Source organism: Globicephala melas, chromosome 17 (assembly GCF_963455315.2).
Source record: "Globicephala melas chromosome 17, mGloMel1.2, whole genome shotgun sequence".
Classification (NCBI taxonomy): Eukaryota; Metazoa; Chordata; class Mammalia; order Artiodactyla; family Delphinidae; genus Globicephala; species Globicephala melas.
Genome location: NC_083330.1, coordinates 54,313,393 through 54,385,481, shown reverse-complemented (window position 1 = coordinate 54,385,481; position 72,089 = coordinate 54,313,393).

Sequence of the window (72,089 nt, the reverse complement as noted above, 5' to 3'; positions counted from 1 at the left end):
TTGCATGCTCTGGAAACATAGAAAGCTTGGAGAATTATTTTTTCAGGATTCATTGGCAGAGAATATGCTTGAAGTGAATTCAAAAATATAAATGTAATAAATCTATAAAGACTACCTTTTGATTTGAGAAGGGGAAGAGGTCAGTGTGAAACTATCTTTGTGAAGCTGAACTTTATCAGCAATGCCACAATCCCTGTTAACTCCTGACATATTCTCCTTGTTGTCATATCAATTACTGTATTAGTTTCTAATCGCTGCTGTAACAAATTACCAAAAAATTAGTGGCTTAAACAACACAAATTTATTGTCTTACAGTTCCGCAGATCAAAAGCCCAACATGGCTCTCACCAGGCTAAAATTAAGGTGTTGGCAGGGCAGAATTTCTATCTGGAGTCTTTAAGGGAGGATCGGTGTCCTTGCTAACTCAGGTTGTGACAAAATTCAGTTATTTCCAGTTGTAAGAATGAAACAAAGGAAACCATAAACATAACGAAAAGACAACCCACAGAACAGGGAAAATATTTGCAAATGAAGAAACTGACAAGGGATTAATCTCCAAAATATACAAACAGCTCATGCAGCTCAATATTGAAAAAACAAACAACCCAACCAAAAAATGGGCAGAAGATCTAAACAGACATTTCTCCAAAGAAGATATACAGATGTCCAGAAGCACATGAAAAGATGCTCAATATCACTAATTATTAGAGAAATGCAAATCAAAATGACAATGAGATATCACCTCACACTGATCAAAATGGCCATCACCAAAAAATCTACAAACAATAAATGCTGGAGAGGGTGTGGAGAAAAAGAAAACCTCCTACACTGTTGGTAAGAATGTAAATTGTTACAGCCACCATGAAGAACAGTATGGAGGTTCCTTAAAAAACTAAAAGTAGAGCTACCATATGATCCAGCAATCCCACTCTTGGGCATATACCCGGAGAAAACCATACTTCAAAAAGATATACATGCACCCCAATGTTCATCGCAGCACTATTTACAATAGCCAGGCCATGAAAGCAACCTAAATACCCATTAACAGAGGAATGTATTATACAACGGAATATTACTCAGCCATAAAAACGAATGAAATAATGCCATTTGCTGTGACATGGATGGACCTAGAGATTGTCATACTGAGTGAAGTAAGTCAGACAGAGAAAGACAAATATCATATGATATCACTTATATGAGGAATCTAAAGAAAGGGTACAAATGAACTTATTTACAAAACAGAAATAGAGTCACAGATGTAGAAAACAAACTTATGGTTACTGGGGGGGAAAATGTGGGGGGGGAGGGATAAATTGGAAACTGGATTGACATATACACGTTACTGTATATAAAATAGATAACTAATAAGAACCTACTGTATAGCACAGGGAACTCTACTCAATACTCTGTAATGACCTATATGGGAAAAGAATCTAAAAAAGAGTGGATATATGTATATGTATAACTGATTCACTTTGCTGTACAGCAGAAACTAATACAACGTTGTAAATCAAACATACTCCAATAAAAATTAATTTAAAAAAATTGAATGAAGTCTCTGTTTTCTTGCCAGCTGTCTTCTGAGGGCCTTTTCCATTTTGTAGAGGTGACCCTTGTTCCTTTCTCCATCCTCAAAGCCAACAAGGGTGGGTCAAGTCCCTTGCACACCTCATATATTTCTTCTGTATTATTTTTCAGATTCATTGTTTTGCCTTCCTTGCCCAATTTTTAGTATCCCCATGATTAGGTTGGGCTCATTGTGATTATCCAGGATAATCACCCCATCTCCATGTCTTTAATCTTAATCAATTCTACAAAATTCCTTTTGCCATGAAATGTAACATGTTTACAGGCTACAAGGATTAAGCTGTGGGATCTTTGGGGGGCCATTATTTTACCTGTCACAACTATCTTCTATTGATATCAAACCTTTGACAGGTAAACTCCACAGATAACAACAGTAATTTAAAAATAGCCTGTAATGCCTGTTATGTTTTATGAATTTTGACAGACAGTGTTATAAGGCATCCTCTTTGGAGGTGGTAGTGTTGACGCAGAATTTTAAAAATCAAGTGTCACTGCACATAGTTACTTTTATATGAACAGTTTTAATTATCATATACTGTATTTTTGTCACTTCTTAGCAAAATCTCCATAAAAATATCTAATGGAATAGTTACTTTTTATAATTTTCTTGCAATATAAAATAACCTCAAAATATTTTCTTATCTGAGCCTCACCGTAACCAGTAGTATGTCTACCATAGATAGTATTCCTTTGACTGTATAGATTAAATAGTAGGTACAGAGAAAGTGCTGGTTTGCTCAAAGTTGGTGGGACAGCAAAAGTAAAAATCTATTAGCACTGTATTCTTTCCATACAAATGTGTGGAAATAAATACTATTTTATGTTTCTATAGTTTACAGATAAACTCTACGACTTTTTGTTGTTGTGGTGGTTTGGGGGAAGGAGAAGGTGACAGTAGTTGGGGATGGAGTCATTTTTTACGTATTACATGGACAAAATAATAGCATTTAACTATTTAATAATAAATTAGCCTAATGAGAACCTAATACCTAAATATATAGTAATGTGTAAAATAAATAATATTACTATATTACTATTGTATTTGAGAGAAATGCCCATGATGAAAATGAAATGTTTTATACATAATGTTTAAGTTCAGAGCTAGTGAGTTAAAAATAAAAATTCAGTAAAGCCTTGAATTGTTTTCCTTCATTATCAAATTGATACATAGTGCATGAAGTAGTGAAGCAAAGAACATCTATTTGATGGATAGACAAAAAAATTTAATTAAGGAAGCATGAAGCATGATAACAGGGAGAAATTTAGATTAAGAATTATAACAAGACTAAAAATAGGGGTTATTTTAAATAATGCTGGAAGCTTGATTAATGTTAAAATATATCAAAAAGCCTATATCATAATAAACAGAATTTGGCTGTGTCTCTTATCCCCTCTGATAACTAGAAAATTATACATGTTATGTATAATTGCTTTGTTGTTTGCAGCTGCTGTTGAGAACACACTTGACTTTTTCCTTTTCACAAATTTATTTTATAAATAATTTAAATGTGATGATTTTTTAAAAGCTTGGAGTGAAGCTGTCACCATTTTTCTATCTTCATCAAAAGAAATCAGAATTTCTAAGGAGTCACAGACCTTTCTTTAAGGGTCGTCACCACAGGGAGCCACTGGTACAGGTGAAAGAAGAGCATACTCTTTCAAGTAGTGGAGTGGGAAAATAATTTTACAAGTATTATCTCAAATTGACATATATCTTTCCTCATTATTCAAAGATTCCATATTTGCTAATTTGCCTATCCACTAAAATTAAAATGTATTTTTAACCACCAAATCAACACTTGCAATGCTTTTGCAGTCATCCTGGACATGCAGGAGTGGCAAAGAATTTGAGTTGCCAGTTGTGCATGTTCCCATCTGAGGTCTAACAAGAGGAAGCTCTGCTTGCTTGTTTCAATTCCCATAAAAGATGACCAGCAGATGGAGTTGTAGGGACAGTGCAGTGAATTTGAAGAAGTTCTGGCTCTGGGCCAGTTGGATGGGGTTTGACTCTCAACAGTAGGTTATTTTATTCATCATAATGCTATAACAAGTAATTCTTGACATTGTCTTTTTTCACTACTTAACTTGTTCTAGAGTGTGTGTGTACGTGTGTGTATGTGTGTGTGTGTTTATCCTCTTGGTTGGAAATAAAAACAATAGAAATTAATTCAGAGAGCAAGAAATTTACTTTTTGGTATTAACGTGTAAACTATTACTTAAATATGCTAGAGAACCTAAAAAAACATTTATGTCTGGTATTTTAGGGGATTGAATTTATTTTTTCCATTTATTCAAACTAATCTATTTTCATTAATAATATCAAAAGCAATGGACGTTCAGCAAAAACCTCTAGGTCTTTCTTATTTCATATGAGCCGTATAATGATAGGTCGTTCTTATATATTTTTCTTCTTATAGAGAACTGTTCAGAAAACTCCATCATATATAAACTACAATTTAAATTTTATCAATAAGTACAAAGTACTCGTAGCTTAGCCCACTGAGGGCTACTTTCCTGTGATACCAACATAGGAGTCATCACTGATGAAATCAAGTGGATATTTTGAAAATTTTCCATGACATGCTGATGTTTTTTCTTTGCTGTTGTAATAATTTGGTCTGAGTTGAAAATGTTTTTAAATAGATGACTAATGCAAATTGTTAAATCATAAAGAAGAAAACTAATAATGTTAAAACTGTAAGCTCCACATTTATACTCACTGTGTTCAAACTGTGGCATCAGAACTTATTGTGTGCATTTGGACAAAATATTTCACTTTTTTTTCTCACTTGCCGTTTCTGTAATATTAGGATAATTAGACTCCCTCCCTTTCAGAAGTGTGATAATTAAATGTGTTAATACATGTAAAGTGCTTAGACAGGGTTGCTATGCAATCAAAGACAATTCACTAACTCATTCAAATTCCAAAATGTGGGAAGAAAAGTTGTACATATAACTTGCTCCTATTCCATTGGCCACCTATGATTAGCTGTAAGGGAGGAAAACCTGTAGCATTTTTTTCCTGCAAGTTATAACCCTAGACAAGATTTACCATTTACCACTTTTAGTACTACAGAGGGAATGAAGAATTGGGGACAATGAGAAGTTTCTAGAACCTTACATTTTCAATACATATTAGCTAATGTATGTAATAGACTAAGATCGCATTACCACCTTATTCTCCTGGTATTAATGTCCTTCTTGAATATGAGCAGAACCTGTGACTTGCTTTGGACTAATAGAATACAGCACAGATGGAATGCCACTTCCATAATTATATAATATTGTAACTTCTGTCTTTTCTAGCAGACTCTCCTCTTGGCTGGCTTTGATGAAGCAAGTTGCTATGTTGTGACCTAGCCCTGTGAAGGCCCATATGGTGAGGAACTAAGATTAGCCTCTGGACAAAAGCCCAGAGGGAGCTGAGGCTCTTGGTCCAGCAGAAGAAGAATCCTTTTAATAACCATATGAGTGAACTTGGAATCGGATCCTCCCCCAGCTGAGCCTTCAAGTGATAACACAGCTCCAGTTGACACCTTTACTACGGCCTTCTGAGATGCCTTAAGTAGAGAACCCAGTTAGTCATGTCAAGACTTCTGCCCCATAGAAATCCTGAGATAATAAATATGTGTAGTTTTAAGGTTGTAGTAATTTGTAGTCCAGTAATAGAAAATGTATATATATGTATTATAATATATTTATATGTATTATATATGCCATTAAGCAAAAACAATTTATATATAAGTCCTTTCATTTAGTGAAAGAAATAAGGCACTGAAGGAAGCCAGAAAAAGGAGGGAAAGAATGTATTATTTTTAATGATATTTACAATTATTTCCAAATTGCCTTACTCTAATTCAAAGTCAGCTCTTATTTTAACAAAACTACAAATATTTAGTTTTTGGTTTTGTGCTTATGTTTTATAGAAAGACATGGAAGAGTTAGCTTACATTTCCTAAAATACATCTTTTAGCTGTGAGATACAAAAATAAAAAAATATTTTTCCCGAACCTATTGCCAGGGAAGCCCTTAGACATTTTCCTTTTCTTCTTTTTTTAAATTAATTTTCCCTTTTTTTGTTTCAGATTTTTTACTCTGAATATAGTAGGCACAAAAACTTGAACTGTATCTCAAAGGATTTTTATTTTTGTTTCACCGTTATGAATTGGAAGTCTCCCTTAAATGAGAATTTGTGTTTATTCAGAATGGGACTTTAAGTGGTTTGCAAATAACAGTGAATGGCACAAAGGAAGACTCATCTGAAAGTAGACTTTTTAGACTTTGTTCAAGTATAATCAAAGTGAAGATGCATCTCTTATCTGGTGCCAAGAAAGTTTAAAAAAAAAAAGTCCATTATTTGGTGAATAAAAGATACAGCTTTTGATACAATACAATCATAGTAAAATTGTTTCAGAGATGGTGTTGGAGAACTAATGGATTTTGAAACAATGTAATTACAGCAAAGGGAATTTCAGGTCCTTGGGCATGAAGTAATTTTATGAATAGCCTTACCTACTTTGATAAAATTATGTTTTAAGCAGAAGTGAAGAATGTTATATAAGTAGGTGAGGATTTTAAATATCCTCCTTAGATGACTATAAAATTATTATTACCACCAGATTTCTGTACCTTTACCACTCAAACCATGGAAATATAGCTTTTGTTTTAATTGTTTAATAACAGAATATATGAATCCCATTCTGTTGCTGGTAATAAACTTTATATTTTTGACCTAAATTTGGGGCAATAGAACTAATACCTAATTGACCTTTAAAGGCAGTTGTCTCTCCCATATTAAGAAGTAGAGTTTGATAAATATATGTGTTGATAAGAAATGTCTGTTCTCATATAACATAAACCTTCACTGTATAAAATACAACTTAACTCTCTCCCAGATATTTTTCAGATGGTAATGGCTCTAAAGAAGGTTTCATGTTCAAGGCTTTTAAACAGTATTTTTAAAAGAATTCTACATCCTTAAAGTATTTAATATTCTGTAGCCAAAGATTTGCCATTTTCTATTATTTCCAACTGTTATAGGAGATATTAATGTGATTTAATTTGTGCATATTTTTTGGTTAGAAATGTGAAGTACTGTGCATGTCAGATTTAGTCTGCTAAACTGGAGATAACCCCTATATTTTATTGATGTGTTTTACTTTTTTGATACTAAATCATTTCACAATAAATTGTCAAGATAGAAGACTTTATGGATAGCTTTTACCTCTGTATTACATATGTTGCTTTATCATCTTGTCAGCTTCAGGTATTCTATGCCAGGTTATTCAATAATGTAAGAAAATTGTTAAGCTTTTTACAGGTTAGAATAATGATCTATTCATATTTATAATTTCTTTGTTTCAGTGCAAATCAATATCAACTTTAGTTTCAACTTAGAATCTGTAGATCAATACCATGTTAGACATCTCAGTGTGAAGGAAAAGTTGAATTATGCTAATTACTGTCACAAAATTAACTATAATATATCAGATTTTCTTAACCTCAGCACTATTGACATTGGAACTGGATAATTCTCTTTGGGGTGGTGGGGGCATGCTATCCTGTGCATTGTAGGATGTTGGGCAGCATCCCTGGCATCTACCCACTAGATGCCATTGGCACCCCCTCCTCCAGGTAATGACAGCCAAAAATGCACCAGGCATTGCCAAATGTCCTCCTGGGGAGGAAAAGAGGAGGACTGTCCCAAGTTAAGAACCACTGCTATACAGAAAATTATTCTTATGCAGTTATTTCAGAAAATTTAACTTGCAATGGTTTAGGAATTTCATTAGAATTTTATACTTAAATTTACACAGAGATTCTAATAAGTTTGGAATTATAATGCTACTTATTTTTTCTGTTAGGTTTTAGAAAACTCTTTTAGTATAGTCTTTGCTTCTATTTGGGTTGGATTAGGGATGAATTCTGTTGGTCAAGCAAAATGAAAATGGTTTACATTGATATTTGATTAGTCAGTATCATAGAGTTCAATATTTAAAAGAAGCTAAAACTTTATTTGCTTCTGGGATTTCCTTCTATCTCTATAAAACACTTGACTTTAAGACACTAAAACTTTGTTTTACCTGAAACCCTGGACCATCTATGATATACAGCTGTGAAAAATAAGTTCATGCTTAATTTCACTTAATTGCTTTAGATCACTTTGGCCTGAGATATTGGTCCTCTGCTATGTTTTTTTTTAATTTTTTGTGATATTTCTTAAAATAAGTTGTAATAGTGAAACTGATGAGAATTTTAAGTAATAATATATTAGTGCACTAATTACATATTAGTGTACATTTGAATACATAATGCATTAAAAAATAACTGAAATGTGGAAACAGAAATTAAAATGAAAAATATGATGCTAATTTTCCTTGTTGAAAATAAAGTAAGAGAACTCTCCCTCTTTTTTTAGAGCATTTACTTTAGAAAATTTATAATTGTTAAGTACTTTCTCCTTTTGAAATTTATATAAATCCTTTTGAAAACTAGATAGGTCTTTTGTTACCTCTAAGACCGAGGAATGTCTTTCTCAGGGACCTGGGAGCCATCTCTTTGAAATGTAAACATCAAAGGAGAAAGCTCCCCGGTCTTTCAGTTTCTGTGGGAGGGTAGGAGCCTAACTTGCTGCAAGCTGCAAAACTACTTCCTGTCATAAAAGGTATGAGAGGTTAGTTTCTCCTCTGGGTTAAGACAATTAGCCAACATAGATGGTCACTACAATTACTAGGATGAACTATGTGTGACCAATAGTACTCTCAAGTCTTCTTATTTGAGGATTAGTTATTGTTCATCTTGAGAACATGTATGTAACAGGTTGTATCTGCTTGGCTCTGTAAAAGGGTGGGATTTCTTTCTTTCCCATTTCTTAGTGGATTGCCTGTTTTGTATATCACAGTCTGATTTAATGTTTATTCAGTAATAAAAATGTTTTCTTTCATTACTACATTTGTGGAAACAATCTGGGTTGGGAAAAGATTTTGTTTTTAATTATATTTCTCCAACAAAGGGGACTAAAAATACAAGTTGAAAGATATGTGTGGGAGTGTGTGTGTGTGTGTATTTTTCTTCTCTCCCTTTTTTTATTGATCTCTAGCTATAACAGAGTTCCGGGACACCAGAATTGACATTATGTTAACGATCTTTTAGTTATAGTTTCACCCATGCTTTCATTCCTTTTACCTGAAAACCAGGAAGGAAGAAGTTAGGCTTCTTGCATTACCACTGTATGGTTACTGAGGCCCAAGTGATTATATTCTGGTGTTGGAATGAACACTGTGGCAGAGAAACATATTGAAGGAATCTTCATTTTGCTAAATAGGGCTTCGATTCTTACTGCTGCTATAGCTTAAAATAAGATGTATTGGGAAAAGAAAATACTGGCAGATATGCCCTGGAGAGTAACTGCTAACTGAATCCTCTGCTAACTCAGTCCAGAAATAAAGCTATAAAAATAGTGCAGTTGGGTCTGGAAGCAGTAAGTTAAAAAGTGGAGCTTTGCTGATGTCAAGGGCCTTTAGGCAAAATACCTTAAGAGGTTTTCTTTCTCTCCCTTCTTTCCACACTCTTCCTCCTTTCTCTTCTTTTCCTCTTTCCTTTTCTCCCTCTTTCCCTCATGTGTCTTTATCTTTGTCTTTATTAAAAATCCAACCATAATTTAAAGGTTTATTAACTTGAAGCATGTGACAATTTAATATCTAGGTAGTTTTCTTGAGACTATTCCTTGTGGGTAGGTAACAAAGAATTACTAACCTGATTTCAGTCAAGGCAGAGAACCCTAACTCATGCAATTCTGATAAAAGCCTATCTAACACATCAGCTGGCTGAGTTTTTAGTATATTTTTTTCACTATTTCTCTCTGTCTTCAGTATCTGCTGACACACTGGTTTAATGCTTTTTCTAACCATTTTTCAAAAAAATATTTTTAAAACCTTTAGGCTATTTATAAAACCCTTATACCATCTTAAAAAAAAAACCCACCATAATTACAACACAAAGATCTATTCCTGTATTTCTCAGCAATACTGTACTCTGTTTCTGTTCATCCATGGTAGTCTTTAACCCTTTTTCTCATCTACCATGATACAAGCAATAATTGTATGTATTGGTTGCTGTTAAAATAAATAGACATTAATAGTGTGTCTGATCATTACTTGTCACTAGTTGTCAAGAGTACGGTATTTCAGACACTCATGTATCCTACAAAGACTAAAAAATAATGTATGCAAGGTTTGCAGAGGACGTATGCTACTTTCCTAGATTTCAATTTATGGCAAATTGATTTCCAGTAAGTTCTCTAAACTTTTGACACAAAGGCAGAGAAAAAATTCCATATTACATGTAGCAATTTAAAGTAATTTTGAAAACATTTTTATTATAATGGGCCCTCTATCATACCTTAACTGTTCATATTGGTTTCTTAAACACAATCTAAATGTTTTATGTACGGACACCATAAAACAACAAACACAGAAAATTATTCTCCATCAATTTGGGCTTTCTGTGCTGATTCTGATACTATTACCCTTTTGGCAGTCCAACCTATTTTTTATTGCTATTGTTTTCAAACTCTTCATTCCTGTATCTTTTCAAATAAAGGTTTGGCTCCAAATAAGTGTTGATACCTCCTAATCCCAAATATTATAATTGATTTCAGTGTCATTATTTTTCCTTTTATTTCTTCACTGTCCAACATTGTTTTAGCACTCCCATATTAGAGATTAGAAAATATAATAAAAAATCCAAGCAATTTGCATAATTTTGTATTTTTTGTTTGAATATTTTTGTAATAAAATTTGAATTTAGCAAAATTACTAGTTGATATGATAGAAAAAATGCTTGTTCTTTGTTTACAGTTTATAAAATCTCTAGTATATCAGTTTACTTGAATTACTTTGGTATCATCTTGGACTTTTATTTCACTGAGTTTGAAAAAAGTTATCTTGATTATGTATATGGTTACAGAACTATACATATTTTCCCAAATTCATTTAATAGTACACTTAAAATTTTTAAATTTTGTGATATATAAATTTACCTCAATAAAGTTCATTTAAAATAGAAAAAGCATAAACTGCCTATGACATAACAATATGGATGAATCTTAAAACTGTATATATTTAGCAAAAAAAAAAGCCAGATACAAAAGCAAATTGAAGAATAAATTTAAAAATTGAGGAATAGGCGAGAGTAATTTCAAGCTATAGCAATCAGAATAGTAGTTTCTGAAGAGGGGTAGGAATTGACTGAAATGGGATGTGAGTAAACTATCTGGGATAGGGGAAATATCTCTATCTTGATTGCTATGTTTATTACACTGGTACCCATTTGTCAAAACTCAATTACACATCTAATATCTGTATTTTACTTTAATAAGCAATTTAAGGAATAGCAATAATTTTAACTTTGCTTTATTCTATTACACCTAGGTACTAGTGGAACATTCCAATTCCTTAAAAGTCCCTCTGGTGCCTCTGTGTAACATATTTCCATTATCGTTCTTATATATTCCCTAGATTTTGATGCCATACAAAGTATTATTGAAGAGTTATTCTTCTCCAGCCTCAGCTGCACAGAGCCTGCACTTCCTCGACTAGATCTTCCCTCCAACTACCCCATTAGTGTGGGAATAGCAGCCTGGCTCCCGTGACATTCTAAACAACACATCCTTGGTATTGCACTGGCATCATCCTATGAGTTTTACAAAGGCAATATAAAATTATGGCCTCAAAATACAGATTTGCAAATCTAGTTTGTTATAGTTAATGCCATACTCTCCAAGGCAAAAGGAGAACTACAGAATATACACTTCACCTGCAACATATTTCCTCCTAAGACACTCATATAATTTCAGTGAAACTCCCAGATTCATAATGGAAGTACACTTAAACCCAGAGCCAGGGGTTCCATTTCTAAATATTGCTTAAACAGTGTCATTACACTTGTGTGATTTGTGGTGATGTTATGATAATCAGTTTCCTGATTATAACTTTAGAGACATCAATATCAGAGTTATGCCAGGTTTTTGAGGTTAAGATAAGGAATAAGTCATACAGTCTTAGTCAACATTTAAGCAATGTACTGTGCTTCATTGGGACCATTAGGAGAGGTCCCTGTTTGTACTCTATCAGATTCTCCATGACTCTGGATTCCTGCACTTGAAATAAATATTATACTATTTGAGCCTCTGAGAGTCTTCAATAAATATCACCCCACCAATTTATCAACTGAATTCTGAAAACATTGTGAAATGAAACAAAAAAGAAAGCACAGGGAATGAGCTATCACCTATAGTTCTCATGAAGCAAAGCTGGAAAACTCAGCTTAGTGTGAGAGTCAGGCCACGCACTTGATGCCCAGAATGAGACAGGCTTAACCATCAGGCACCAACAACACTGAACCAAACAAAGTCACTGTCTATAAGAAAAAGCCTGGAAGGAAAAGAAGACCATGTGCTTTTTGCAAGCAGTTTGCTCCTGTGAGAAACTAGGAAAGAGCTGAGGTTTGTATTCCTACCCAGATATGATTCCCAAATTTATCAATTCTACTTTCCCAGCACAGAAAGAAACCTGAGTATGCCAAATGGAGTTATATTTCCTCCATTGGTAGGAAACACAAAGAGAGGCGATAAGCATTCTGCAGTAACAACTACAAGTTATAATTTCATAATTGAAATGTAGTAGCTCCCCATATGTTATGAACATCACAACCTAAGTTTGGTATGTTGGGCTTGGTTTCATCCCAATAGATATGATTGCTTCCGAAGTTGAAAGTTCTAAAGTATCTAACTTTCTCATTTCTTTAATTTGGAGAAAATATTATAAGTACCATCACTTTCATGATTACTGAAGTCTCTTTAGAATTACCCTTATTATTAATTTCACTACACAGACCAACTCTTCAGAGTCAGGGAGAAAAGAATGGATCTAATCAGGAAAGTAACAAGTGCATTTCTGGTGTCCTTAAGCAATGTCAATTTCACTACAATTCCATCTGTTCCACTTGTCCATATGAAAAACGTGAGGTCTTTAAACACTATAATAATACCGAGACCATATTTCTCCAAATATAACCCTACATGTGTATTTGTTCCATATTTATTCATTTACTCTCACTGCAGGTCTATACATTCAATCTATACTTTAGGTGTTGTCAGATACAGAGAAACTAAATATGCCATCATAGTTCTGAATGTTTCTAGACACTGTGACCATCTCCTAATTCAGGGGAAATTGGTTGGACTTACAGACCATTTATGGGAGTCTTTGCCCAACTTCAAAATTTGCCTGGAATATTTCTTCTACTGAACGAAGCTGAAAATATCTCATTTGTGCCTAGCATAATCTTGCTAAGAACTATAGAATTTCTTAGTTTTTCGAACCACTTGCACAAGGTGATAGAGAATATTCATCAAATTTTGAGTAGTTATATATCTTATGGTGGTGCACTGCACATCAGCATAGTGGGGTATGGAGTATCCACAGGGATTGACTGCTGCACTACTTTCATATAGATGAAGAGTGATTTTCTGTAGTGTGGTACAGTGGAATGATTATGTTTTGGGGTCAGTCTTGAATTTAAACCCTAAATTTACAACTCACTAGGGACAACTAGACAAGTTACTTAGTTTTTCTGAACTTTAATTTTCTCACTGGAAAATAAGGATAATAACAACCCCTGTAGTATTGTACATATTTAACAGCAATGCATATATATAGAAGATAACATGGTGTCTAGTAAACAGCAGATATCCAGTAATATTTGTTCTATTTACTCATAGCATTTATATCTTGTATAAAATCCTATAGGAAAGCTTTTGTTAGACTAAGTATTATTATTTTATTTCTTATACTTTCACTTTTTTATTTCAAAAAGTAATAACATTTGATCACCACACAGTGATAATACTTTATCACTATGTGATAAAAGTGGTGACGCATATTAATGCAGCAAAGTTTAAGCAAATATCTGAAATACATTTTAACATATCAACAATAGTAGACATATTTTCATGCTTTGTTATAAGTTTGAAAGTCATTTCCTATAAATTTAGGATATGTGCATATTTTACTGCTAATCATGATTAAGCTTTATTCTTTCTGTGTTTTACAGTTATTTTGGCAATACAGGTATTTTCTCAACTTCATTCTAATCTATGATACAACAAGTAATTCCTACATATCTTTCTCAGAAAAAAAAAGTACTATATCTCTGGTAGAAGAGCACCTCTGACATTCCCTATCCTATTTGAACTCTCTAGGGCACAGGTAATATATGATGTTATGATCAAAAAGTAAGACTAAAAGGCTCATAACACAGGCCTTCTTTCAGAAAACACTATGATTTACAATAATTATAAAAGATCACTGCAATATTTACTTTTCATTACCTACTCTGTGTTATATTTTCTTATTAGTCCTCACAATATCTTTTTTGTGACCTTTGGCCTTTAAAATAACCTCTGAAAATAATGCCATTTTATCCATTTTAGGTTATAACATACAAACATATAACATAGAAACAGCAAGGGGGGTGTAGGTAAAGTATTTTGTAATAGGTAGAATGTTCATTTAAAATGCCTTCAGGATTTGCTTTGTGAATACATACTCTTATTAATTCCAAGTATTTTTATTACAATGACTGAATTTTGAAGTCCAATGGACTCTTTTGATAGAATTTTTTGAGTGCAAAACATTATTACCAAACACAGAAATGAGTAATAAATCTGAAATTGACAATTCTTCTTGTCTGAAGATAGTTATTGGTTTTGCAACAAATTTCAACTCTCCATTTGCTACATTTTGTCAGCCTGATTATTTTTGGTTACCTGCCGGTGAAATTTTCTGTAACAGAGGCTTTGAAGTAGCTTGTTTTGCTTTTAGCTTCTTACAATAATAGAAGAGTCTGCTTTCAGATGGCTTAACTCATACTTTTTTTTTTTTTTTTGGCCTTCACGAGCAAATGTGTGAATGCAGGAGAGATTGTGGGGTTTCACTTTCCATCCATAATGGAAATAACAAGTTTAAAAGACAAGCTAGGATGCATACGATGCCCAAATACTCTCAAAGTCTAGTCCAATGCTCTGCATTTCTATAGCAGTAATTTCTAAGGTTACATTATTTTTTTCCTGTTCAATCTTAGTTCCTCTCAGAACCTATCATGAATTGAGAGTCCTGAGATGAAAGTAAAAATAGCAATGTTATATTCCAAATGCAACTATAAGCCTTCTTTCTCTTTCTGACTCAAAACTTAAGGTACAGACATGACAGCATGAGTATGAAGAGTCTGAAAGGATCTTGAACTTGCTTTAGAATTTAACTGAATGAAAACAGAAGAGTAATTTCTGTATCCACTGGGAAGAAGAAGAGTAAAGAAAAAGGAATACCTAAGTGCTATGCTACATTTTCCTTTTTGGTGTAAATCAGTTATTTTTTCCTAAGATGATCACAAACATTTTTTATTAATTTAATAAATTTACATTTATTAATTTAATAAATGTAAATCTTCCTCCACATGTGTCTATATCCATATTCATAGTAAAACAAAAAGAATGGTACCTTTTATTAGTTTTCTCTTAACTAATTTTATGGGCCTCATAATTACTAAAATATGATAGCACACAAAATTAAGTGTATAATGACCATATGATATCAATTAGGATATTTCTGTGTTTAAAATACACTGAAGCCCATATTATTAAAGTGCTAAAATTTTCATATTGCAAATAAATATTAATGTGGTAAGTCAAGTAATTTTATTTCAGTTGCTAGTAGGACTATGACATTATGTTTTATTAAAATACAAATATTTTATTACCTTTAATTTTGTTGGCTATAGCATTACAATATTGATAGCTGGTTTGCTGAGTAGGACTACAGTGGTATTTATTAGGAAACAATAAAAAAGAAAAAAGGTCTCTGCCCTACTTTTTGACATCATGTAACTGCTTAACTTTCAAGATCTCTGGGGTACAAAAGAAGTATTACGGGCTTCCCTGGTGGCGCAGTGGTTGAGAGTCCGCCTGCCGATGCAGGGGACGCGGGTTCGTGCCCCGGTCCGGGAGGATCCCACATGCCGCGGAGCAGCTGGGCCGTGAGCCATGGCCGCTGGGCCTGCGCGTCCGCAGCCTGTGCTCCGCAGCGGGAGAGGCCACAACAGTGAGAGGCCCGCGTACCGCAAAAAAAAAAAAAAAAAAAGAAGGATTACAACGTTAAAGAACCATATAGCTGAAAAGTTTAAGCTTTAGCATTTCTTGCTTCTACTCTGCTGATGTGATTCTTCCAAATTTAACTATATGTGAATCCTCTCTCTGAATTTCTCAACTAATAGGAAATACAGTGTTTCAGATGTTATGGTTTTAAGCCAGTAAGATTTGCAACAACTGACTTATTTCTCATCATAATTCTGTGGGTCGGGTGGGTGATGCCTCGAATGTTGCTGTCTGGGCTCATTCATAAGGGTGCATTCAACTTAAAGATCATCTGGGCAGGCAGATCTAAATGTCTTCACTATACTGTTCAGCAATTCATGTTACTGTCAGCTGGGGCTCCTTGGTTCTGCTCTATGTGGCAGAATTCCAATAGATTAGAACAAGTTTCTTTACAGGACAGTCTTAGGGTAGAATTCCAATGGAGCAAGGACAGTAACTTCAAGATTTTTTCAGGACCCATACTTCAGAAACCTTAAAACCTTTCTTCCCCAACATTCTGTTGGTCAACACAGGTCACAAGGCCACATAGGTTCATGGTGTAGAGTAAGACTTCACTTCTTGATGAGGGCTGTGAAATATTATCGTCCAGTTTTCAATCTACCATTCCATACACAACTTCTCTACATGGACTGCTTTCCTGTTTCCTTTTTGGTTCTCTAGCTTTATTGAGATATAACTGATATATAACATTGTGTAAGTTTAAGGTGTACAATGTGTTAAGTGATTACCACCATAGCTTCTGCTAACACCTTCATCAGGTCACACAATTATATTGTGTGTTTGTGGCAAGAAAGTTTAAGATCTACTCTCTTAGCAACTTTCAAGTATATAATACAGAATTATTAACTATAACCTCTGTGCTGTATGTTATATCCCCAGCCATATTCAGGTATATATCCAAAGGAAATGAAAACAGGGTCTTGAAGAGATAGCTTCATGTCCCTGTTCATTGCAGTGTTATTCACAACAGCTAAGGTAGGAAACAATGTAAGTGTCCATCAATGGATGAATGCATAAAGAAGAAGACATAGTATATATATACAATGGACTATTATTCGGCCACGAGAAAGAAGAAGATATCTCCTGTTTCCTATAAGCAAATATTTGAGTCATTTTGAGTTTGTCACTTGTAAGGGGAAACTTTGGAAAAACAGTAAGATTTGTTTCTTCATGTTTTTGGAAGTAAGAGCAGTCTACCAGCCTTTTCCCCACTCTCATATCATTGAAAGTATTTAGGCTCCTTTAGCATAGACAGACTTAGTCACTACAAATTTCTGAGCCAATTCTAATCAACATGAGCAGAGTATTAATAGCCTCAAACCCAACTGCATATGAGATCTCCAAGTATTGTATATTGCTCTGAGCACCTGTATTCCATCTGTTCTATCTTAGTTCTTAGTTGTACTTAGTGTAACAGTTCTTTGCTGGAATAAGAATTTTATCATAAACCTAATCCTTTGACTTTGGTACTGAGGAACTGCCTAGCTAAGTTCATTTACTGCCCTTAAGGGCTATTTGTCTCCACTAAATAGCACAATATTTTCACCATTTACTTTGTGTCAATTCCACTGCCTAGAGCAAAGTTTGCAAACTTGTAGATTTCGGGAGAAATTTGATCTGTGACTGTGTTTTTTTAACCAAAACAGTGTTTAAAAATAACTGCATACCTGACTTCCCTCCTGGCGCAGTGGTTGAGAGTCCCCCTGCCAATGCAGGGGACACGGGTTCGTTCTCCGGTCCTGCAAAAATCCCACATGGTGCAGAGTTCTAGGCGCACGAGTCATGGCTGCTGAGCTTGTGTGTCCAGAGCCTGTGCTCCACAACGTGAGAGGCCACAACAGTGAGAGGCCTACGTAAAACTGCAAAAAAATAGCAGAAAATCTTGTACTTTTGTGTATTTGAAATAGCTCATGTTTAAAACAACAATTTTGATGTAAGCTCAATACCACCTTTAAACACATATGAGAAAAAAATAGTGAAAAAATATTTTGTTATACATCTGTAAGTTGAGTTACTCATATTAAATAACTAACCAAAGATGCATTTATAAATGTCTTGTTTCTGCTACTGAAGAAAAGTGGTGCAATTTACATAATGTGAGCTATGAAGAAAGCCTGGAAAAATCCTCAGCAGGTAAGGTGAACATGGATGGGTATCTAATGTAAGAACTAACTAAGAAGCCACTGGGAGATGCTTTGTGAAGCCATCAGGAAAGAAGATTAAGACCTGTGCATGTAATAAGCTGCCAGTGGGCTTCTACTGATGTTGTTCCTACACAATTTGGAACTTATGTTGTCTTTTGCACTAGGTAGAGGTTAGTCTTCACTTAGCAAGTACCAGAAGCTTCTAGAGGAAAAAAAATCCTTTTTTACGTGAATAGTTTAAAAATTATATGCTCCAGAAGCTATTGGTGCATTCTGAAAGTGCCTGCCAAATAATATTTTCTTAGCTTTCTGATGACTTCTTAGATTCTGTGAATTTATTATTTACCTTTAAATTTAAAACTTGCTTTCATTATTGACTTCTAGGCAATGCAAAAGTGATCGATATTAACCTTCAGAAACCTCAAGAATTAAATTTCTAGAATGTTAGTTTCGCACAATTTTATATACCACATTATATTTGCCTGACACCATGCCTGATACAAATGTTTTTATATAATATTTAATTTTCTTGCCCAAATGACTTCTATGGAGGCAGAGACCAAAGTTTTGAGGGTTTAAATGACAGCCCAAGATTACAAGACTAAAAATTCCTACTTAATGTAAGAATTATGTTTAAAATTTTTCTGTGAGAGACTTTTTGATCATAGATAGGGTAACCGTATAATATATTGTCTAAACTAAGACACTTCATTTCAGAGACAAATTCTGAACCAGATGCAAATTACAACCATTTTGTGCAAACTGAAATGTATATTTACTTTATTGGAGATACTGGAAACCATTAAAACCTAGACAAATAAGTAAGATTTTAAAAATTAAAAATTCTTTAGCAAAACTGCTAAATTTTTGATTTAGTATCTACATATGTTGCTGTTTAAAACAAGGAAGATATGTAAATTGCATAGTTGTCTATCATGTAAAATGCGTTAAGTATGTATCAACTCAAATAAAAAGATCTTCTGTGCGAATACTGTCAGGAAAATGATCCCTCTGATATTCCCCTCTTTAATTATGATACTACTCTTTTATCCATACACAAGGTTATAACTCTCATTATACAACATGCTGGTAATAAAGTGGGATGAGGAAATTATATATGGAATAAGTAGCAATAGATTTTATTCTGAGACATAAAGATCCCTCTTGTGGACAAAAATTTTGAGTTACACATTGGGAAGTTTTAGTTTTTATGCAAAGGGTCCAAAGAATACTACAAGCACCATAAATACCTGGAGTTTTTTTTTTTTCTTCTTCTTTCTAAGCAGAGAACCACAGAGTCGGAGCACAGGCAAATCTCACCTACTAACACCTTAGATAAAAACCCACCAGAAAACATGAATTGGGTACAGCCAGTCACAATCTCTAGCTTTAAGTCTGAAATAAGGCCATGGAAGAACCCTAACAGTACATCAGCTTTCTTGACAAACCTAATTCCTAGATTGACTACACAATGCTTGATGTTGGGAGATCAATCAGCTAACCAAACAAAAATAATAAAAAAGACATAGTGATGATGATGAAACTGTTCCAAGGAATATAATGCCCTGAAGAATCAGAGGAAAAGAATATTTTGGGGAGTATTTACTTCAGATATCAAAAGAATGTATGTTAAATCTTTATTTTCTTTTCTCCAGAAGGCTGAAAATAGACTTTGTTGAGACAGAATATATTGATTATATTTTCTCAAGTTCTGTATTCTTGATGCTCTAGCATTTGAAGCCATGATCCTGGAAAGATGGCCCTTGCTGGAGCTAGCAGGTGATTCCTAGAGGTAGTAAAGGATTCTCCTTAGAGCATGCCTTTGACATAGAAACCAAACAATCCAGAGCCCACACCCACAACCGCCTCCTTTATCAAATTCTCATATACCAAGCCAATACTCCCCCTGCCCTAAATCAGTCCAGGGCCAGGTACTGGACAATGATGGACCATCAACATTACCCAGAACCCTCTGAAGTTATTCAAACTATCCAGTCTTAAACTTACTCAATGTCTTTACCCTGCCTCATTTTTGTTTTCCCTTGGAAACTCCAATAAAGTCTCTGGGCCAGGCTCTTGCCTGTGCCCCTCTGCCTCCTGACCAACCAGATTGACTCTTAGTACTTGTATCAACTTCCCATGGTTTCACCTCTCTAGACTCTTCTATAAAATACTGACCTCATAAGCTTTGATGAACGTAAACTTGGGTATGTGAATAACTTAGCTGAATGCTTGGCATTTAGCACTTGCTCAATAAATTGTAGCTCTATTAATACATAAAGTGATCAAAAAAATGTGTGAAAGAGTAGAAAGTCCACCTGTGAATAGTAATGGGATTCCTATAGAAGAATTTAGAATTAACACTCAAAGATATGACAGAATAGTGTTCTAAGATTAAAAGTACATGAACCTGAGAATTTAAAAGACCTTATTGTATTTCAGGAATATTTATGGGGAAGAGACCACTCATGCTTAGTTTTGTAAATTTACTTTTTATATCAAGATACCAAAAGTTTTCTAATATTCCAAAAGAATGAAATTATGTAGTTCTAATTTAGATTAAATTGTAATTAGATTAATTAAAACTTCTTCCTAACACCAAATGCCAGAAGACAATGAAACCCTGCTAATAATAGGAACGTATTTCTCTGAGTTATGGGGGATGATGCCTAGCATGTTCTGGCATAGAATCTGTTGAAACTTTCACACGTCGTGAACTGGTGTGATAAACCAAAGAAGTACATGCACTAGTAGGAGTTAGACAACTGTAGCCTACTTACTACCTGTTGTGAAGAAAAAAACAAAAACAAAAAAAACAACTTCTATTGAAACTTACCCATGTTTTGTCTATGACTGCTTTTTCCCCTACAACAGCAGGTTGCAGTAGGTGCTACAGAAACTGTATTGGACCCAAAACTAAACTATTTACTATCTGGCCCTTTACAGGAAAACTTCGCTGAGTCCTGTACTAATGAGCAATATATCAGGCATTTGAAAAATATGGGAGAAATAATTAACAGGATATTAAAATTTGATAGCTGTTATTGGGGTTAATCGATGCTTAAGAGAGAGACAATGTAAAGCTAATCAGTTAAAAGCTATGTGTGAAAGTCAAAGGGACTTTTTGGTAGTATATAAAGAGATACCAATCCCCTGTTGACGGAGTGCTGAGAAAGCTCAGGAGGACCAAAACAATAAAAAGACTAACAGAGTGCCAGAGAGCACTAAATTCTTACTCTAAGCAGGTCTGCTAAATCAAGATCAAGGCACTGATTGGGAAATAGTGGGACCTTCAGAATGTAATGAAGATGTCTGAGTTGTTTAAAAATCTTGAGTTCCCATATGCCTTCAAACACTTGAAGCCTGCAGAAACCTGCAGAATGGTTTACTCCTTCCTCTAAAGGATTTTAAGATGATGGAATCACCTTCATTGTTCAAGACAGCACACCCCCATACCTCCAAAATCAGTTCTCACCTTTACTTCTGATTACTATCTTATTAATAGAATTAAACTGCAACATTACCAGTGGAGAAAGTGCTCAGCCTACCAAGGAAGGTAGGGGTAATTATTATCCCAAAGAAACTGGCCCCTGATCAACATACACCACAGGAAGCCAGGATGGTACATCTAGAAATGTATTCTGAGTGTATCAAGGTATATGGAACATAAAGCTGTGTGAGGAGGACAGTTTATTGATATGCAGCATTTTCTCAGGATACAGGATCAAAGACCCTGTGAGATAGTGCAAAGGCATCACAAGGATGTCTCCTAGAAACTTGAAGAAAGCAATGCTCTGTTAAATGAAATAGAAGTTCAGAGAATTGAACATGTTAGAGTGAATAAATTGTGTATATCCAGAAAACCACCGGATAACTGTTTCTATGGAAATGCTGTATCTGCCCCCTTCTCTTCCTCCAAAAAAAAAAAAAAAAAGGAATCGAAAGTAAAGAAAAAATGAAAGAAATTTGCTGGTGAGAAGGGTAGCAGATTACTTAAAATCTTGATGGTGTGTCTCTTTTGTTGCCCATGGCCAACAATAAGAGGTTCCTTTAATGAACTTATGATAGGATTCCAAAATAATGGAGACCAAGTGAAACAGCTCTTACATAATTTAGCACTAATTATTCAGGTCCCTCTTCTGGTAACAATTCAGACCCCAGGAAGCAGACTCTAGGATGGAGGTTAGCATGCAGGGAAAGAGGCAAGATTACGCAAAGAGAGAAGATGGGCTGTGATTTATTCGCCAAATGCTCAGTCAACACTTTGGGGATTGTTTGAAGCTCAGCTTTTCGGAATGGATTGGAGTTGGAGTGAAGGGGCCAGGGTTTTATATCTTTATACAGACAGGTCATTAAATGAAGCTTGTCCCTGGAATCACAGCATGAATTTTGGCAAGGTGGCACTTTTCAGCTTAGGGAAATTTTCAGAGAAGGCTGAAAGATGAGGGCTGTCAGTCAACAGTAGTTCCTACAATTGGAGAGCTATGCCCTGAAGGGGGATCTTGGTATGCCAGGTGACTGGTCACAGACATATGCAGATACTGAGTTACAGCTTTTCCTCACTCTCTTTGATTTCATTCCCACCTCTTGCTTTCTGCAGATCTACACAGAGGCAACAGTTTCCCATAGGCCACTCTATGTGGCCCTACTCCTTGTTCTCCCTTTGGTAACTGGGAAGTTTGGCTTCTCAGGATGAGATTGGATTTATCTTTTTTGATCCCCAATTTCCCATTTCTAGACCTTCACCAGCTATACCAACAACTGTGAAAGGTATCATTTCTATGATATATTGCTATCCCATATTCCTCTGACTGAACCTAACATGATTGTAGCAATTATGAGTATTTTTCAGCTTGTTCATATAAATATATACTGACACTTTTTCCTTTTTTAGTTTGTTTACTCTTACATAGATGTTCTAATTGTGGTTAATCTTACATGTCTATACTTAAGTTACATATTTCAAAGTGTAGAGTGAAACTCTACATCATTTCCAGATGGATTAAGGACCACTTGGGACTTTGTATCACCACTTATGGGGAGAGGGTTAATATATTTTCAGTAGTACAAGTTGTATTGTTAGGTGGGAACATACTTTTATTTTACATTGAAGTTAAATATGGTTAAAAAAGGTGTATATAGATACCATGTAGAGGTGGACTCTGGTGTACAATGTGTTGGCTAACTTGGTTAAACTGGGAAATGTGTTTCCTAGTATCATTTCACCTTCATACCTCTGTGTAAGAGGGGAAATATACACAAGATGCAGAATGTGGAATTGAAGGAACTCTCTGGTCTTTTCACATTCAGATGAAGTGGCAATAGACAGACTCAGAGGTGCCTGTGGATTCCATCACTCTCCACTGTTCTACATCTACTTTGTCATGACTGCTAGCCCTACTGACCTGCAATGTCCTCAAGCCAACCACCAGATGTTTGGCTGTGATTAAACAAAGACAGCCATAGCACAAAAACAGTTTCCCAGCGACCTCTCACTCTATTCATTCAGAAGGGTGCTAGACCAGGTTTTACCACATGGTGGCAGCAGAGTTCTAACAGGGCAAGCCCCCGTGTAGAAGGACTTAACTAAGTCTCTGCTTGCACCACTTCGCTGATGTTCCATTGGCCAAAGCAACCACCAAACTTAGAGTCAATGTAGGAAAGGGATACAAAAAGGCATGGATGTGGAGGGACATGATTAAAATCTCAGATGAATTTTACATTTGTTGTAATTACAAGTATACTTAGTTTCAGTGTATAGTACTCTCATATATTGACTATAGGTATTTATTTCCAAGCTAATTTTAGAATATATTAATTGCAATTTCCCTACCTTCTTTTTTTTTTCTACCTTCTTGATAGTGAAGTCTTATTGTCTTTTTAAGTTTGCTAGCCATTAGCACAGTATATTGGACTCCGTGATTTTTTAGATAATATTAAAAAATAAATATGCCATAGAACTTGTAATAAACGCTACATAAAGATTTTTCTATCGTCCTGTGAAACTGATAAAGCTCTAAGCTATCAGTACTTTGCTTTTTAGGGTAATGAAGTTAATGTTACGTCAGATACACAAATAGAAATGCCTTTATTATTTTTTTTAATCAGCACTAGAGAAACTCTCTTAGACCTAGACTGATTCTTACATTTTAACACAGGGTTTTGAGATCATTTCTAGAATAGAATAAATGCAATCTGTAGCTGAAAAATTCAGGTTAGATAACATAAACAAATTTTTTTTAAATGTATCCTTAAATGTCCTAAATTGAACAACTAAAACTAAGTTAAATTGAAGGGGGATAAATTTGGGGGTATTTTGCCATTGCTATCTGCAATGCTCATCATGAGGTTTTTTAGACTCTACTAAATATTCAAACTCAAAAGATAGACAAAGACCACACTGAACCTCAATCTAATGAGAAGAATTTAGGACAGGAACACCCCTTGCCAGAAGAATGCCAGACATTCTTCTTTTGCCAGAGTTCTGTGGTAGACCAACACAGCATCCCATATGTGTCAAAATCTTTGTAACATCTTTACAGACTTCACTTTCAGGATCCTCATAAGAGGCATAGCCAGTTACAAGAGCCATTGCAGTCAGGGATGAATAGAATAGTTTGTACCTATCACATTTTTATAATTTTTCCAGGCCAGATGCAGTACACAAATGAGCAGTCATTTTTTAATAATAAATGATGTTGCCTAGCAATTTAGTTTTCATTTTCACCTATATTCGGTTTCCAGGGAAACAGGAACAAAGATGTTTGCCTCATGCAGCATGGGAAAGGTTTTTGTTAACTCTTTGCCCACACTGTCAAATATTTCAACCATATTTTTTGAATAAAATTTATAATAAATCAGTGGGCTTTCATTCCACATAGATTTTCTTAAATGCCACTTATTTTCCTGAACTGAACGGGTGGTCCATGTAGTTGAAGAGAAAGTAGATAGTAGCTATTGCTTTTTATTCTGTAGTGGTGAAAGTGATAGTGAAAAGAAGTGCCTTTAGAAAAAAATGTCACATGCTCATTGCCAACTGTGACAGGCCTGTGCTCACTGTGTAATGAAGTGCATACTTCACTATCTATAGATCATGCTCCCACTGCAGGAGAGGAATCATGAGCACTGCTTACAGATGAGGAAACCAAGACTAAACACTGTCCAGCTGATCTCTAGATTCTCGTTACTGAACACAGTTTAGAAACATACATGAAATCATTTTTCACTGATTCTGAACTATCATTGAAAAATCAGAATTTTTAAATAAAACAGTAAAGCAAACAGCATTGCATTGTTTAGGTTTCTCTTGGCTCTCATTAAGACATAATTGTTGCTGGCTAATTATTATTTGAATATTGTTTATGACAAGAGGAAACAGGGATTTCTCAAACAGGAAAACAATTCAAATTGAAATCATTTCACTGAAAGTGTAACTCTTTAGCATAATTCTTTGAACTTTTTGGTTGGGGATCTATCAGAGACTATGATGATTCAATCAGAAGCACTAATGGAGGTGACATTAACACAACCATTGGAAACCAGACAGGAGAGCAGAAAGTTAGGTGTAGTGAGCGATCCTAATTTTACAGAGTGCCTTAATGGACTCATGTTTTTTAACCCTTTATAATATCCTATAATTAAATCTAACACCTTAAAAGTTAAAAACCAGAGCTCTTATTTTTTTTTTTAACCAATGAATCTATTCTCTCTCATTTGTGTTTGTGTTGATTTTTTTGTTTTTACAATCAAATTTAGTGATAAAATAATATGGATTTGATTATATACTCATATTAAACCCTTCACATATAATCATACAGTTGTTGGTGAGCCACCTTTGAATTATAAGTATACTTATTTATTTATATTTATTTATATTATAAACAGACATCATTATTTCTATACTACTGTCTTACATTTTTCGTACCTTGTGAGTTTCTGGGTAGTTTCTTTTGTCAAAAATGTTAAAAAAATAAACTTTTACAAGTAACACCTCATTTTAATTGTAATTCATTTTCCTTACCTTAAACTTTTATTAGCATATTATACAGTATATACTCAAGTTTAAATATTATAATAGAATTTTTATCAAAGCCTCAACTCAATTTATGGAATCTTATTTTTAATATAATTTCTAATAAATCAAATTGTGTTAATATATTTTTTCAATTATCTTAGTATTTATTGCATGGAAAAATTTATTCCTAGTAAATAAGTATCTAGTCAATATTTCTGCCTCCCATTCAACACTTTATCTTTTTTTAAAAGGGATTATTAGATTTATAATGATATCATGTAGTTTTTTTAAAAATATATCTATATTGGAGTATAACTGCTTCACAATACTGCACTAGCCTCTGTCGCACAACAAAGTGAATCAGCCATATGCACACATACATCCCTATATCCCCTCCCTCTTGAGCCTCCCTCCTACCCTCCCTATCCCACCCCTCTAGGTGGTCACAAAGCATGGAACTGATCTCCCTGTGCTATGCAGCTGCTTCCCAATAGCTATCTATTTTACATTCAGTAGTGTATATATGTGGATTCTACTCTCACTTCACCCCAGCTTCACCCTCCCCCGCCCATGTCCTCAAGTCCATTCTCTATGTCTTTATTCCTGCCCTGCCACTAGGTTCATCAATACCATTTTTTTCTTTTTTTAGGTTCCACATGTAGTTTTAATCCTCCCTTTCTTGATCAAGCTATTGTTTTATAATTTCACTGATAGACTATAGTCAAAATATTTTTGTGGTGTACATGACAAACATTTTAAATTAATTTACGTAGTCTCAGTATGAATACTGGTTCTGCCTTATAAAGTTTTTATCAATACTTTTATTTCAAATAGTAAGGAGATTTCAAATATTAAAGGGGTATTGTGATTCAAGATTCAAGAGTACATGATACTAGGAGAAGTTTTTTAGGTCCTCTGATATTTTCCATATTTCTAAAGATTCAGAAAAACAATGTAGTGTTAATAATAATGTCAATACACTAAGATATTTGGAAATTTTTATGTCTTATTTTTGACCAGAGGTATAGTTAAGCTACTGATTGTACGATTAGGAATTACTATTAAACTGAAAATGAAACTGAGTTTTCTTCCCCACTGCTTTGTTCACTATCCAGGAAGTAAACAAAACAAAACAAAACAACAACAACAAAAAAAAAAACAACTCGACATCAAAGGAAATATACAGTTTATCTTAAAAGTTTTTACTTCCACTTCTTACTTTTTATTTTTGGTTTATAATCTCATGATTTAGGGAGAAAAATAATGACCTAGAGGCAAGAATTCTTAGCAGCTAATGTTCAGATGAATAAAATGCCATGGGCCAACTAAATTGTCATAAATAAAGCAAAGCTAGAAAATGAAATGTACTGCTTTTCCCCAGAGATTGGACAGTTATTGATTCACAGTTGTATAACAGGTAAAGCAAAAATGAACCAACACACTTCAAGGTCAAGGAACACTTAAATTACTGCCTTTAGTTCTAAAGAATATGTCTATTCATTAATTCATGTATGTACATTTATATAAATGTTCAGTTGTCACAGAGATAGAAAATCAAAATCAAAGCAGGTAAGAGAATTGCACAATAAAGAAATAGGTTATTTTTGTTTCAAATGTTTAGGAATAGTATAAATTTGAAAGAAATTTCTACTTTTAATAAAGATCATTTATTTCATTGGTGCTGATCATTCCACTACCTTTTAAGTTGCTTCTGAATTAATGATTATAAATAATTTTTAAATTAATAGTTATACGTGTATATAATTTCTGATAGTTTTATACACAACAGAGTGTTTGCTGTACATATTTATGAATTCTATTTAAGCATATCTAGGTTGCTTTTATACTCCTACCATTAATGCACATTCATTTTTTTCCTGCATCCTCAATACTCCTTGACATTATCTCACTTTGTGTGAATAGCACCCGTAGTTGCTTTTTTTCCCCTACCATATCCATGCTTTTGTTTTCCTCAAGTACCAATATCTTTGCAAAAGAACAGAAGGTGACAGTGTTTGGACTTACACTATCATATTTTCCTTCTCTCTGGGATCTTGACTCAAGTCCAGGCAACCTATTCTTCTGTCTGGTGCTATCAAAGAGATATTTTTTATATCCAGCCATTATGATTCTTCAAGGGGGAGATTCTTTATAATATAGGCAATTTCACTGTAGCTGGTAGCAGAAGTCAATATCTATGCATACATTTTCCTTCACATACCAAAAATTGATTTGACTCTCTTAAAGAGGAAAACTGATGCATGGAAAAGAATGAACAAGACAGGAAAGGAAAAAGAATCAAGGATAAGGAACAAAAGTAACTCAATATTTCTGAAGATTTCACCAGAGAGGGTACAGGGTTGGAATATTTTGATTCTTGGAAACCAAAACCTAATTCAGGCTAATTTAAGTGAAGAATAGTCTTTGCAAGAGGACTGGAGAGATCACAGAATATGTAGAAAACTCAAGGGGCAGCAGAAATCAAGGATACTGACATGGAGAAAGCCCAGATGGAATCTAAAATTTCATTTTTCTATAGATCATTGCACTGATTCATATAGAGTTTTCAAAGGCTCAAAAAAGAATGTTATATGGGCTGAGTTTAATCCACAAGTTGACTGAGATGACAGACAACAAGAAGATGACCTTCTGAAAATGCACACATATGTCCTTCACAATTTTAGATGTGCAAGTAATATAATTAAAAAAATTTTTTTTGTAACTCGTTATTCTGCATTTGAATTTCCATTCAAAATAACAAAAATAATCTTAGTCATGTTGAGTTTTCTACCGTTCTTTTTCCTCCAGTGTAATGTTTATGTTTCCAGTATAATTTAGTAGTGACAAGTTATAAAGGAATTTTAATCTTATTCTCAGTCTTGTCTAGTCTACATTCATAGCCAATGAGTGTGTCTTTCATTTCATTTTACCTCTGGTCTTGATCTAACAAAGTAATTGCATAATTGGGCTTTCTTTCTTCATTGGCACACATCCTCCAGTGCTGTCAGTGGCTTTGTCTGTTCCTTATTTATCCTTGGGTAATTTTGTCTAGTCTCAGAAGTGCAGTGGTATTAAGGTGTCCCCATTGTGAGCAAGTTGGGAGTATCACTGTGAATCTTTCTATTACTTATGTTGCCTTAGCAAACAGTATCAGTCTTTCTCTCCAGTCTTTCTGTGGTCTGCGCACAGTGTAAGTAAAAAAGTTACTTCTGATCCTACGTCTATTCTAAAAGTTTTGTCAAGATAGGACCCACTATATTAAATTAATGGTAGTTACTGTAATTAACCTACCTAATGAACATAATGGATCAAACATGATAAAAACTAATCTTTAATGATTGTATTAAAGATTTATTTAAATCTTCTTCGATGAATTGTACTTGACAGAAACTAGTAAGCAAATGTAAATATAGGTTTCTTAGCATTTGTCAGTAAGATAAAGATTTTAAATCCAAGAAGTATACCTAAAAAGACAGGTTCATAGTATATGATTATTAGATATAATTAGATATTATCTTAAAGTTATGGTTTATCTAAAAATTAACACTTATTGGAGAAAGAAATGAATATTCAGTAACAATATTTCCTACAGACATATTAGTAGGGATCTGCCTTTTAACTGAACTGGTAAGTCTCTTAATCATGCTTATAACCTCAAGCATATGTGAAGACACTATGACCATGGGGAAGAAATTGTCCAACACATAACTAGCAAAACCTGCAACACTGCAGGGACGAGTAGTTTTAAATGGCATCTGCATGAGAGAGAAATTTTCTTTGCCAACGTGTAAGAGTGGGCATGTGGGCAAAGAAGCAAAAAGATATAGTTAATTTTTAAACATTAATCAATACGTATCGCTTTTCTCTTCCCCATTCCAATTCTACCCTCAGCCAATTTCATGCTTCTTGTTCTGTCTTCATATTTTCACTCTTTTATTAATCTAGAATTGTCTCTGATCCTTGCCTTAAGAAAGCTGATTTCAGAAGAAAACTGACAAATTAAGTACTCTTTTTCTGTCTTGTCTTTTTTAAGTATTTAGGTCCTAGAGAAGACAGGAAGCAATTTTTCCCAAACATGTGAGAACATATATAATAATTATCTGCCTCACCACCCCCAGAATAGATAAGGCCTCCTCAGTGGAGTAATGAGAGCTGGATGAGAGAAATACACAAGTGACAAGTAGATTCCTTGTATACTTGTCCTGATCCTGTAGCCTTTCCCATATTTGAGAAACCAGTCACAAAAACGAGCATGACCACAGAGATTTCAAAAAATGTTGGCACAATGTGTTCAAAGTGGGTCATAGGTGGCCTCACAGTGTTACTACCTACTCAAAGTAATGTAGAGAGTAATACCTAAGTTTAACAAAAGACGTACTAGGAAAATTACCAAGATGCTCAATATTTTTTTAACTTTTAATATCTTTAAAAGACATCATTTAATATCTTTAACATTTAATATATTTAATAAATGTGGCAGAGAATGCCTAGTTATTCAGAAAAACACATTTATTTGTCCTGTGAATATGAATAGATTAACTTTTACAGCTTTTCTTATAACTATGTATTGGTGGGTATTTAGTTCTAGCTTGTGGAATATGTATACAAGTGATAAATAATGCTCTTGGGCCTGACCAGTACAAAACCTCTGATATGCTATTCTCCATTTACTCTTCCATTTTACATGATAATGAACAAGATATTTCCTAATAAAATTATAGTGCACTTTGGACAACACCTGTTGTTGTAAGATGGAAATGTTGTTATAAGATGGAAAAGTCATTGTAAGATGGAAAAGTCATTGTAAGATGGAAAAGTTGTTGTAAGATGGAAAAGTCATTTTAAGATGGAAGGAACCCAGATACTGAATAATTGCTTAGAAGAGAGCTATCTGTTAATTAACAATTCCCTTTGAATAAGGATGGAAGTAAATATGTATCACTTCAATGCTCAGCACATAATATTCTCTATACTAGAATCTGTGCAGTATGTCCCCCTCTGCCAGTGTGTTAGAGACAGCATGATGGAATTGAAGCTATACTGTGAAGATTGTGAAGACAAGAAATTTTAACAACCATGTCTTTGAATCTTTGGAGAGATCACGACACAAATCAATTATACAAATTTCAAGTCAATGTAAGGGAAAATAAATTTCAAAAAATTTTAGCCATTATACAATTTGGGGTATGTTTGTTAGAGAAAACAGTAGTACCTTAACTAATATAAATGCCCTTGTCTTTAAGGGAATTCATTTGAGATTCCGAAATTTTAATTTTACCAGCAAACTGGTACACGATCATACATTTTATTCTCCCTGCCTTCTGCCAAATATCCTGTAGCTATCCAGGAAACGTAAGCCATTTTGTAGTTAAGTCCAAAACACAGAAAATTTACTCTGAACTGGAAAGGATCCCTGACATACAGAGTACCGTTTGATACCTTCTCCATACAAAATTTCTGCAACAAGAACACAATCTCAAAAATAACTGATAATCCAAAAAGGATACAAATAGGAGCTATACAAGATTATTATGACCCAAATGGAATAAAGTAAAGGAAACAAACGTTACATTTGTTACATGAGAATATCCATCAGAAATCAATGCTGTAATAAGCTAAATTTTGATTAAAACAAAAAAAATCTGACCCTATAGCCATAAGTGCACGTAAATTAAAGAACTAAAAGCAGATATACAGTGTCTCAGGTAGATGTATGAAATAACATAAAGTTGAAATATGCATGGACAGGGATGAAATGATAAATAAAGGAAATCCTTCAGAGAAATGAAAAACAGAGAGAAAAATAACACAAAAGTACACAGATAGTGTTTAAAGAGGGGGAAAAAGTGACATGAGAGATAGAGTGAGAAAAGTCAATTGAGAGACAGAGAATGAAAGAGAATAGCTATGGAAGAACAACAAAGGAAGAGATGTAAACACACTGAAGTGAAACAACATTCAAAGAGGATTTAAGAAAAAAAAAAACAAACTTGTTCAGCTTAAAAGACCATGCTGTGAAGATTGAAATGATAACTTGTGTTCAAGGGGAATTAAAAAAATGGTAAACCACAAGATCTGGCCTCATAAAATACAGGAATCCAAAAATGAGAAAGAAGGTTTTGGGCACTATGGAAAGAGAATAGGATAGTTTGAATGGTAAAGTAATATTAGTAGTAGTAATAGTATCATTATTACTATTATTAAAAAGTGCTAATCATAAACTCTGCAACATGTTTTCTACATCAGTTCCAAAAAAAAAAAATTAAGAAAAAATAACTGTGGCTAAAGAATTGACTACCCAGGCAAATTGTCCTTCAAGCATGAGGATAAGTACACTTTAACCATAAAATAATTCCGCAATTGTAGTTTTCATAAACCCTTCTTAAAGAAACTGTGAGGCTGAATTCTATGTAATTGATAAGTGAATAGAGAAAATATTTAAATCTATAGTTTAGACTAAAATGATATTGGCAATTATTGTTATAAAATAAAATGGTAATACTGTAAAGCTGTCAATATGAAAATTATATTTCATAACCAAAGCTGTCAGGAAAAATGAAATAGAATAAGAAATTCACATAAGTATTCCAATTTCATCATTCTTTAAAGATGAAAAAAGTCACATTAATTTAATAATACAAGTAATAGATATATAAAGAATTATCAAGGTATAGAAGTAAACTTTAAGCCAGTATTAAACTTATGCCTGTTATCTGCTATAATTAGTATTCATTTTTTCCTTGTTTCAAAACTTTCTTTAATTTTTTAATTCTTTCCCCCCCTAAAGAATTTCAGGTTCAAATTTTTCTTTCTTTCAAAACTTTCTTGCATTTTGTAGTTCTTTTCCCCACCTAAAGAGTTTTAGGTTCAATATTTCAACTTAGGTAATATACTTCGGGGATTTTTTGTTCCAACTGTATTTAATGTATCAATGAAATTCTGAAGAGTCATATTCCTATGATATCAAAAGAATCTATCCATGATTATTTCAGTGGCTCATTTATTGTGACCAGTAAAGCACAGGATATGTGTGAATATAGGCACAGACACCATGGACAGCAACTTGGAAATATCTATTATATTTGAATATGTCATGCCCCATAAAGCATGAAAAAGCACATTAGATGCAGCAGAGTTTGTAACAGAGAAGTACGGAAGTAAGTTGTTTCTCACTGACAGCGTAAATATATTTAATTTATTAATGCATAAAACTAAAATGTAGCCATCAAAACGATAAACATAAATAAATTTATCCAACGATAATAAATATTAAAAATTAATATTGAGTGAAAAAAGTAAACTGATAATTAATGGAGATGAAAACCATTTAAAATAAGAAAACACAGAAAATTCAATAAATCAGGAAAAATACATGAATAAAATGACGAAGTTAACAAAGAGAAAAATCATAAATAAAGAACCAAACAAATTCTAGCACTGAGGAATTCAATAAAAGAAATAAAAAATGCAACAGAGATCATCATCAGCAGTAAAGCAGAAAAGTGGAAGACAGAATAAATAATCTAGAGAAGAGGAACTTTGAGATAACTCAATCAGGGAAGAACAAAGGAAAAAGAATGAAAAGGAGAAAAGAAAGCCTACATGATCTGTGGGATTTAATCAAATGTAAAAATATTAAAATAATCAGGGTTCCAGAAAGAGAAGAGTGTAGGAAGTGGATAGAATAGTCTACATTCAAAATTCTCATCTCATTCTATCCTTTTGTGGGGGTGGGAATAAGATACTAACTAAGTCTGACTTTTGTGGTGGGATGCAGAATTAGTCTTTTTATGAAGGCTTATATGGTAGAGAATTTTATTCCATTTTCCTCTTGGTTTTAATTTTCATTTCCATAAGTTTTCCTTGACATCTCTCCTTACATCGCTATGGTTTTGGATATGTTTATCCAGACATTAAATTTCAAATTGAACAAAATTAAAATAAGGAAATAGTTATTCCTAAAAAATAGAACCAATAAAATTTTTGTGCAAAAAAGATTGGGGTTCTAAAGTGTGACTGATACTGGAAATTCCACAATAAATATACTGAACTCACGTTTGAGATATTTTCAATATCTCCTCACTTAATCAGCCTTATTTCTGCAAATAGTATCTTTATTTTTCTAGACCTTTTGGCTTGAACAAGAAAAACCACTGGCTTACCTGTCCTTTTTTTTTTTTTTTTTTTTTTTGCGGTATGCGGACCTCTAACTGTTGTGGCCTCTCCTGTTGCGGAGCACAGGCTCCAGACGTGCAGGCTCAGCGGCCATGGCTCACGGGCCCATCCGCTCCGCGGCATGTGGGATCCTCCTGGACCGGAGCACGAACCCGTGTCCCCTGCATCGGCAGGTGGACTCTCAACCACTGCGCCACCTGGGAAGCCCCTACCTCTCCTTTCTTGTTCTCCATATTTAATTTCACTAAGTCTGGACTCATCTTTTATTCCTTCTAATATCATTCACATTTATTCCTTTTACCTATTCTTATGATCATGCCCTAGGGCAGAGTTATGTTTTTATGCTTGAACTATCACTTGTAGAATTATGTCCTTGCTTTCAAGCATTTGCTTTTTATACTCTATTCCCCATAGCATAACCATATTAATTTTTGGAAACATGTCTGTTGATATATCACTATCATGGTATAAAAATACATCTCCTCAGCAATTTCAATTTAAGGTTTGCTGTTATATTACAGTATAAATTACTCTATGAGGGCAACAATTAATTTTAGGACTCATATAACATGGGATATTAATCTTGAGGGTGCTGTATTTATTAAAATTTTCCCTTCATAGAGTCTATATACTTCCTTCAATAGACTGATTATAAAATAGTGTTCAAAATCAAATGGTTTTAAAAACATTTCAGTGAAATCACTATGTTTAAAGCATCTACATGAAGATCTATATCATGTATTTTTATAGTCTTTAGATTTTCTCTTGTGTGAACTTCATTTTTCCTCATTATAAATCACAACAACTATGAAACAATATAAATTGCCTCCTTTAATAGGCAAAAAAAAAAGCCCCCAAAATTGGAATGGTTGTGCTATAGATTTTTATCATACAAACACACCACAACATGAACATATTTAAACAAAGCCTAAGATTAAGTGTATAAAATCATGGAAAATTTTTTTCATTGAGTTATCTTTACACAAAAAGAGTACCTCTTTGTATTTCCTAAGATGGTAAAGCAGGAAGACCCCGAGCTCACCTTTACTCAAGGGCACACCAAAATTACAAATATTTACAGAGAACCTATTGACGAGAAAAACTGGAACCTACAAGAAAAGACCTTCTACAACTAAAAATATAAAAAAGGAACCACAATGAGATGGGTTGTGGTTCAACATAATAAAGGCCCTATAAAATCCCACAGATAACTTCACACTCAGTGATGAAAATGATACTACTCATAGAAAATCCTAAAGATGCCACCAAAAAACTGCTAGAGCTCATCAATGAATCTGGTAAAGTTGCAGGATACAAAATTAATATACAGAAATCTTTTGTAGGTCTATACACTAACAAACTATCAGAAAGAGAAATTAAAGAAACAATCCCATTTACCATCACACCAAAAAGAATACCTAGGAATAAATCTAACTAAGGAAGTAAAAGACCCATACTTGGGAAACAATAAGACAGTGATGAAAAAATTGAAGACAACATAAACACATAGAAGGATATCCTCTGACCTAGAAGAGTTCATGGTCCATGGTGGGCACACAGAAAAACACAGAATAAATGCCTAAATCTATTAAAATAAGAAGTTACTGGAAAAAGGGCTAATTCCTTATAACAGTTTGCTTCTACTTTCAAAAAAGTTTTCAATAGTTCTAGTTTAATAATATGCATGATGCAGGTATTTGGTGAAGGGGGCATGTACTAATGTCTAACTTATTCTGAAATGAATAAGAACTAAGATGAATTGATGGATGGATAGAGGGAAAAATAGGTGGATAGTTATGGATAAAGCAAGCATAGCAAAATGTTAATTATAAAATCTGGGTGCTGTTACATGGGTTTAAATTTTTTCACTCTGCAATAGGTCTGAAAATGTTAATATGGTATTGAAAAAATGTGTTGAGTGCTATTTCAAAAGAAATCTACTTATACCTTCAATTTTTCTCTTTTGAAATCACCAGTGACACCTTTAATATGTTTATTAAGAATAAAAAAAATTAAAGAATCTCTAAACTTTGAGATTTCTCTGTAGAATGAATTTGAGTATCATGTTTTCAAAGAAAACTATTTCCATGTGTTTCAACATTGAGATATAATATTAATGAGACAGGAATACAATCCTATATATAAAATGATTTCTCCAATGGCATTTACATATTTTTAGTCTCAGTCTTTCCATTGTTTCCCTAAGTGCTTAAAGAATGTCATAAATAATGCAGTTTTATTTAGCAGTGTTGTGCCTTATTCTAATCCAGTTTTAGTCATACTCCACCACTTTTTCTTGGATCTACTACCAGTATAGAATTATATTATCAAGAGTACCAAAATTATTTATTAAATAAATGAATGAATGTGTGACATCTCTTGTACCCTTTGTTTTTCCTGTACAGCCACAAAACCATTTCTTCTTTTTCCTGGTTTTCTTCTTCTACTCTTTTTTTTTTTTTGCAGTACACAGGCCTCTCACTGTTGTGGCCTCTCCCATTGCAGAGCACAGGCTCCGGACGCACAGGCTCAGCAACCATGGCTCACAGGCCCAGCCGCTCTACGGCACGTGGGATCTTCCCGGACCGGGGCTCGAACCCGTGTCCCCTGCATCGGCAGGAGGACTCAACCACTGCGCCACCAGGGAAGCCCTCTTCTTCTACTCTTTATGCCAGACTTCTGAGGATCTCTTTAGTAAATCTTCAAACATAGACATTACTCATCACTCCCAATGCCCTTTCCCAGGGTGGTATTTTGCTATATTAGAGACATATTACACACTTTCTATTACATACTTCCCTCTACTACATTTTTTTCTTGAATTTATGGCTAATGGTTTGGCTAAATTTTTTTCATAATTTATAATTATTTCCTTTCATTTGTTATGACTCATACCTCTTACCTGTCCAGCTCCATGGTTTAACTCCTTTACACTGCTCTTCCTTTGCTATTCTGCTATGGTCCACAGAGTAGCTGAAGGACCACTTCAGTACACAACACTTTGAAATCTGGAGTTCTTTTTAAAAAATCCATTCTGAATTTCTGATTTAAACTAATACTAATATTTTTTGCTCCACTACTGAAGTACACCACTTAGCCCTTATTTCAAAATTGTATTTCTTTCAACACAAACACAGCAAACAACTCTGGTTCTTTTTCAATACTTTGTTTTCTGCCACATTAAGTAAATACAGTGTTCATACTGTCACAATATTCTCACATCAGCCTTGCCATCTGAAACCAAGTATTACATTGTCATCACCTTCTCTCCCAGCTATCATTTTTGTTGCAATAAACTGGAGTTGGGGATTGAGAGGTTAGTGTTTATTTAATGATCTATATCAGTTAAGGGGCCTGGTATCAGGGCTGAAATTAAACTGATTTCTTGGGGTCAGATGAATACAGAGAGTCAGAGGGCACATACATAGAGAGTTTGTTTCCATACACAAAGTTGGTGATTCCCCCACTTTCCAATTTCAAGAAGTTGTCTGAGACAACTCCATGTATGTAGACAGATAAAATAGTCTAGTGGACAATAATCATATTTCTGTAGTTTTGCCCTCCAAATAAACAAACATGATTCTGAAATAGAATATGATTCCTTACTTATCCCTCTTCTTTTGTTCCTATAATGTGGTCAGTCAGCACACAAGAAAATGGGGGGATGACGGGGGTAGTTAATTAAATTTGCAGCTAGAGCTCAGGCTGGCTGTCATTAGGTGTACAATTAGGGAAGTACTTCTGCAGCATCATTTACAGTTCCCATTGAATTAATTTCTTACTTTTCTTTCTTCATGCTGACAACTTTTTACTTATGTCCTCAGACCTTCTTATTGGGCTTCTTATTCATCTTCTAAGACTCAAAGATGTTACCTCTATCTAAAAGCTTCTTTTGACTCTTCTAATTTGGTAGGAGACTTTCTCTATATCTTCAGTTACTAATCTGTATATTTTACTTAATAAGGTATGTTGTAATTGTCTCTTCATGCATCTACATATGCAGCATATCATACTCTGAGGTTATATTTAGGCCATGGTTATTTAATTTAGATTCCCCACTACTTGCATCTGTAACTACCAAACCACTTGACATTTCAATGTTTACATGTCCAGATATTAGCCACAAGCCTTATTATCTCATTTAATGTTTTAAATGAAATTATGAGGTATATAGTCTTATTATTTCATTTCACAAGTTAAGGAAGCTGAGTCATACAAATATAACATTCTACCCACGAATATACAAAAAAGAAGTGTCCACCGATTTTTTTAGTTCTGCAATATCTGTAACTACAATGTATAGTCAAGTTTTTCTTTTTCAGTGTTAGTGAATGATAATTAGAGTTAGTGTATGAGAATCAAATACTAATCTAGAAACATGGCAGAATGTCTACATCTCCCCATCTTCAGAAAAGTAGTATATTTGGAAAAATGTAAGCTTTGTATCATAAAAAAATCAAACTGTAAAGCATTCAAATTATGAGTTCAAGATCAAGAACTATTTTCCAAAAATCAATGCAATTTAGCATTTTGGGAAAATAATATAAAATCTAAAAGTTATCACAGGCTGTTTGAAACTATTTTCAAAAATTTATATTTCTATGGGTTTTGATTCTTTGAAGTTCTGATACTTCAAAACATGAAATAAGTAGCTGCATATGTCTTGACATCTTAAAATTAATAGTAACATTGTTTTTAAAAATGTTATCTTATTTCATTGGCTGACTTAAGGGCTCTCTGCTAGTTATACTCCAATTTCTTTTTGATTTCAAATGCTAAAAATAATGTATAGTTTTATTTGTTGGGAAATACAATATAATTAAAAATAAAATATCATCTCATCTCAGAAAACCTCTCCTACAAACATAAAAGAGAGTGAAACAGTTTTATTATTGAATAAGCATTGAAGCAGACTGTGATGTGCATCACAGATAATCTGCTAAGGGATTTCTGAAGAAAGAAATTTCACCCTTTTATTTAGCCAAGAAGTTACAACCCATTACATACACATTCTCAAGCTAAACAATAACTAGTCCTCAAGCAAGAGAACTTGACAGCACCATTTGTCACAACAACTTACTCTAAATTTACTTGGCAATTGGGGTGGCTATTTGTGTCAATTATTTGGTTTTACACTAAGGAAAAAATAAACTTTTCATATATTTATGACAAGAGGTAGTTCTACAACTTGACATCCACTTGTTAGGCTCCTCTCCTACCAGAGAAACTTGGAAATAGGGGTGCTCTCTATCTCAGAGAGATGATTTACACGTCCTTGAGAAAGGCATTTCTGGGTCTTAAAGTTGGCAAAAGGCAAAATTAGCTTTTAAAGGGCTTCATACATTTCAAGGAGATGAGAAAATTAACAATTACAAGTCTCCTAATGTAAAGGCTCTAGGAGAATTAGGATGTCTCCCTTATTTTCAACAAGGAGAATTAAGCTTATTATTTTCCGTCTGTATTTGTCCTTACATTTTTTTTTTTTTACATACATACAAACATGGTAAAGTTAGCAACAGTAAGGCAGTAAGTCAGGTGAAGGCAAATTACATCATTAACACCAAAGAAAAATTAGTTTGACCTCAATTCACCTGATTGCTGTCATCACTTAATGAGTATACTAGAAAAACACTTGACTCTTCAATTAAGTTGAAGAGTCTCTGCTGCTTGAATTAAATGCCTGATTGCCTAGCTTACCTATCACATGCTTGCTATCCCTCCATCTTCTGCTTGTACAAGTGAAAAAATTTTCACATGATTTTTGATGAGTATTTGGTGAATTTTCTTCAAGAATAATAAAATTTGTTTTGAAATTTTGCTTGTAAAAATGCTCTGTCACTACCATTTTAGTATTGATTGTACTATAATTACCTAATTAAAACTAGGTAAGTAAATTGACCATACCAAATGCCTAGGACATTGTAAATCTGAGTAGACTAGAAACATGTTGTTGATATGGCCAATAAAATTAATCTTCACAGAGAAGAAAACAATATTCAATGAGCCTTAAATTAAGTAATCAGTTGAAAGGGTTTTTAATTTCTGTATGGTTTATATTTCATGGTTAATTTAGCTTAATTTGTTATTTTAAACCAGGTTTATTTTCATACTCATGTGTTCCTGCTTGATAAAATGCTGTAGTATGACCATGGCAATAAAAATAAAGCCCATGATTTCCTTTTATAATCCTCAAATTAGCAAAAATGCTCATAAACCTGCTGTACAGTATGCACTATTTCAGCTAGCAATAGAGTTTTCCGGTCAGCTGGTACTCAATCAATAATGAAAAAGACTGCCTGGGTAATGGTGTTATTAGATTTGAAAAATCCCAAACACTGGACCTAATATTGCATTGATGGAGGGATAGCAAGCATGTGATAGGTAAGCTAAGCAATCAGGCATTTAATTCAAGGAAGGTTTAACAGTACACAATACACATAATTTACAAAAGTGAATAAAGCGTATCAAAGGACTTCCAGGTTCCAATCCACATGTAAGGAACTTGGAATTCACTGTTCCCTCCAAACGGGTGAAAAGCAGATCAGACTGAAAAGTAAACAACCATTCTGTCATCCATAAGAGAGGTAAAAACACAGAGCAAATGCTGCCCCCAAGGCCAGAAAGGCAGGCGAATACAGGGAGTCATGGCTTACCTTACTGGAGCAAAGATTCATGAGGAGAAACTTCCAAGGAACCAGTACCAAGACAGGAAAAGCTGAACTGTAATCGAAGAATTGCTGCATGCCCAGTGTGAACAATTCTGAGACAGAAAAACTTCAAGAGGGCTCCGTCAGAGAAGAGCTCCACATTTCTGTGAGATTTACCTCCAGGAGCTGAACCAGGTTCCCACAATAAATACTGGAGAAAAATCCCTTCCTGCTTCCGGCAAGAGAAGGGGAAAAGAAACTTTCGAAATACAACAGAGCACTCTGCTCTTCTTAAAAAGGTCTGTGCTCAGGAGAAACTGATTAACCACAGCCTAACCTGTTACAGTATTATCAGAGCCTAACTGACTTGGGGGGAGGAGTAATGCCCAATTCCAGCCCACTCTAGCTGTCTTCTCCCACCTGACAGGAAAGACAAAAAAAAAAAAAACCTGAGAAACACTTGTAAATTTCACAGAGTGGCAAGGGCTCAGTAAAAGACTGTGACCTAATCATTAGACTGTAGAATGCTTCTCCTCCCTCACACATCACCACATTATTATAGGCTGATTTATAGCAGTTCTTTTCACCGTTTATACCTATCAAGAAAAAATGGCAAGGCATATCAAAAAGCAAAAAACACAGTCTGAAGAGACAGAGCAAGCATCAGAGCAGAAATGGCAGGGATGTTGGAATTATTGGACTGAGGGATTTAAAATAACTCAGGTAAATATGCTAAGGTCTCTAATGGGTAAAGTAAACAGCATGCAAGAACAAATGAGCAATAAATCAGAGAGACAGAATAACTAAGAAAGAACCAAAAAGATATACTTAGGATGAAAATTATTGCAACAGAAATATGATTGACTTTGATGGGCTTATTAGTAAACTGAGAACACCTGAGGAAAGAATACTGCACTTGGGAGTATCTTCTTGGAAACTTTTAAAGCTAAAAAGCAGAAAGAACAAAGACTTAAAATAAAAAAGAAAAAAAAAGAACAGCATATCCCAGGCCTGTGGGACAAACAACAAAAGAAGAAACATGTGTCTAATGGGAATACCAAAAGGAGAAGAAAGAGAAAAAAGAAGAAATATTTGAAATAATAATAAATGAGAATTTTCCAAATTAATGTCAGACACCAAGCCACAGATCAAGGAATCACAGAGAACACCAAACAGGAAAATTGGAACAAAAAACAGGTATAGTTTTTTGACTATACCTAGGCATATCATTTTCAAACTACAGAAAATAAGGAAAAAAAAAAACTTTGTAGAGGAATAAAGATTTGAATTCTATCCAACATATCCTCAGAAAGCATGCAAGCAAGAAGAGAGTGAAGTGTTTAGTGTTGAGAGAAAAAAAAAAAAACACAAAGCTACCAACATAGAATTTTGTACCCTGCAAAATTATCCTTCAAATGTGAAGGAGAAATAAAGACGTTCTCAGACAAACAAAAATTGAGGGGATTTGTTGCCAGTATACCTGTCTTGCAAGAAATATTAAAAGTTCTTCAGAAAAAAAAAAGTCTTAAAGTTCTTTAGAGAGAAGGAAAATGAAATATGTCAGAAACTCTACATTAAAAAAGGAAGAGAACTAAAAAAGGAATATTTGAGGTAAAATTAAAAACATATATATTTTTCTTACTCTTAATTGATCTAAAAAATAATAGTTCACTCAAAATAATAATACCAACAATGTATTTTATATGTGTGTGTGAGTAAGCTTATGTATGCTTGTATATAAATGAAATGAATGATAGCAATGACACAAGAGACAGGAGAGAGGAACTAGTATTATTTTGTTATTTTAAGGCACTCACATTACCTGTGAAGTGGTTTAATATTATTTCAAAGTGGACTTGGATTAGTGGTGAGTATATATTGCAAATTCTAGGGCAACCACTAAGGAAAAGTGAAAAAAAAAAAAAAGAAAGAAAAAGTATAGCTGATATACTAAGAAAGAAGAGAAAATGGAATCATATAAAAGGTTCACTTAAAAACCACAAAAATGCAGAAAAAGTGGAAGATAAAAATAGGAACAAGGACAACAAATAGAAAAGAGTAAAAAATATGATATTAATCCAAAAATTTAATAATCCCTTTGCATGTCAGTAGCCTACATGCACTAATTAAAAGACACTGCCAGAGTGGATCAAAAAACACTACCAAACTACATGTTGTCTACAAGAAATCCACTTGAAATATAAAGACACATATAGGTTAAAAGTAAATGATGGAGATAAACATACCATGCTTACACTAATTAAAAGAAAGCAGGAGCAGCTATCAATATATTAATTTCAGACAGAGTGGACTTTAAGGAAAACTATCAGGGATAAATAGGGGCATTACATAATGATAAAGGCGTTAATTCTCCAACAAGATATAACAGTCCTTAATTTATATGCACTCAAAAACAGAACATGAAACTACATGAGGCAAAAACTGATAGAAATGGAAGGAGAAAGACATGAATCCACTGTCATAGTTGGAGAGCTCTAACAGAAATGGACAGATCCAGCCAGGCAGGAATTCAATTAGGGCATAGCTGAAGTCAACAATATCATCAATCAACTAGATATAACTAATATCTATAGACAGCTTCATCCAACAAGAGCAAAATCCATATTCTTCTCAAGCATACAGGGAACATTCACCAATATAGAACACATTCTGAATCATAAAACATTCTTTAACACATTTAAAGAATAGAAATCATACATGTGTGCTTTCAGGCCATAGTGAAATTTAACTAGAAATCAATAACAGAAAGATAACTGGAAAATCCCAAAATACACAGAGATTAAACAACACACTTATAAATAACACATGGGTGAAAAGAAAACTCAGGAGAAATTTTAAAATATTTTGAACTAAATAAATTGAAAACACAACTTAACAAAATTTGTGGGGTTTAACAAAAGTGATGTTTAGAGGGAAATTTACAACACTGAATTCACATATTAGAAAAGGACAAATATCTAAAATCAGAAATCTAACTTTATACCTTAGGAAATTAGAAAAAAAGAGAAAATTAAAACAAAATAAGTAGAAGAAAAGAAAGAATAAGAATTAGAGCAGAAATCAATAAAGGTGAAAATAGTAAATCAATAGGGAAAATCAAAACCTGGTTCTTTGAAAAGATCAATAAAATTGATAAAATTCTAGCCAGGCTAACCAAAGAAAAAAAGAAAGGACACAAATTACTAATATCAGAAATGAAAGAAAGGACATCACTACAGATCCTATGGACATTAAAAGGATAATAAAGAATATTATGAACAACTCTATGCCCACAAATTAGAAAACCTAGGTGAAATGGAGAAATTCTTTGAAAGACACAATTTATCAAAACTCTTATTATGATAAGAAATAGTCAGTCTGAATCTATAGAGCTACAATAATCAAGACAGTGTGGAATTCATAAAAGAATAGACTAATAGATCAATGGACCAGAACAAAGAGCCCAGAAATAAACCACATAATAGAGTCAACTTATCTTTGACAAGGAAGGAAAGACAATGCCATGAAGTAAAGATAGTCTTTCCAACAAATGGTGCTGGAACAACTGGACTTCCATATCAGGAAGAAAAAAAAAGGAAAGAAAGAAAGAAAAAAAAAGAAGGAAGGAAAGAAGAAAGGAAAGAAAGAAAGAAGAGAAAAAAGAAATTTAGACACAGACCTTACACCCTTCACAAAAATTAACTCAAAATGGATCTTAGACCTAAATGGAAAATTCAAAACTATAAAACTCCTAGAAGATAACACAGGAGAAAATGTAGATGACCTTGGGTATGGCAATGACTTTTTAGATACAACACAAAAAGCATGATTCATGACAGGATAATTGATAATATAGACTTCAGTAACATTAAAAACTTCTAGTCTGTGAAAGACAAGGTCAAGAAAATGAGAAGATAAGCTACTGACTAGGATAAAATATTTGCAAAAAACATATCTGATAAAGAACCATTATCCAAAATAAACAAATAAATATTTAATACTCAACAATAAGGAAGAAAACAACCCAATTAAAAAATGGGCCAAAGACTTTAACAGACACCTCACTAAAGAAAATATTCAGATAGTAAAGATGTATATGAAAAAATTCTCCACATTTTATATCATCAGAGAAATACAAATTAAAACAATGTGACACCACTACACACCTATTAGATTGGCTAATATCAAGAACATTAAAAACATCAAAAGCTGGTGGGAATGTGTAGCAACAGTAACTCTCATTTATGGCTGGTAGGAATGCAAAGTGGTACAGCCACTTTGGAAGAGAGTTTTGTATTTGTTTTGTTTTGTTTTTAACAGAAACCAAACATACTCTGCCATATGATCTAGCAATTTTGTTCCTTGGTATTGACCCAAAGGAGTTGAAAATTTATGTGCAAACCTATACACATTTATAGCAGCTGTATTCATAATCATCAAAATTTGGAAGCAACCAAGATGTCTTTCAGTAGGTGAACAGGTAAATAAACTGTGGAATATTCAGACAATGGAATATTTTTCAACATTAAAAATAAATGAGAGGTGTCCCCTCCTCTGGTGAGACAGGGAGAGGAGACGCTCTCCTCAGCTCCTTGTCTGGGTGGACAAGTCAGGGTGTAGGGCCAGCAGAAATCCTCATTTGAGGGTCCCACCAACTTCTCCAGTCAGAGTGCTGCACCTGAGCGGAGTGGCTGCTTGGGACTGCTGCTCGGGTGCTGCAGAAAGCCTTCTTGGAATCTGACACGTTATCACTTTGGGTCTGTTGTCCATCTGCTTTTGACTTAGACACATGAAGGCTCAACTGTCCCAGTCTCTGAACTGAAGAGAACCAACACTATTAGCATATCTCTCATCACAATGAGTGCAAGGTATTTCAATGAAGAGTATCAAGAGGACATCTACAAATCCCAGACTGGCATGTACAAGTTCTGAGGAATGGTGGAATAAAACAATGTACCTGGGTGACCTTTGGAGACAGCTGAAACAGAGCTACAAAAGGGCAGTGGCTGACACCCAACTCATAGCCCATCTTCTCCAGTCATGTGGCTGACAGGGTCTTGGTGCTCTGGCCAGCTGTCAGGTCTGAGCCTCTGAGGTATGAGAGCCAAATTAAGAACACTGGTCCACCAGGCACCTCCTGGTCACATGTAATATCAATTGACAAGAGCTCTCCCAGAGATCTCAGTCTCAACGCTAAGACTCAGCTCCACTCAATGACCAGCAAACTACAGTACTGGACACCCCATGCCAAACAACTAGGAAAACAGGAACACAACCCAACCCATTAGCAGAGAGGCTGCCTAAAATCATATTAAGTTCACAGACATCCCATAACACACCACTGGACATGGTACTGCCTACCAGAAAGATGAGATCCAACTTCATCCACCAGAACACAGGCACCAGTCCCCTCCACCAGGAAGCCTAAACAACCCAATGAACCAAACTTACCCACTGGGGTCAGACGGGAAAAAAAAAAATAGGAACTACGAACTTGCAGCCTGGGAAAAGGAGACACCAAACACAGTAATTTAAGCAAAATGAGAAGATGGAGAAATACACAGCAGATGAAAGAGCAAGGTAAAAACCCACCAGACCAAACAAATGAAGAGGAAAAAGGCAGTACACCTGAAAAGGAATTCAGAATAATGATAGTAAAGATGATCAAAAATCTTGGACACAGAATTGAGAAAATACAAGAAACGTTTAACAAGGACCTAGAAGAACAAAACAGCAAACAAACAATGATGAACAACACAATAAATGAAATTAAAAATTCTCTAGAAGGAATCACTAGCAGAATAACTGAGGCAGAAGAACAGATAAGTGACCTGGAAGATAAAATAGTGGAAATAACTACCACAGAGGAGAGTAAAGAAAAAAGAATGAAAAGAATTGAGGACAGTCTCAGACAACTCTGGTACATTTAATTGCACCAACATTCGAATTACAGGTGTCCCAAAAGAAGAAGAGAAAAAGAAAGGGACTGAGAAAATATTTGAAGAGATTACAGATGAAAATTTCCCTAATATGGGAAAGGAAATAGTCAATCAAGTCCAGGAAGCACAAAGAGTCCCATACAGGATAAATCCAATGAGAAACATGACAAGACACATATTAATCAAACTATCAAAAATTAGATACAAAGAAAAAATATTAAAAGCAGCAAGAGAAAAGCAACAAATAACATACAAGGGAATCCCCATAAGGTTAACAGCTGAATTTTCAGCAGAAACTCTGCAAGCCAGAACGGTGTGACAGAACATAATTAACGTGATGAAAGGGAAAAACCTACAACCAAGATTAATCTACCCAACAAGGATCTCATTCAGATTTGGCAGAGAAATTAAAACCTTTAAGAAAAGCAAAAGCTAAAAGAATTCAGCACCACCAAACCAGTTTTACAACGTATGCTAAAGGAACTTCTCTAGGCAGGAAATACAAGAGAAGGAAAAGACCTACAATAACAAACCTAAAACAATTAAGAAAACTGTAATAGAAACACCCATGTTGATAATTACCTTAAGTGTAAATGGATTAAATGCTCCAAACAAAAGACAGAGAAGGTCTGATACAAAAACAAGAACCGTATATGTCTTGTCTACAAGAGACCCAATTCAGACCTAGGGACACATACAGACTGAAAGTGAGGGGATGGAAAAAGATATTCCATGGAAATGGAAATCAAAAGAGAGCTGGAGTAGCAACTCTCATAACAGACAAAATAGACTTTAAAATAAAGGCTATTACAAGAGACAAAGAAGGACACTACATAATGATCAAGGGATCAATCCAAGAAGAAGATATAACAATTGTATTTATTTATTTACCCAACATAGGAGCACTTCAACACATAAGGCAAATGCTAAAAACCATAAAAGGGGAGATCGACAGTAATACAATCATAGTAGGGGACATTAACACCCCCCTCTCACCAATGAACACATCATCCAAAATGAAAATAAATAAGGAAACACAAGCTTTAAATGACAAAATAAACAAGATGAACTTAATTGATATTTATAGGACATTCCATCCAAAAACAACAGAATACACTTTCTTCTCAAATGCTCATGGAACATTCTCCAGGAGAGATCATATCATGGGTCACAAATGAAGCCTTCATAAATTTAAGAAAATTGAAATCATATAAAGTATCTGTTCCAACCACAACGCTATGAGACTAGATATCAATTACAGGAAAAACACTAAAAAATACAAACACATGGGGGCTAAACAATACACTACTAAATAACCAAGAGATCACGGAAGAAATCAAAGAGGAAATCAAAAAATACCTAGAAAAAAATGACAATGAAAACAGGATGACCCAAAACCTGTGGGACACAACAAAAGTAGTTATAAGAGGGAAGTTTATAGCAATACAATCCTACCTCAAGAAACAAGAAACATCTCAAATAAAAAACCTAACCTTACACCTAAAGCACTTAGAGAAATAAGAACAAAAAAAACCCAAAGTTAGCAGAAGGAAGGAAATCATAAAGATCAGACCAGAAATAAATGAAAAAGAAATGAAGGAAACCATAGCAAAGATGAATAAAACTAAAAACTGCTTCTTTGAGAAGATAAACAAAATTGATAAATCATTAGCCAGACTCATCAAGAAAAAAGGGAGAAGACTCAAATCAATAGAATTAGAAATGAAAAAGAAGTAACAGACACTGCAGAAATACAAAGGATCATGAGAGATTACTACAAGCAACTATATGCCAATAAAATGGACAACCTGGAAGAAATGGACAAATTTGTAGAAAAGCACACCTTCTGAGAGTGAACCAGGAAGAAATAGAAAATAGAAACAAACCAATAACAAGCACTGAAATTGAAACTATGAATAAAAATCTTCCAACAAAAAAAAAGCTCAGGACCAGATGGCTTCACAGGTGAATTCTATCAATATTTAGAGAAGAGCTAACACCTATCCTTCTCAAACTCTTCCAAAATATAGCAGAGGGAGGAACATTCCCAAACTCATACTATGAGACCACCATCACCTTGATACCAAACACAGACAAAGATGTCACAAAGAAAGAAAACTACAGGGCAGTATCACTGATGAATATAGATGCAAAAATCCTCAACAAAATACTAGCAAACAGAATCCAACAGCATATTTAAAGGTTCATACACCCTAATCAAGTGGTTTTATCCCAGGAATGCAAGGATTCTTCAATGTATGCAAATCAATCAATGTAATACACCATATTAACAAATTGAAGAAGAAAAAAACATATGATCTTCTGCATAGATTCAGGAAAAGCTTTTGACAAAATTCAAAACCCACTTATGATAAAAACTCTCCATAAAATGGGTATAGAGGGAAACTACCTCAACATAATAAAGGCCATATATGACAAACCCACAGCAAACATCATTCTCAATGGTGAAAAACTGAAAGCATTTCCTCTATAATCAGGAAGAAGACAAGGATGTCCACTCTCACCACTATTATTCAACATAGTTTTGGAAGTCCTAGTCATGGCAATCAGAGAAGAAAAAGAAATAAAATGAATACAAATTGGAAAAGAAGAAGTAAAACTGTCTCTGTTTGCAGATGACATGATACTATACATAGAGAATCCTAAAGATGCCACCAGGAAACTACTAGAGCTAATTAATGACTTTGGTAAAGTTGCAGGATACAAAATTAATGCATAGAAATCTCTTGCATTCCTATACACTAATGATGAAAAATCTGAAAGAGAAATTGAGGAAACACTCGCATTTACCATTGCAACAAAAAGAATAAAATACTTAGGAATAAAACTACCTCTGGAGGTAAAAGACCTGTATGCAGAAAACTATAAGATGCTGATGAAAGAAATCAAAGATGACACAAACAGATGGAGAGATATACCATATTCTTGGACTGGAAGAATCAATATTTTGAAAAGGACTATACTTGAAAAGCAATCTACAGATTCAATGCAATCCCTATCAAATTTCCAATGGCATTTTTTACAGAATGAGAACAAAAAAATTTTAAGATTTGTATGGAGAGAAAAAAGACCCTGAATAGCCAAAGCAATCTTGAGGGAAAAAAGCAGAGCTGGAGGAATCAGACTCCCTGACTTCAGACTATACTATAAAGCTATAGTAATCATGACAGTATGGTACTGGCACAAAAACAGAAATATAGATCAATGGAACAGGATAGAAAGCCCAGAGATAAACCCACGCACCTATGGTCAACTAATCTATGACAAAGGAGGCAAGGATATACAATGGAGAAAAGACAGTCTCTTCAATAAATGGTGCTGAGAAAATTGGACAGTTACATGTTACAGAATGAAATTGGACAACTCCCTAAAATCGTACACAAAAATAAACTCAAAATGGATTAGAGACCTAAATGTAAGACTGGACACTATAAAACTCTTAGAAGAAAACATAGGCAGAACACTCTATGACATAAATTGCAGCAAGATATTTTTCGACCCACTTCCTAGAGTAATGGAAATAAAAACAAAAATAAACAAATGGGACATAATGAAACTTAAAAGCTTTTGCACAGCAAAGGAAACCATAAACAAGACGAAAAGGCAACCCACAGAATGGGAGAAAATATTTGCAAATGAATCAACAGAAAAGGGATTAATCGCCAAAACATATAAACAGCTATGCAGTTCAATATTAAAAAAACAAACAACCCAATCAAAAAAAGGGCAGAAGACCTAAATAGACACCTCTCCAAAAAAGACATATAGATGGCCAAGAGACACATGTAAAGCTGCTCAACATCACTAATTATTAGAGAAATGCAAATCAAAACTACAGTGAGGTATCTCCTCACACCAGTTAGAATGGGCATCATCAGAAAATCTACAAAGAACAAATGCTGGAGAGGGTGTGGAGAAAAAGGAACCCTCTTGCACTGTTGGTGGGAATGTAAATTGACACAGCCACTATGGAGAACAGTATGGAGTTCCCTTAAAAAACTGCAAATAGAACTACAATATGACCCAGCAATCCCACTACTGGGCATATACCCTGAGAAAACTTTAATTCAAAGAGAGTCATGTACCAAAATGTTCATTGCAGCTCTATTTACAATAGCCTGGAGATGGAAACAACCTAAGTGCCCATCATTGGATGAATGGATAAAGAAGATGTGGCACATATATACAATGGAATACTACTCAGCCATAAGAAGAAACGAAATTGAGCTATTTGTAATGAGGTGTATAGACCTAGAGTCTGTCATACAGAGTGAAGTAAGTCAGAAAGAGAAAGACAAATACTGTATGCTAACACATATATATGGAATTTAAGAAAAAAAAATGTCATGAAGAATTAGGGGTAAGAGAGGAATAAAGACACAGACCTACTGGAGAACGGACTTGAGGATATGGGGAGGGGGAAGGGTGAGCTGTGACAAAGCGAGAGAGAGGCATGTACATATATACACTACCAAACGTAAGGTAGATTGCTAGTGGGAAGCAGCCACATAGCACAAGGATATCAGCTCGGTGCTTTGTGACCGCCTGGAGGGGTGGTATAGGGAGGTTGGGAAGGACGGAGATGCAAGAGGGAAGAGATATGGGAACATATGTATATGTATAACTGATTTACTTTGTTATAAAACAGAAACTAACACACCATTGTAAAGCAATTATACCCCAATAAAGATGTTAAAAAAAAAAAGAAAATAATCTGTTTTACATTTCAAGGATTAAAAAAAAATGGTGAAGGAAGTACAAAAGTTAAGCTCTTCATACCTTCTACTTATAACTCTGGTGATACCATACTACTCAATTAGAAAGAAATGAATTATTTTCTTTGACAATGAGTTGCTTATTCACTCAATAAAACTTACTTTGAAGAGAAAAAGAAATATATATTTAAGAGAGTTTTGTTTCCCATGCATGAAAAGAAGAAATAAATAACAAATAAATTCACCCAGACTTCATTTACCCACAAATAACTCAACCTTTATAAAATATTACTTGAGTTCCTACAATGTGAATCCCTGTGCTAAGTGTTCTGTAGAGGGTAAAATGAATTAGACAAGGTCTTAGCTATCAAAATATTTACAATCTAATACAATGGAAGGCAAGTACACACATTACTGTAATATATGTTATACTCTACTGAATTCTAATAGATATTATAAAATTGCTACGCATAATCAGAATAAGAACAGTAGTGGCAGGGGAAAAAAAATGTTCCCTGTATTGTTCAGGGTCTTGGAAGAAAGAGATGGCGCACGCAAATTAATCTGAAAAGAATTTAATAATGGCTCTATTTAACAAAGGTATGAGGAAACTCAAGGCAGATAGTGCAAGTCATGGGGCTAGCATGAATGGCCCCAGCATCACTGGCCCTCTTATGACTAAAGGGGTGAGAAGAGGGATCACTTACTCTGCCAGAAAAAAAAGAGAGAGCCGAGTGGTATCAATAGAAGCTCTGGCTTTGGGTGGTGTAAAAAAGCCACACTTCATGACATTACAGAGAGAAGGAGTCAAGGGAATACATAGCTCAGTTTCAGTCTCCCCTCTCCTGACATATTGCTAGTGCTCAGCATTAATTAAAACCAAGGAGAAGCTAGTGGGCAAGACTGCCCAGTGAGGTGGGCCAGCTATCCCAAGCTCTCAACAGGGTGGAGAAGAGTAGGAAATGGACTAGAAACAGCAAGAAAAATTATTCCACATATTCCCATATCTTCAGTTAATCATATTATATTTGGCCCGGATTTTTTTCCCTTAAGGCAGAAACAATACCACCCCATTACAAAAAAAAAAGTATTTCCAGAAGAAATACTAAAATATTAACTAAAACCCAAATCAAATGTTTTCTATAGAAGATTTTTTTTTATAGAAGATATTTTTAAAGTAACTCTTTATATCAAGATGGAATGGGGGTGAGGGGAATGTCTTACACAATCAAGTTAATCTTTCACATCAAAAGATAGATATGTGATGGATTATTTAAATATATGTGAAAATTTAGACCAAAACGGTTTCCTATTAAAATAAGAGCTGTAACCTTGACAATGTATAAGTACATATTGGTTTCCCTAATGTGACGAAGTCTCTCTTTCAAAATAAGATAATTACCGCAGGCTATTAAGGCAGGACGTCAAGGCCATCTTTCTAAAAGAGAAAAATATTTGTTCAGAAACAGTTTTCCTTGAGTATAAAACAATATGCACAGAATCTACATTATTGAAATGAATGTAAAATTGAGTGGGAACAAAGGGCAATGAAGCTTGGATTATATATTTGTTATTTGTCTGTTTCAGCAATTTTCTAGAATTAAGGAATCAGAATGGGGAAGTGGATCATTTCTCTCTCATTTCTCTCCTCCTTACAGCTCCAGGGGCATCATTTAGCCACAGTGGTCCTGTGAAAAACAAACTGCCAATTAACACCAGGAGAGTTTCCTCTAAGCCACTGTGGAGCATTGCCCAGGAAGCCAGCTTCTTTCTGATAAATCTCACCCTGCATGTATTTGAGCACAACTATGAAAATTATATCTATTCTGAGATTTCTTTTTAAAGGGTTTATCTGAAAAAATTAAAATAAATAGCTGGATAAATTCATTTATCACATTGAAGTGTTTATTATAAATCCCTTAAATCCCAATAAGCCACTTTCCAAGTAAAGAGGAAGACTTAATTTGACATTGCAATATTGTAATTTCTGTTTCAAAAGATCACAAAATATTTCTCTTTGCTATTTTCTCAGTGAAATATCGTAATGGTTAGCTTTTTCATTAAAATATCTCACATCATCCAGATTTAAATGTATAAATAAATCCAATATGATATACTGTATTATTAATACAATAAATGTAACTACAGATAGAGCTTTCAACAATAACATATAATCTTCGTAAATGTGTAGCTATTGTAAATAACTGTTTATATTATCAGCCCACTACAGAGACTCACTCAGTGTATTTAGTTTAATGTCATCATTTATTTGAAATTCCAAGTGGTATTTATTGACAATAATGTGTATAATAAAAATGTATGAAACTGACATCCATAAATTATGAACTATTTCTTTCAATTCTCCTGGCATGAATTTTAACATCCTAATTTATAGAGGAAAAAGGAATTGTCAAGTTAAATTTCTTTGGCTGGTTTGATTTGCTCCAGGACTTATATTACCACAGTTACATTGAGTCTCTGGTCATAGTGCTTTTATATTGCTCGTGTTGCTTTTGTAATGTTTTTATGGCACTGGTTACCTGAACTGCAAGGAAAATACTAATTTTAATCTTAATTTTGTACCTGAGGAGGATAATAGATAATAAATATTCATAATGTTTGTACATTTCTTGGTATGTATTGTTTTCTCCTTTTTTACTTTTCCTCTGTTTGTTTGGCCCTCTCCGCTAAGATGTAAGTTGAAATGAGAAATGTTCAGTTCATCCCCTGGTTCTGAGAACTGTGTGGCTAACATCATAGGAACTCAGCAATGTTTGTTATATGCCAGAATATCATTATTTATTGATTGCTTTAAACCATGTTCAGTCATATGGGGAATATATCCTTTTCTTAAATTATGTCAGCCAACACTCAGTGAATGTCCTATCCACCATCAAAGGCCCAAGCATACAAATTTCATTTAAAAAGCTATCCCTGATTCTTTTTCAACTCTTTTAGTCCACTTGACATTAATCATCTTGCCTTTACCTCTGGAATACTTCAAATGGTAATCACCATCTATGAGATTTTTATCATAATTATATGCATATATATAATATCTTCCCCAACAGGGTTCAAATCCTTGAAGATAAAGACCGGGTCATTTTATTCCTTGTATTTTCAATACAAGGCTTGATACATAGCAAGTATTTCAATGATCTGTTTGACTTTACCTTTTTTAACTCATTTATACACTCATATTCATTCAAGTCCTATTTTTGACCATTTGTCAGCCACTTAAGTGTTCTGGGGCTGCAAAAGAATAATATATCTTCCAGTTTTCATCAGTGAAGCCTCTGTTTCTCCCATTCTCACGACAATATAAACCTTAGTACTCAAGGCAGTTCCCTTTTTTTTACCACTTGTATTTAAGCTATGAATAGAGATTTTCTTTTCTTTCTAAATATCATGTAATAGACATCTACTTTCATTAGCTTAGCATCTCTTCCTTTTGGAAACAGCCTTCCCTGCCATATGTCAACTTGTTTCACATTCCTTGTTACAGGCGTGGGAGTATCGTTTAGCCAATAAATACCATGTTTAGAGATTGGTATGGATGCTGAAGGAGAGATGCTTAATCTTTTTCATTCTAGAAGCAAGCACTGGCAGTAAGGGTTACAAAATCCTAAACTACGGAGTCACCTCCATTGATACATGGAGAAAGCATGCTTGAGAATAAGACAAATGATAATAAGTGAAGATGAAAATATTACTTGCTAAAAAAAAAAGAAGAAGAAAAAGGAACTAATTACTGACTAGGGAAAAATAAGTATCCATTCCTTAAATGTTCTGTACTTTTGTAGTACACCACACTAAATAATTGGTCATAAGCATATCCATGTTCTTTTATTGTTTATTTAAACTAGTTGATCCTTCCTTATAGACTTCTTTATCAATTTTCAATATTCATCTTACATGAAATCTAAATTTCCTGATTAATTTAAAAATTTCTATTGGCTTAGTGACACCTGTTACTAATTGTTAGCATATAAGCTCAACAGCAGTAAATACTTACCTTGTTTTTATCCCCTTTTAGCTCATACATAATTTTAAAAATGCTCAATCAGTGCATGCTGAATGATTGACATGAATAGTTATTTGGATAGTATTTTGGGAAAATATTCATTTTATTTGATTAATCACTGAAAAAAAACATTCAGATAATACCAGAAAGATAATCTCTGTGAACAGAGCATTCTGTCTACATGGCTTATTCCATGGCCCATATGAAGAATTAATTACAGATATTTAAATCATAAATCACTGATTATAAGTAACTGACATTGATTTTAGTGAACAGTATTGTAGCATATATTTAGAGACATATCATTATGCTTTATAGCAATTAGTATATACACATATTTTTAGTCTCTTTAGTATAGCCTGTATGATAGAAACTGTTAGTTGCTTACTAGCATTCTTTCCTTCTCTCTTCCTTACAGAACCTAAACTATTCATGTCTACAACTCTCCACCTTGCAGCTTTGTATTGGGGAGAAGCTGAAAACCCAGTCTCTGTCATATGAGGCCTAAGGGAAATCTCATTTATCTTGTTGGGAATCATTTAAGAAATGGGAACATTCCATCCTGGCCAATGAAATATGAGGGGAAATTTGACGGGAGGGTCCCTTGATCTTATCAAATTCCTCTGGAAGACATAGACTTACTTCTTTGGGTGTGATAAGGCCTTGTTTTGCTAAAGCCACCTTACTACCAGGATGAGAAGGAAGCCAACACAGAGAATGGATGAGGAGAGATTTGGAAGAAAAAGAAAACAAAACCCCTAGGCTTTTGATTGCGGTTCTGTGCATAGGTACATCCTGTAATAAAATTCCATCTGAATTATTATAGTATGCTTGGTAGGCACCTTTATATAATTTATATTCATTAAATGGCAGAATAAACCAAATTTATCTCTGGCTTAAAGTGAAGGTAAAAGAAAAATAAACATAAGCTAGATTGCAAAAATTTCTAACTCATGATGCCGTCCCATAAGGACATGACTTATTTTATAAAAATAGTTCCCTAATCACTCTCTTCTCAATGAAAACATGTCCTGATGATTTGCATGGGCAACAGGGACTCATAACATTCCTGCTGACTAGAGCCATAGTTCACTGACAGTGAACATAACTGTCAGTAGACAACTGTTACTTCTGTTTTATTTGGTAGAGGTAACATTTCTATAAAGTATGATAGCTTTGGGAAATCTCTTCACTCCCTAAGTTTTTAGATTGAGCTTATATTTACAATTCCTCTAATACCCAAATTCTTGCCTTTTTAAAAAAATATTTTGATTTAAAAGATTAAGGACTTTTTTAAGATTGAATATCTTGTATAATAAAATATAAGAATGCAGATAATAGGTGTCTTAATTTTTCTTCAAAGATTCATAAAACCTTTTCTAAACTCTTTATGATGTGATTCATAATAGGATGTAATGCTATTATGGTACAGAAATGAATGATACAATCTTGTTATAGAAATGTGAATTTGCTGAATGTTATGATTTAATAGCTTTCCTTGGATATATTTAGAAAAATAGACATGTGGCACATAAAACATAATGAAACATATGTTGAAGACATTAACCAAAGATTTTAGACCAAATCTGGTTTGCTAGGCAAACAGAACGTTAACTCTTTTCTTATATAGACTGTAGATTTACTTTGATCTTCTCTAAGAGGAATTTCTAATACAAGAAGCTGCCTCTGAATATTCTTTAGAATTCCAAATCATTTTGATTTATCTATAAAAGCACATCTCACATCTACAGTTATGTCTTAGAATTGCTGGATCCACTACACATTGTGACTAGTTTAACAAATTATATAAAATTGAATGAATAAAGTCTTTAAAATTTTTAATTAGATATAGCTTTAAGGAAGGCTTTTGTTCTAAGAACAAGCATGGACTTGGATCCACACATTTCCATGAGTATAGTTTCATCAATAAATAAGTATATAAAATATACTTAAAGGGACACCCTGGCTACCACTATGTTTCAGTTTTTATATTTGGCTTCCTAAATTGTAAAGACTTAGTCTCTTTTTTGAATGTGTAATTAGTAATGACTGCTGTAATATCCCTTAAAAGAGATTATTTTTAAGCAGGATGAATTTGAATGGGTTTATAAAAGTTAAAATTTATATTTTATGCTCCTATTAATTAGGTAATAGTTCAATGAAATAACAGCAAAATTTTATGTAACTTTTTTCTTTGAGTATGTATATTAAAATAAAAATATTACCTGCTTAAATACTATAACCAAGCAGGGCCCTCTGGGACCTCCCTGAGACAGGCCCTTCCCCCATATCCTCTACTTTAGTTCCTCTTTGAAGTACCTGGATAACAATATTTGATGCAATTTTCCTGAGTTGTTTTACAGATGTGAAAACCCCTCACCAAATGGAAGATGTTATCTACTTGATGACCCCAGGTCTCCTGGAGCCAAAGGACTGATAATGTTAACCCCTGTGACACCGCCCTGTTACCTCACCATCAGCCAATCAGAGAAATGTGCAGGAGCTGATCACATACCCTGCAAACCCCCTCCCTACCTGGCTTTTATATAAGCTTTGCCAAAACCCTTGGGGACCTCAGGGTTTGAGCCACCCATCTCCTTGCGTGGCCCTGCAATAAATCTTTCTCTGCTCCACACTCCAATGTTTCAGTTTGTTTGGCCCCACTGTGCATCGGGCACATGAACTTGCACTAACAATATCATCAGAGAACATTATTGTTAAAATCTTTCCTTTAGAGCTAGTATCTCTACCATCAATTAGCATTCCATAGTGTTATAGCCAGTAATCCACCACCTTATTAACATTTGGTCTGAAATAACTTTTCTTTTTTTCTATGGCAGTTCAGAACATCAAATATATGATTTTTAAGTTTTAATTTAGAATGATTTATAAAAGTCTGTCTCAAGGCAATAATGAAGCTGGAGTGAGAAGTATAGTCTATGTTTTTCTGTTTTTAAATATGTCAATTACATGTTTAATTTCTTTCTTTCTGTTCATTGTCTCCAGTATTATGTGTTCTGAAAAATCAGGAAAAATTCAATAAGCAATATTATTAAACCACTCAATCTACTATATCACAAAATGCTATTTGATATGTGTTAAAATTCTTATTAAACATTTCAATTAAAGTAAAAATGAACAATGGTGGTGATCTAAAATACATTCTTACTCTTGTGTGCACAAAATTGAATGGTTGGTGAAAAAGTGTTTGCTTTTTAATATAACTAGTTTATTTGTAATTAAGGCATACTATAAAACAATTTTTAAAGTCTTACAGTGCCTGAAGATGATGTATACATGCTATATAATAATGAACTAAAATTAGTGAACAACAGTGTATAATTAATAACGTTCTTGACATCACCAGGAAATCTAAACATGCAAAATACTATCAAAGCTTTCTAATGGTTGTTTAAATATTTCAGTACTTTATTATTAAGGCTGATTATTGAAATCCTCACCATTTGGGAGAGCTGGGCTGGGAGAACAGGTGGCCCAGTGCTGTACCTTCTGGTTTGAGAAACCTTGGTTTTTTTACCTCAGTGCATTGTACAAAAAAAAAAAAAAGTCATTTTCTCTATGTGCTAAAAAGAGAAACTTGCTGGGATACCTGGATCTAATGGCAATGGAACAGCATCAAAATCTTACTATTAATCCCTCTTCAAGTTAGGGGGATTTCTTTACTTCTCCAAGTGTCTATTCTTCTGTCTATTAATAATAATATTTCATAGTACCTGAAGAATCTGTATGATGAAAATGCTAGTTCATTAATGTGAAATTCTTTCAAAGGGTATAATGTTCCACACAGTATTACATATTTTGTAAGACTCTCAGATCAGATGTGAATTATTTTGCTAATATGTTTGAATATATTCTATCAATAGGATACATTCAAGATCTAGCATAATTTTTATGACACTCATTTTTGAATCATGGTCTAGAGTCATCAAAAAGTTATAGCTGAAGTCTAGTTTTATGTCAAAAACAAGTTGTAAAATTGTTCCAAATACAAACTGCTTTTTTCTGTCTATTTAATACCTAAATGCTTATGCTCATCTCCTACTACACTGTAAAAACCTAAGATACTAGAATTCTTAATAGACAAGACGGCGAGGATCAAAATTGTTATTTGAATATGTTTGTTTTCTTCAAAAGACAGTAAAATATATTATTTGTTAGAATCTACTTCTTTATTCAAGCACTAAAAGTATTATCATTACCTTTATTTTATTATTGAAATCATATGTATTTCTAATCCTATTCTGAAATTTTTGTTCCACTAAGATATTTGCTAGTACAGTGTGACTAATTGAGATGACTAGGAGAAGATGTGATATTTACACACATACAAATCTTTTGCAAGAATAAAATATCTTGGAATGCAGTCTAATTCATGCCGTGAACTGGAAAATCATTTACACTCATGTGATGTGTTGTTATTAGTGAAAATGACATGCAAGAGCCATAAACTCTTTTGATCTTCTTTGTACTTCAATTACTTCTTGAGAATGTTTAGATTTTTTGAAAAATATTAAAAATTATAATAGCTAACGTTTAATATGTGCCATGCCTCTTTCTAAGCATTTTTACACAGATTATCCCTTTTCCCTCAAAATTGTGCCATGAGATGGGTGATAATTATTGTTCAAATGGGACCCAATAATCAATACCCCTCTATTTAAATGTAGTTCTAAACTAATTGAGACAGAAAACAAGAGAGAGATCATACAGGAAATGTAATATGACCTTTTTTAGTAATAAAGATGAAAGAAAGCGTGGCTAATGTATGAGAATATGCTTGCTAATTCCCAACCCTCCACCTGAGGGAAAGTTTAAGTTTACAGAGAAGGACAAGAGAATTAATATGCTAATTTAGGATATTTGGTAGATTAACAACACCTAATTGAGGATTTTTAAAAAATATTTGTCTTCCACTACTCAGGTAATGCCTTAGGCAATAGTTGTGTGTAGATCCAATGGCCAGAATTGTAGATGGAAATACCTTTTCCTAGAAAGTGTGGAATGCAGAAAAAAGTTTTCCCTCCACAATAACAACGCAAGCTAACAATAATTCAGCTCTAACATGTATGGACCTAGAGATTATCATCCTAAGTGAAGTAAGCCAGACAGAAAAAGACAAATATCATATGGTGTCGCTTATATGTGGAATCTAAAAAAAAGATACAAATGAATGTATACACAGAACAACAATAGATCCACAGACATAGAAAACAAACTTATGGTTACCAAAGGGTAAGGGGTGGGGAGGGAAAAATTAGGAGTTTGGGATTAACATACACACACTACTATATATAAAACAGATAATCAACAAGGACCTACTGTATAGCACAGGGAACTACACTCAACATTTTGTAACAAACTATAAGGGAAAAGAATCTGAAAATATAAATATATGTATAACTGAATCACAGTTATACATGTGAAACTGAATTCAGGTTGCTGTATACCTGAAGCTAATACAAAACTGTAAATCAACCATACCACAATTAAAAAATAATAATAATTCAGCTCTATGATGGTCCAGAATCTATTTATTTAATTTCATCTACCCTATTGTAGATGAGAGAATTGAAATTTATACTGTTAACTTCATCCTGAACAAACAAATAACAAATTGCTGAGCCAGCATTCAAATCTAGGTTTTCTTATTTTAAATTTGTACTTTTCCAGGTGACAACAGTAATTTAGTGAGTTGGTCACTACAAAGCTCCTTAAATGGGTTAACTTATTACTTCAAAATAATTTGTGCTTTCAGAGAATCAGTATAAATTTTTGGTAATTTATTCTGTTATTTCTCAAATTTTCCATTATATTGATAATTATCAGAGATACCAGAACTGTTTACCAGCTGTTCATATTATAGTTTTGGCTCAAATTTGAGAATCTGAACTGGAAATTCAAAACAAATGTAGATAATCCTTCCAATATGATTCCTACAATGAAGAAATTTATGGCTCATTTACCATCTAGCATTCAAAGAATTCAAAGTCAAATCATATGTCATGAATCTTCTTTTCAAAATACAAGATAAAGGAAACAATGGTGATCTGCATCTTTGCCTCAGCAATACCGAAATACCCTTCATGAATAAATTTGTTATAGACTTGAATATCTAAATAAAACAATGAACTAAAAGTCTTTGGTAGATATCAAGATAAAATTCTTGAAGTCAAGAAATTATAACATGAAGATCTTATATTTGCTTGATATTTTAAATTTATGTGTTTCAGATTCAAGCTCTGAACACAAATTATTGTCCTAGAGTTTTGTGTGACAATTCCATCAGTGAACTATACGGGCAATTGCACAAAGACTCTTTATTACTTCTTTATGTAATGTTCCTTTTTGTTTTTCTGCTACTAGTTGATAACACTTTATTTATATAGTACACCAAGCCTGGTGGTTTAGGCTTGTGTGTGTCTTAAATCTGAAGACTTATGAAACGCCTAAGGAAAGATGACATGGATGGTCTGGTGTTAGATTTTGGTTAGGTCATACATTTACAAAGACCTGTTTCATTAACCTTTCATCAAGATTCAAGTATAGCAAAAAGAAAAATAATAAATAAAACAGTATACTTTATATTAGTCATAGATTATATTCAAAACCTTTAAAGGCAAAATTATTTTATGTTCTCTGATAATAATATGTATCTTACTACTTAACCATTATAGGTCAAGAATTCATTGAATTATATAACATTTTCCTCTTCTTAGGGAGAATAAGAACAGAGAAAAAAATTTGTGTAAATTATTTAAAATGTGCCATTTCCTTCTGTTATAAATAGTCCCAGATCAGTGTTCATGGCTTGGGAATGGAGTCCAGGAGTTTGCAAAAATGTAAACCTGTGTTTGCTAATGAGCATAAAAGCCAGTATTAAAACATTAGAGCCATTCATGGGATATCGAAGCAGGACTACAACTAGTTTGGTCAGCTATAAACTGTTCTAAGTAAGAATGCCCCAGCTCGTGAATTAGATATGCAAAAATCCACAAAGAGCAAAAGATCAAAGTTCTGCCACAGCCATCATATGTTCCCAACTTTGCACCACTGAACCACTGTTCTGTTACACATGCTCATTTATACCTGGACAGTGCCTGAGGAGATTTGATGAAGTTGAAATTGATCCTCCAGTTCCCCAACTCAAACCAGAGTATTTAGGCTGGTGCCATAGTCTGGATCACTTGCAGAAACTCATGTTCTCATCATCAGAAGGGATGAGGCATATATGCTTATATGTTCCATTTATTACTCAGTACACCAAACTCTGCTTGAAAAAAAAATAGAGACACTAAGAGGCAGGGTCATCATTGTACACAGCTTCAGCTTTATAAACTTGGAATTAAATTTAGGAGTCTACTCACTTACTAAGGGTAAAATAAAGGCTTTCTCAGGGATACCAGAGTGGTCCACAGAGAAGGGCCAGTGTGTGTGTATGTGTACGTGTGTGTGTGTGTACTCACTTTGTGTTTGCAGCTCCTAGGAGTTTATACTCACACACAAACACACTTAGCCTTTAGTAATTTGTTAAACTTTGTAGCTGAATTCTTCTTTCCTGCTTTATGGGGGCCCCATTGTCCTCCTGTTGCTACAGGTAAGCCAGTGTTCACATGTGTCCCCTCTCTGAGGTGCCTGTCTTTCCTTAAGATTTCATAGTACTTGGTTGCCCTGTAACCCTAGCTCTCTGTTGGGTTATATAAACATAATGATAATGTAAATTATCCATCTTTTTTCCTATTATGGTGGGAAAGATACTCTTTCTAGCTTTCTACATAGGGGGAAGATAGGAAGCTGTAGAGTCACACCTTTTAAACCAAATTTCCAAGTTTTCTTGAAAGCCAGAGACTATATATGTTTGGTTTATCACTGTGTTCCAACATAGTGAATTAACAAAACAATGTACAATTCAGACAAAAATTGTATGTATTAGTTTAATAATAAAGAACAAATTATTATACTATTATACTAAATACTCTAATTCCATTATAAATTGTTTTCTTGATAGTATCCTTAATGAACTACATCTCTTTCTCACCTTACACATTTTTTTTTACCACAACTGAACTATCTGCATGTTCCCAAATACAGCATCTTTTTCAAGCCATTTGCCTGTTCGAGTTAATAGTTGCTGCAAAACAAACGATCACAAAACACAGTGGTTTAAAACAACAATAATTTAATATTTGTTACACTTATTTTGTGCAAATTTGATGGGTCCTTTGCTCCATGTTGTGTCAGCTGAGTCATTCATATGGCTGCGTGTGAATGTGGGAGAGAGTTGGATTCTCAATTTTCTTCCACGTGGTGTCTCACCCTCCAGGGATTTTCCATGCAGCCTTTCTATACAAGAAGATAGTCTGGACTTCCATAAAAGTGTGGGTAGGTACCAGATTTCACATTCCAACTCATGTGAAAATGCATGTCTTAGTCAGCTTGGACTACCATAACAAAATGCCACAGACTGGGTGGCTTAAACAACAGAAAATTGTTTCTTACAGCTCTGGAGTCTGGAAGTCCAAGATCAAGGTTCCAGCCAATTCAGTTTCTGCTGAGGGCTCTCCTCACGGTTTGCAGATGGCAAACTCTCTATGTCCTCACGTGGCCTTTCTTTGGTGATTGCATTCAGAGAGAGAAAGCTCTCTAGTGAGCTCTCTAGTGTCTCTTCTTATAAGGACACTAATCCTATCAGATGAGTGACCCACCCTATGACCACATTTAACCTTTAATTACTTCTGTTAGTGGCCCTATCTCTAAATACAGTCACATTGTGGTTTAGGGCTTCAACATATGAATTTGGGTGGGGACACAAAACAGTTTAAAACAGTACATATGAACCTCTGCTTACATCACATTGCTAAGATCTCATTGGCTATAGTTGGAAGCCAAGTAGCTAAGTTCAGATCAGTGTGGACAGGACTGTACAAGGAAAGATAAAGAGGGCATGGTTCATTCCTTATGGGTCACTAATGTGACATCCCAGAATAGTGCCACTGAAAATACCACCATGCTTTCTTTGCCCGGTTTATTATTGTTTTTCAGGAAGATTTATCTTGTCACCTCCATGAGGAAGCTTTCTTTAATCAATGCTGTTAAAGACCCCTCTCTTTGCCTCTGTTTTCCAGACTAGCACAGAGCCTGGTACATAGTAGTCTCTAGAATGAATAAAGAACTCCAAAAATGACATTTTTACTCATAAGAGGAATAAATACTGAGATTGAAAGCAATTTTACATGCTGTGTTTGTTCTATTCACACCTTGCCATTATTCCTGTGTATATAAGGGTGACAGTAAATTGCAGTACTCCTTGTAAAGATAGTATTCTACTCATTTGGGGAAGAGATCTCAGAACCAGTTTATTCTACCCACTTAAAAAGTTATTCTTAAAAACACTTAAAGGTATCCTTAGACTAGACAATGAATAAAGACAATAAATGAGAGACTTCCCTGGTGGTGCAGTGGTTAAGAATCTGCCTGCCAATGCAGGGGACACGGTTTCGAGCCCTGGTCTGGGAAGATCCCACATGCTGCAGAGCAACTAAGCCCATGCACCACAACTACTGAGCCTGCGCTCCAGAGCTCGTGTGCCACAACTACTGAAGCCCGCATACCTAGATCCTGTGCTCCACAACAAGAGAAGCCACTGCAATGAGAAGCCCATGCACTGCAATGAAGAGTAGCCCCCGCTCGCCGCAACTAGAGAGAGCCCATGTGCAGCAATGAAGACCCAGCGCAGCCAAAAATAAATAAATAAAATAAATAAATTTATTAAAAAAAGACAATAAATGAGTGTGTTAAGACATATACAAATAATATATATGTAATACCATGCTGTGAACCTGATGCTAAGCCCTGGTGTCTCTTAACGAAGATGCAGTGATACTTTCTGTATAGTAGTAAAAAATTACTTTATTCTTTTTTTTAAAGAACATTTTATTATTTTTATTTTTAAGCTTCTTATTCTCATATATCTTAGACACTGTCTTAGTCTCCTACATTTTATTTTAATCTGGTATTTTCTGCTGTTGCATTTGATAACCTAATTATGCTGGAGTTTTCCCTTTTATTTCCTATCAGTCTTAAGATGCAGAAGTTTTCTGATTTACTTGCTTAGAACTCAGCAACAGTAGAGATTTTTTTCTCATCTTAACAGTTGCTACTTATATCTGTATATTAGTCAGAATTTGACATGACATGATTTTCTGTGTATTACTTTGGAAGGCAAACATGTTCTCCAGATACCCTCTGCCTGTGAATGCCCTTGGCAAGTGGTATTACTGCAGATGGGGCATTTGGGGAACGTGGTGGGGTTCATAAACAAGCCAAACTTTAAATGACTGAAAAAAATTATCTGACAGATGGATTATTGCATGTAGAAGAACATGACTCAAAAGACTGCTCATTTTTGGTTGCTTTCTGAATCTCAAAATTTAAAGTATATTCTCCTCTTCATATTACTCTCACCCCCTCATTCTCTTTTATCTTGTGCCTGCTCCATCACCCTCAATAAAATCTGCTATTTGCTGCCCCAAAGTTACATGATTTAAAGTTCACATCATGTGGATTATAACATACTGTGATAGAGAAAATATTTGCAAACCAAGCAACTGACAAAGAATTAATCTCCAAAATATACAATTAGTTCATGCAGCTCAATATCAAAAAACCCAATCCAAAAATGGGCAGAAGACCTAAATAGACATTTCTCCAAAGAAGATACACAGATTGCCAGCAAACACATGAAAGGATGCTCAGCATCACTAATCATTAGAGAAATACAAATCAAAACTACAATGAGGTATCACCTCACACCGGTCAGAATGGCCATCTACAAACAACAAATGCTGAAGAGGGTGTGGAGACAAGGGAACCCTCTTGCACTGTTGGTGGGAATGTAAATTGATACAACCACTATGGAGAACAGTATGGTGGTTCCTTAAAAAACTACAAATAGAACTACCATATGACCCAGCAATCCCATTACTGGGCATATTCCCTGAGAAAACCATAATTCAAAAAGAGTCATGTACCACAATGTTCATTGCAGCACTATTTACAATAGCCAGGATATGGAAGCAACCTAAGTGTCCATCAACAGATGAATGGATAAAGAAGATGTGACACACATATATATAATGGAAAATTACTCAGCCATAAAAAGAAATGAAATGGAGTTATTTGTAATGAGGTGGGTGGACCTAGAGACCGTCAGACAGAGTGAAGTAAGTCAGAAGGCGAAAAACAAATACCGTATGCTAACACATATATATGGAATCTAAAAAAAAAAAAAAAGGTTCTGAAGAACCTAGGGGCAGGACAGGAATAAAGACGCAGACATAGAGAATGGACTTGAGGACACGGGGAGGGTAAGCTGGGACTAAGTGAGAGAGTAGCATGGACATATATACACTACCAAATGTAAAATAGCTAGTGGGAAGCAGCTGCATAGCACAGGGAGATCAGCTCGGTGCTTTGTGACCAAATAGAGGGGTGGGATAGGGAGGGTGGGAGGGAGAGGTAAGAGGGAGGAGATATGGGAATATATGTATACGTATAGCTGATTCACTTTGTTATACAGCAGAAACTAACACAACATTGTAAAGCAATTATACTCCAATAAAGATGTTAAAAAAAATAAAGTTTTATGAGGCATTCTAAATCACATAGAAGTTTTTTTTTTAATTTTAACTGCACTGTATCGACAGAGATAGGAATTCCTAGAATAATTAAATCACCCTCCATCTGCAAGTAAGTGCTTACATCACTGTAATCCAGATGTTAGCTTCTCCTTTTCTAATCTCACTTCCCCCTAATGTATTTGAGAAAAGAAGGCTGACCCACATAATATCCTAAATTACTTCCAAACTGCAGCTTCATTGCAACTCTTTAGCTCAGTGGTAGATAAATTTCACCTTGGTGATGGTCATGAACTGAACCTTCAGGATGTACTTTCCCTGTAGAAAAAAGGATGCTCATCAGCATGGTCATCAGAACTAGAGGGCTGAATACAAAACCATTCATTTGTCCTCTTACTGCCTTATTACTTTACACTCCAAGTCACTACAGTTATGAGCATCAGACTTGTTGAGAGTTCAGAGAATCAGAGTTCACATTACAGAAAATGCAGCAAATTAAAATTGCATATTAGACATCTCCATCCTTCCAATACCATGGTCATACCATCTCCGGGAGTGAATTTTGCCAGTGTTCTCCACCTACTGGTTCTTGCCCCCTTTCATGTTACCCACCTCTCTCTCTCATATCTACAACTCCCCTACACACACACACACACACACACACACACACACACACACACACACACACACAGAGTTCTTCTGCACTCTTCCATTCCTCATCTAAGTGTCAATTCCTCATGAAAGTGAACTCTTTTGGTTCACATTTTTCTTTTAGTCAATAGTCTCAGGACCTCATCTTCCACCTCCATGTATCCTGCCAACATATTGTCCTAAATAGTGGTAATGACTCTCCTAAAGTAGAGCTCTATTTTTCATCTGTTAAAATAATGCATTTTCAACCTCCTGTCTCACTAACAATGTCTCAATTGTCATTATTCAGTATGTTATGACTGTTCATTCATATGAAAGTTTACAAGTGTAAGTAAGAAGCTGAGCTATATGAAAGAGAAGGATACAAACTCTGGGCATACCTAGATTAGTGATAATTTAGGTACAATTATGATATTTGCTGATGATCTGCTACATCTTTGTCATTTCTGTCACAGTTTACATCTTTTTATATGACATATCCACTAACAAATTATTTTAGGTATAGTTTTTTAAATAACTTTATAACTTATTTAAAATAAATTTTATATTGGAGTTAAAATTGATGTATATACCATTATTACAGTATTAGAGTATTCTGAATTTGACTATATACTTACTTTTACCAGTGAATTTTATTCTCTCATATGTTTTAATGTTGCTAATTAGAATCCTACTTTCAACTGAAGAGCTCCCTCTAAGGATTTCGTGTAAGGCAGGTCTAGAACTCCCTCAGCATTTTTGTCTTGGAAAGTCTTTCTGTCTCTTCCATTTCTTAAGGACAGCTTTGCTGAGTAAGTACTTTTGTTTGGCAGGATTTTTTCTTTCAGTACTTTGAATATATTATCTCACTCTCTCCTGGTTAGGTTTCCTCTACAATGGGAGAGACTTTACCTGGAATAGATCATACATTTTGATAGGAAAATGGACAATTTAGAACAGTTTAACATATGAGGAAGAACAAAAATATGTGTCAAAGACCCTGAGATATAGAATTGAAACAGGTTAACCATAGCCTGAAAATGGGGCAATCTGTTCATATGGGAAGGAAACAGGCAACTTTCAGCAGTATAGATGCACGTAAGTCTGAAGTGAAGTGCATCTGGGGAGACAGAAAACTGAAGTTCATCTAGTCTCATAACTGTTTTCTTTGTGATTCAGGAGCCACAGACTTCTGGTGAATAGTTCTATCTTCCTCTCTCTGAGCGTAGCATTTATTAGAACTTGGTATGATTCTCCTTTCTTCAACTTGTACTGGCCTTTGTCTTCATAGTTGCTTTATAGTAAACCCATGAACATGTCTCCCTCTATATAAATTCTGATGTTGAAGTAATCTGTAGTATCTTAACAATTAACCTGCTTTGATATTAGCTCTACAATCCCTACCTTTTAACCCAAAGTTGTTAGAAGAAGATACAGTTTTCTCATCATTTCCCCTCTATTTCCCATCACATTATTCAGTCAATTGTTCAATATAAAATAAATACACATAAAGGCCACCTTTGGATTTTGCCTTATTTTGCATTTTCTCTAGAATTCATGCTGCCATGTACTCTTCTTTCTACCACTGCTGCTTCTGTGACTTCTTTTTCTCCACTTCTTCTTTCTCCCCTTTTCTTCTTTCTCCCTCCTCCTTCTCTTCCTCAGCTCCTGCCTCTTCCTCCATCTAAGCCTCTGCTTCTGCCTCATTTTTTTTTTTTTTTTTTTGCGGTATGCGGGCCTCTCACTGTTGTGGCCTCTCCTGTTGCAGAGCACAGGCTCCGGACGCGCAGGCTCAACGGCCATGGCTCATGGGCCCACCCGCTCCACGGCATGTGAGATCTTCCCAGACCGGGGCACGAACCCGTGTCCCCTGCATCGGCAGGCGGACTCAACCACTGCGCCACCACGGAAGCCCTGCCTCATCTTCATGTCAATATTCATCTTAGGCATCTATAATACCAAATTATCCACAATTTTGATTTAACAAATGACAGTCTTTTTCCTGAAAGTTATCTTCTTTAGTTTTTTGATAGCACTTTAGTGAGCTTTGCATATCTAGCTGTTTAATTTAGGTGTTTTCCTAGAACTGTACACTTCACTTTTTCAATGATTATTATAAGTAACACCTTATAATTTTGAGATGCATTGTCTGCAACATACAGTCATTATTTAATATATTTTTCTATAAGTGATGTTGCCTTGTTAACACAATTTTAAGCAACAAATTTAATAGTTGACAATTTATGAGTATGTTTTTTGTTACCTTTTAATTTGCTTTAAACCACATATTTCTTACTATATTAGTATTTTTAAAATTTTTGTTTATTTACATAGCTTACATGTTAATTTACCATTTGTGGGAAGCAGACTATAGCCCTCCAAGAATGTCTGCATTCTAATTCCTGGAAACTGTGAGTGTACTATGTCACCTAGGAAGAGGGAATTAAGTTTGCTGATGAATTAAGATTGCTGACCTTAAGATGAGCAGATTATCCTGAATTTTCTGGGTGGGCCATATTTAATCACAAGGTTCCTTTAAATATGGAAGAGGAGGGAGGTAGAGTCAGAACCAGAGGTATAGCATTGTGAGAAAGACTCAACTGCCATTTTTGGCTTTGAAGGTAGAAGGGAGACATTTGCAAAGGAATGTGGACAGCTTCTAGAAGCTGGAAAAGACATAAAAAAGGTATTTTCCCCTAGAGTCCCCAGAAGGGACCATAGCCATGCCAAAACCTTAATTTTAGCCCAGTGAGATACAGTTTGGATTTTGCCCTCCAGAACTGTTAGATAATAAATTTGTGCCCCTTTAATTCACTAAGTTTGTGATAATTTGTTAGAGCAGCAATAGAAAACTTACATAGCATCTAATATGTGCCAGGCATTGAAGAAGTTATGGAAGTTAACAAGTCTTTACCTTCATGCATCTTCTTGAGCAGTGAGGAAGCTAGAGGTAGCTGTGTTAGCTGGAATGACCACAGATGGTATCTGAAAATAGGATACTTGAACTGAGTTCTTGCAGAAGAGATGGTAGTTACCGTCTCTCTTTCACTTAGAAAATACTCTGAGTTGCATTTGCATAACCACAACTTATATGTATGGAGGGATGCTAACAGTACCTAGGAATGAGACAGATGATACAGGACTAATTAAAATAGCTCCTGTTATTTCCTGTTCTATAGGCATTGACTCAGGAAAGATTGCGAATTCTAGTTTTAAAGAATAAAGTTGTCTTTCTGAGGATATTAAAAATACAAAATCTTAATATAGAAACAGCAGAAAAGAACCTGTCTCCATGTATGATACTATGGAATGCAGCTATGAAGCCTGGAAATGATGTAGCCATTTTTAAACACTGAGATCCAAGTCACCCCCCAGAAGTAACCCTCAGAGAACTAGAGCCAATGCCACTAGAATAAAATATCCTGAAGTCAGCATACCATTTGGACTTCCAATATATGGGCTAATCGATTTTCTTATTTTACAGGCCAGTTGGAACAAAGTTTATATTATTTGAAGGTAGAAACAGAGTAAATGATACAGACTTCAAGGAGAAAAATGAGACAACTTTGTGAAGAAATAATGGAAGAATAATAGCATTAGAGGAAACAGTATGCAAATGCCCTAAATTCAAAAAGTCTTGGCATGTTCGAAGAAAGAATCTCCCAGTGTCAGCAGAGCCGTAAAGAGAGACACAGTATTACATGAGGTTGAAGGGCAAGGCAGAACCACATCATGCAAGCAAGGTCTTATGATTCATGATAAAGAGTTTGGATTTTATCAGTGATATGCCACAGCATGCATTTAATCGTGAAGCTATATAGTGTGTTTCTGTTGTTTTTGTTTTAATAGGTTACTCCTATTGTTCTGTGAAGAATCTATTGGAAAACATAAAACAACTTGGAAGAAGGAAGATAAACTTGGAGGAATAATAGATAATGGTGACTTGGGCTATAATTAATGTCAGTGGAAATCAACAGTGATAATCAGTATTAAAACATATACTGGGGATAAAAAGAATAGAACTTAATAAAGAAATAGAGGTGGGGAAAGAAGGAATGGAAATAATCTATGTGCTGAGTCAGGAGGGTTGGTGGTGCCATTTTCAACTGTGAGAATCAGGAATATTGTTTTCGATATATTATTTTTGAAATTTTCAACACAGTTTCAGGTAGAAATATACATCAAATGGATAGTTGAATGAAAAAGTACGCAACTAAAATGAGAGATAATGGCTCAAGATACATTTGAGAAATACCAGTTTTTAACACTATTTCAAGCAATGGCGTTTGTAGTAATCTCACAGGAGAAGATTTTGGACAAAACAAAA